General features: G+C 37.7%; 2 protein-coding genes across 2 annotated transcripts; one reads left to right on the forward strand and one right to left on the reverse strand.

Annotated features, from left to right (window-relative positions):
* The first annotated feature begins 40,259 nt into the window (after window positions 1-40,259).
* On the forward strand, window positions 40,260-42,370 carry LOC113311554 (RNA-directed DNA methylation 4-like). The gene is made up of 9 exons (XM_026560381.1): window positions 40,260-40,459; window positions 40,549-40,644; window positions 40,735-40,906; window positions 41,047-41,200; window positions 41,311-41,352; window positions 41,437-41,585; window positions 41,626-41,744; window positions 41,911-41,998; window positions 42,087-42,370. The coding sequence occupies exons 1-9, from the start codon at window positions 40,360-40,362 to the stop codon at window positions 42,208-42,210; spliced, it is 1,044 nt and encodes a 347-aa protein (XP_026416166.1). The 5' UTR covers window positions 40,260-40,359; the 3' UTR covers window positions 42,211-42,370.
* A 581-nt stretch (window positions 42,371-42,951) lies between these two features.
* LOC113311555 (F-box protein At3g07870-like) lies at window positions 42,952-43,791 on the reverse strand. The gene has a single exon (XM_026560382.1). It carries the CDS (start codon window positions 43,789-43,791, stop codon window positions 42,952-42,954), a length of 840 nt encoding a protein of 279 aa, XP_026416167.1.
* Between the last annotated feature and the right edge of the window lie 28,298 nt (window positions 43,792-72,089).

Below are 72,089 nucleotides of genomic sequence, written 5' to 3' on the forward strand. Positions count from 1 at the left end.
GCTTGTAAATAACAATATGTATTTGCTTTGTGTAGGGACTGTACCAAAGGGGGTATTTGGAAGAGATTTGGCTGTACAAATATGTAAAATTGTTGTTATGTATAAAACATTTGTGCAAGCTCATAACTACTTTTTGAATTGTTAGTTTTAACATATAACTAATTTTAAAAAATATGTTTTTGAAAACAGCCATACCAAACAGCTTTTGGAAAATGAAAACAATGAAAAAGGGTCTGTTTTAAAAACAGTAGAAAACTATTTTTGAAAACTGTTTTTGAAAATGCTACCAAACAGGCTCCCAGCTTTTTCAAACAAGAAGAGAATCAAAGAGTTACCTGAGGTTTGAGAATCAACATCAATGTAGGCTATTTCTTCGTTCTTCTCCTTCCCCATGGTGAGAAACAGATCAATGCAGTAGTGGTAGTGGTAATGAACCTAGAAGTACATTGTTTGTGTATTGAATCCATAAAGACTCTCTCTCTACGGTCGGTAGGATAGACTGAGGGAGTAAACACTAAAGAGATACTTTCTCTCTCTGATCAGTGTAGTAGCAGTACTGAACCTAGAAGTATATTTATTGGTTTTGTACTTATCTCTGATTCACGGACCCCGGATTTTTACGCCAAAAGTTATACCCCATTATGTGTCAACTTTTGGTTGGTTCATTCCTTTAAACAGAGCCCTTGTTTTTCCTGGTGGGGTAAAATGGGAGGAATCAACCGTTGATATAGGCGCCACATAGTGGTGTAAGATAGTGGTGTATAAATCCGGTGTCTCTGTAGCATTGTCACCATCTTTCGCTATCTGGTAGGAGAACTTATTTGGCGTGTTTCCCCACATCTCCTACCCCTGTGTCACGTATCTAAGCCCTAGAATGGGAAGTGAGTAAGTGACGGCAGGCCCAGTCCTGCATTTTTAGTGGCCTGAAGCCAATTGTTTTTGTGGCCCCCTGTTTAGCGAAAAGCATTATAAATATGACATGTTATTTCTTTTTTTGGTCCTCACAAGTCTGTTTGTTATCACCAGTGATCCCTTATAATATGTTATTTATCTTTTAGTTATGCCCCAAATTTATCCCCAACGATCCCGGAAAGGAATGTTTTTATTTTTGTGGCCTCTTCCATTGTTTGGCCTCAAGCGCCGCTTGTGTCGCTTATATGGCAGGGCCGGACCTGAGTGACGGACTTGTTGGGACTTGCGGAGGATCCCGAGCCTGAATGCTATGAACCAGTACGGTGGCGACACACAAGTAGGGTATTTTATTTTGTGTAAAAAAACGGTAAACAGATAGTATTTCCGTGGTTTAACTCGTCTAAGATATAAGAAATGACGAGGGTACCAAGTACACCACAATATTTTCGATATCAATGTATAAGTACGACACCTTGTGTGATCGTCTATGGACAAAGTCGAGACAATACAACAACAAGGTAATCACTTGATAATAGTTACAGTACAAGACCGATATACTATAGGACCAATATCAAGTGCTTTGGATTAACGTACAGTGTAATTTACTTTATTATAACTAAATAATTATAATGCGGAAAAGTAAGTAACACAACAAGATTTTGTTAACGAGGAAACCGCAAATGCAGAAAAACTCTGAAACCTAGTCCATCTTTGAATACTCTCATAATTAAGCAGTTATACAAAGACACTACGAACTTCGTATTGTTGAAACCAAGTAAACTACCCCTAGTTACCTAGTTTCCTCAGTATCCCTGCGCCTACAACCAATCTGGTCAATGCACGTGAATGCTAAGATAGAGTCCACTATCTTTAGTTACTTTAGTCTCTCTGAAGACTTTAAGCACTCAACCTTTTGGATCGTCTTCCAAACAATAAATGACTAATTTGTTTGGTAACCACCCTTATATCTCAAGAAGTTCATCACAAATATTGATGTTGAGTGTGACAGAGGATTTTATTTTTAAAATAGATTAAACTCCTTTGTCGGGTTTTAGATCTTCCAAGATCTGGATTAAACAAGTTAACCAGATCAAGTCAAACAGAATAACCATATTTTAGATACTTAAGAGTACCACCAAATGATAGCATGTCGATCTAAATACGACTAGTCAATAATCATTCTATCAAAAGATAAACCGGATCCCAGCCGATCAAGTTTGTGCATGAAGCAAATCATGATGATACAAAACCAATAAGAAAAATCTTTTTGTCTTCAATTTTCAATAGTCTTTTATACCTGCACAATAAAAAACTTGATTTCTGACTTATGATCGATCACGCACATAACAAAATCTATTAACAATGAATAATCACAAGTCAATGTTATACTCTTGATCTAGTTTGAGTTACCTTATGTCAGAAGAGAAGGCTCTCAAGAATAATCAAACTAAGTGCAAATCAAGAGATAACTAACGTTAGTCAATTAAATCAATAATTGGAAACTAAAATAACAATCGATTCAAGTTTCCCACCAACAGTAATAGTAGACGCCTCTTGATCCGAAAGAAGTCTTTAAACTAGCAGACGTGAGAAATTTTGCCTAATTAGGTTACTCTCCTTCCCAAGACAGTATTACAATAACAATAAATATGAGTTTGCCTGGCTTAGGATAAGTTTATAAGAAGAACAAACTTCACTATTTATAGACCAAGGTAGTTTAGACACCAAGGAATTTCCATAGCCGAAGATATTAAAAGGTATGCAATAAAGCACCTAAATTCGGTTTTATGAATTCCAACCAATATCCAACTGTATAACCGAAATATCAATGGACAACTCAAAATTAGATAACAATTAACTAATAAATATTTCTAGAGATATGTTTTGATTGCTGGTAAAACAAAACATATTAACCTCTAAAATCTCAAAAAGATTTTCTACTATATTCGGTTTGGGATCTCACCTTGAGTATAAAGGAATATCTTTGCACAATTAAGAAATAAGATTTCAGCACATGTTCAAATTAATCACTATGTCGACATCTTGCACTCTCCTATTTTTTAAACCCAATTTCCAAATCACACAAACCCTAAAGTGTACGTGACTTATAGAAATCAGTTTCTCTTATTGGGACCGGTTCTACCACTATACCTAAAGCAAGTTAGGATCGAATCTACCTTGACTTCCAATATAGGTATGGATCGGTTCTACCTTGACTCCAACATAAGCTAGGATCGGTTCTACCTTGATTCCCTATATACGTTAGGATCGGTCCATACTTAAAATCTTCAATGAAAACAAAGACCATAACATCCTTTTGATTTCCTTTCGACTATGAAACAATTTCATACATATACTTCCTTAAACTTATGTAATTAAACATAGTTTTCTAGGTATGAAATCAAATCTATATTCACTACACAATCTAGTAAAAAGTTACGAAGATTATGTCGATGTCGCAATTACGAAGTTCAAAAGATAAGCATAATACTATGTAAATCAATATAAAGCGTTTATCACTGATTGATATATTGTTCCTTGACACTTTGATCACAATATGATGATCAAGTCTATTATACAAGAGTTTCACATATATAACTTTGCATGTCATGTTTTCAATTAGAAACGACTTGAAAGCAAACTATATAGAAATGGAAACAAGTCAAGTCATGTATTATTAACCTCAAGTGGAAGTATGATGTTATTTTCGTTGTCGATGCGTCTTCAGAATCTTCAAGTCTTCAGAGTGATACTTGTATGTCTCAATATTTCTATACTTTCTAATCTAACCCAACGAACTTGACTCTAGTAATATAATCAGGTGAACCAAAAACTACGTCATCGACCAGCGTTCTCTTCTTTCCTCTTGCTTCAATACCATCGCAATTAAGAGCTTTCTCCATGCTTTCAAAAATTAGAGACATAGGAGACATGCTTGGTTGCGGAACCTTGGATGAGAATTTCTCAATCGCAAGTTATGGTATATAAAGGAAAAGATATTCTCTGGGATGCACGTCGGTTCATGACCCGATTTAGATATTAGGGTTTTGTACGGTCAAGACGAAAAGGTACGTGTACCTTTTAATAGTGCAGGACCGATTGATCCTAACGGGTTTTGGAACAAAATTTTTGAGGGTAGAAAACAGTTTATTTTTTTTAAAAGAGCACACAACAATTTTAACAATACTGCAACCATCCTTCTTATCTATGACAAATATTCTTCCTTGAATACTAATGTATTTTTAGCTCAATAAACGTGAGTTTAGAGCACAAGAGAATTAATATTTATGAGAAGATTTTAATCAGAGAATCTCACCTCAAGGATTCATAACATTTAAATCTGATTAAACTTATCATGAAGGGATTGCAATATGAAAAGATTGTTGCTTACCATAAACAAGTACTACTTGAGGCAAATAGTACACCTACCACGCAGTAATCCTTATCCAGCAGGATTTTTTCATGGATAAGGTTCCAAGACCTGTGCCTAGTTTCCACAAGGGTGAGTTGTACACTCACCACCGAAATAATGTTGTTGTTTTCTTTTGCTCTTTCTTTTGAAACGTGGAAAATGATCATAGAAATTAATATCATCAAAATAAGAGATATGATTAGAACTCTTACCTGAAGTTCTTGTCTTGAAACGAACAGTTTATCGATAAGATCCATATATCCTGTAATGATCAAATTCATGTTAGCTTGTTTAGTTGTTTCAAAATTTTCCACCATTTTAGGAGGTATATAAGTATTCTTTCGAACCCATATTTGTGATGGTTTCAAAAAGTTATTCTTAAACAAATTTTGCATACTACCCTTTTGGTTTGTTCGAATATTCATGGACCATGAAGTGCTTGTTAGAGCACTGCTCGGTCGAACTCGCAAGCGTTGCCATCCCAAGCTTGTTTGTCAAGTTTAGTTGATCAAAACTATATCTTGATTTCTAGTCTACTTATCGTTATGTCTCGGATTAGGATAGAAGTGTGTAGTTGATCTTTAGACTTCACGACGTTCACCAATCGAAGAAGAAGATCTACTGAAGAGCTTGGAGGAACTTCGGCGACAAAAGGTATGTGGAGACTAAAACTTATCTATTACTCATAAGTCTATTCAATTTTATCTACTAATGAGACTAAGTCGTATAGTTATACATACTTTGTGTTATACACATTTGAAATTTTGATTCGACTTTATCTCGTTTATATAATTCTCGAAATACGAGTTTAAAGCTTAGAATGCTTCATCATCTACTTGAAAAATTTAGTTGTAAACAATTCCTTTTTTGGAAACTAAATATTAAGTCAAGATGATCATGTGAAATTACCTTGAACATCTTACATGATTTGTGTTAGACAATCATTTGATGTTAACTTGGGATGTTTCGTATTGATCATATAATCATTTGAAAATTACTTGAAGCTATTGATATGTGTAAGATTAGCAGTGTTGTCTTCTAAGGATGTTATAAATCGATTAACGAGAGTTTTAGAACTACTGCCAATGTCTGGATATAGCATAATATGTGTACCTAGTATGAGAACTGTGAAGTGCTAGTTCAGGTCCAGAACTATTGTTTGAGAACTGTGTTTGCGAACGAGTTTATCTGTGATAGGTCCGGAACTGTGGTTTGCGAACGGTAAAACTAGGAAGGGTCCAGAACGGTAGCTCGCAAACTCAGCTTGCGAAATCAGTAGTTAGTGAAAAAGCGGGGGTCTAACAACCACACTGGTAGGACTTAAACGGTACCTAGTACTATGTCTAACTGCAAGTGCACAGTGTCGATATGCAACACAGGGCAAGAACATGTCGATCCACAGGGACAAGGTGGGTGTATATTTGAGCTATGGTCTTACTACAACTGACTTCGAACAAGAGTAACTCAAACAAGTTTTTTTTTTTACCGATACGGCTAGATGATGGTAGTTACTGAAATAACAAAAACGAAAGCAAAGAGTAATCTACAAGCATATAAATAAGGTGCTAGGTCTGTCGAATCCACCTCTTAACCTACACTAAGGCAATTCAGTCTCAATAATGTTCTTGTCCCTTGTATAGACAACGGTGAACTTCTAGGCTCTGTCGACTATCTAGATGGCAGTGGAGATTCTAGTCTGCTACACATCAAAGGGTGATTTCAGGAGGAAGGTTTAGTATCCCTAAGATAATTATCTAATACTAGTATTAGCTTCCCTCTCACAAAACAACTAACCGAAGATCAATCACTTAGATGAGTAAACAATCCTGATATGGATATTCTAATCACAACTAAGGTGTCCCTCCAAAGTATTAACTGTATGATTAAAGCGCAACTAGTCAAAGGATCGAACAATAATCATTTAAACATGAGTTGCAGCATAATCAACATAGTGATATTCTGACTACAATGGATACATGGCATACACTGTGAAAGAAAAATGATGAAGGCTCAGATTATATTTATCCAAAACATTACAGTGTAACAAGAACAATACCAGAACTTGAATTAGACTGAGCAATAAATTAGTGGTTTCATCTAAACCCTAACTATGAAATTAGAACATCATGGAGATAAAATCAAACATGAACTACTGCTTGGTGCACCGGCTAATCCGGGCGTGAGTTTTACATACAATTCTCATCCCTATTTATACATGAAAATCTCCCAATTAGATTTCAATTCACAAATTGATAGAGACCCACTCACCACAACTGCCTGTATTTCTTGTCCCCTCTGCAACTCTTGATTTGATGTTTGCTTTAGCCATTGAAGATAACCCTAAATCTATCTTTCTCAATCATAACTTCTAGGGTTACTGTTTTTGATAAGAGAGAAGCTAATATGGAGATAGAAAGAGACTAGGAGGTTTATTGATTGCATAGGGTGGCTGATAGGTTGGCTGAGCTTCAGAGGTGTTCGGGAAAGTAATTGATGGAAGTGAGAAGTGAACTGATGTTTGCAGAGATGGAGAAGATGAGTACGATAGGTAAAGGGGATGTTTGGTTCTTGTTCGATTAAGGGATGAATAGCAGGTGCTTCAGTGTTGGCCGGAAGCAACAAATGTTGATGCACGGTGAGGAGATGACGTTGGATGTTCAACAACTGGATTGAATCTAACGTCTCACATGAGAAACGGGTTTGGGTCTTGGTTTTTATTTCTTCTAAGCCCATGTCTTCTTCAAAGCTAATATCTCAAGCCCACGCCTAGTTTTAGCTCTTGCAAACAACATTCTTCACTTGCGGATGAGGTGCAAACAACATTCTTCACTTGTCGTCTCTCTTACGTTGTCACCAATTCCTTGCTCTTTTGGCTCCTTAATTCTTCCAAGCTTTATTTAGTACCTAAAAACACAAAATTAATTAGTACAAGTATTTATTCTTGAAAACAATGAAAACACAAAATTTGGGATAATATATGATTTTAACGCGCAAAAAATGAGTTAAATGCCAATAAAAAGGTGTAGAAATATGCACTATTTGACACTCATCAAATACCCCCAAACCTGAATTTTACTTGTCCTCAAGTGAAATGGAAATTAAGAAATCCTAACTATACCACTGTCGCTGGTCTATCGAATGCATTTAGCGTATGCACTAAGCCTTTAAACCCCTAGGTGTCCCTAGTAGACGAGTTGTAGTCTCGTGAGGGTTTACCAGAGGTGTACCCACAAAACCTTCTCCAACTTCAGAGCGTAATAGAGTCCCAAACATCCAAGGATCTATGAGGACATAGAGTTTCTGCATGCTAGTAACACGAAGCTAGAAATACCAAAGAACACATTCTCATCCTTAAGAGTTGAGCGAGAAATAACCATACCATATGAAAGAATTAGGGTTCGAGAGCGATCACAAGCCTCGACTTCTGCCTCACCAATAGGGTTTTATGATAATTGCACTCAAAAAGACCGTTTTTTTAGTCTCTCATATGTGCAGACAGGAATAAAGAGAGAAATCCTGCACACGTTGAATGGTGGGAAGGAGAACCTTCCGAAATAATTTCTGGAGACTCCACAGAATTGTGGACAAAAAGAATCTTTTTCTGATGATCTCTAAAAAAGGAAATCAATCATTAGCAAGGATGGGAGTACTCACTTACCTTCACATCCGATCGGCAATCAACACCACTCTCACAGCATCTATAGAAACGTCTTAAATCTTCGGTCTTCGGTTTTCAACTGTTGATGATGAACTTTTTGAACTTCTTAGAACCTTGACAATGTCTAATTATTTTCTTCAATTTCCTTGTTGCTTGAATTTTCCTCTTAAATTCTTATTCTTTACCATGGTGTTTATTAAACAAAACTAAAAACAAACTGTAATAAATATATTTCTTTTATTATTTTATTTTTTTAATCATTTTTTTAATTAACACAAACTGAAAATAATAAAATAATAATGAAACTACTAAAGTCATGGAAGGACTTTATCACTTGATTCTTCACAACCTGTATTGTCTTGATTTCATGAACTTCACTAATTCTCATCTTTTTCTGTTTTCTTTGCTCTTGCAAAATACCTCTTGAAATGTGTATAGAATTTTGCTCTTTGTATTGTATCTTCACTTTGAATAAGAATTTTACTTACTTGAATTGTTGCATGTAAACCTCAGACTATTTCAACTTTTCTTCATAGAGTCTGGCGTTGCACTGCTCGATGATGATGATGTGTTTCTGTGGATCTGTTGATGTTGTCGAGTGAGAGAGAATGGTGCTAACTGCAAATCAAACTACAAGAAGGAGTTTTCATCTTTAGACGTCACCCTCATGATTGAAAAAATTAGCACTCAAGAGATCAAAAATAGTGCTGAAAGTGGTGCGAATTTGGGTAGCTCACCATTCCTACCCGGAATTTACGTACGGTGACACACACTCTAAAAGGACTTTTTAGATAGTCACAAAAATTGAAGGTCGGTGCTCGCTTGATGTAAAAATAGGCAGTCTCCACTGGGTGATCACAACTCTAGTACCAAATATCTTTGCAGCACCTAATTTTCCCATCGGCATGGTTAAATCTAACTTTAACGCTCTAACAATTAAGAAACCTGATTGTGTTCTCCAGTACTTCCAAGTTTAGTTATTTCGGTCAGACTGACTCTAAAATCTCTAAAAGTTAGAGGTTTTATGCAAGTATTTACAAAGATTTTGATTTATTTTATTTTTTTGATTTTTTTTTAATATAAGGAAAAGAAAATACTGAAAACTCTATATGCAAAACACTCCCGCCACACCTAAATCTAACATTGCCCTCAATGTTTCAAAAGATGAAAGATTTTAAACAACAACATACCATGAGAACCATGTTGATTAGAGAAAAGGGAAGAGATTACCGGTATGTCGGCAAAAGAAAGATTAGAGCTTCATTATTCAAGGCTAGAATCCAACATTTTCAGCTGAGATCATATTGGATTAGCACAATATATACAAGAAAAAGCTAGAAAATATAATTACCAACTGGATTATATACAAGAAAATTTTACCATACACCAACAATCTAAAGAGTTGAGGATCAACCCAAAAGATGACATGCAAAAACTTTAGCAGCCTCACACAATTATAACATAACAGGATTTTAAGAGAGGTTGCCAGACAGAACAAACTACCCCCAAACTTAGATTTTTCAACGGATATACGTTTGGACACAAAATCCTGCAGTTTCAAGGGTGTATCATGCACAAGATAAAGTTCGTAATGGACTTTGGCAGGAATGGGCAAAGAAACAAGAGCGCATTCCAACTGTGGCTCCTCAAAGGTATCATATTTTGATGCAAAATAGTCCAAGAGGACTTGGGAGGCACACAGTTCCAATCCTAGATTAGGCATTCTTAGAAAAGTTGGTTTTACGATCGTTTTACAAGCAAAATCTAGGTTGGGTGCAAGATTATCTGTTTGTGACATGGGCAGGGAGCTAGACATGTCTAAGTTACATTCAGTTTTAAGCTCAACAGTTTCATTACGCATCCTAGTATTTTCCCAGTCAGAAACAAGTAATGCAATATCATGCTCACAGTCATTGAACAAATTAACAAACCTCAACTCAGTATCATCATCATCCAAAGTACCCAAATCAGTATCATAAGAATAGTCATATTGCGACCTAGGAAGGAATCAGACACATTACAGTTATTTTCATGCATCAAAACATTAGTGTCGACAGAAAATTTATCCTTCCCTAAGTCATGCTCATCTTCACAGAATAACTGCACAGGCTCCAGATCAGTGTCAACATCACATGTATATGGAATACCATAAGAAACATGATTCATTAAGGTCGAGACAGAGAAGCCTAATGTTTCTGAACCCAAAGGTTCCACAATATTTTCAGCATAAAAATGTTCTTCTAACATAACATCATCATCATCATCATCACCATCATCATCATCATAACAGAAATGTGATGCCCTATTCAAGATCATAGTGTCTCTAGTCCAATCATTTACCTCTAGATGAGATCCATATTCAATATTAGTTGCATGAGTAGGACTATAAACACTATTTTCATTATTTACCTCATTAGGAATAACAAGCATCTCATCATGAAATTCCTCCCTTCCCTCCATTTATACATGAAGTAAAATCATATCTAAATATGCATTAATTCGTCCCATGGAAGGAGATTCTTCAACAGTAGGTGTCCTCATAGCATATGGGTATTCAGTACATGGTTGAGCATGAGGCTCGCTACAGAAAGAAAATTCAGAAGCATTGCTATATGGTTCATTATGAAATGCATTCAATTCAAATTCAGCATTGTCTTGCTCAATGAGTTTGTGATTTTCCTCCACAGATTGCCTACAAGAGGTCGAGGAAGTACAAAAAGTTTTAACTTCCCACTGTGGTGGATGATACATGTGTGCATGGTCATTGGGATTTATAAAATACTGATCGCAACCTTCGAAAGGTTGATTATGGTCCCAATGACTACTAGCTTCGTAATCTGTGGGCATTTCATATTTTGGATTTTCATGGCCTTCTCTAGATTGCCTATAAGCATGCAAAATATAGCAGTTCTCAACAAGATGGCTTAAGCTACCACACAAGGTACAAGCATGCATTTCAGATTGCCTAGGTGAATTAGATGCGACAGATTTCTCATGTATTTGCATTTCTAAAGCTGTGATTTGAGCCTCTAACTGATCCAAGACTGACGAATTTGTGACTGAGGCACTAATAAAATGTTCATTTTCACTCTGTGGTGGATGATACATGTGTGAATAGTCATTAGGGTCCATGTGTTGAGGCTCATGACTATGAAAATGTCCATAATAATCCCTATAACTATTGACATCATGGTCTGTGGGAGGCTCATAACGTGAAGCATGCCCGTAAGCAAGTTCTCTAATGGTTTTGTTCTCATCCCCAGTTGCAGACCAAAATCCTGCCATGAAATGTTTTTGTTCTTTTTCTTACAGTAATCACAAAGTATCTGCCTATCAAAGCCTACCTGTCTTAAATGGTTGTTTCTATTTGATTTAGAAATGATGTTGTTGTTATCCTAACGAGTGGCCTGCTCGCATTTGATAACAAATTATGAAGCTCTTTTCACTAAGTCAAAATTGAAAGCAACTCAGATCATGTAGCAAGCAAAGGAGGACTCAAGCATACTGAGTATTTTTGAGAACTTACCTCTGGAACAATACCTAGCATAACAGACTCAGAGATTCACAGATTCAAATAGGCACAAACTTAATGCAGTGAAACAGAATTCAGCTAGCAGGAATTTTACCAAGTGTCACAGAATCAAGCATAAATTCCAGATGTTGCAGGGGTTTTAACACAGGCCAGTAGACACTAGTTCATCATTCAGTCAGGATATATCGTTTACACGTTTATCAAAAATGGAAAGTTTAGAGAATGATACCGCCGGCACCGGCCGGGTTTAGGCAATTCCACAGGTTTGCTCCTTTCTTTTTCCTCTCCTCTTCTGGTTTTGAAGGGCAGTATTGCAGGTACAGATTGTGCTTCTCTTTCTTTTTTCTCTTTTCTTTTCCGTGGCTTGTAAATCAGCACCACAGCTGCACCACAGATTGTTGCAGGTACCTGATAACTCGAGAAAGAATTTCAGTACCAAGAAATTTGCAACTTAATGCAAAGACAAAGAGTATCGCTACTGGATGTCAAAAACTGAGAGTATTCTAAAGCATAACAATAATTTGAGTTACTCCACTGTTGTTAACCAGTACAGACTAAGACCAGTGACATGCTATCATTAATGGAACAAGATGAAGCTATGACAGGGTGCAATGGGTTACAGCAAGATCACAAGGTCTTGTTCACAGATACCTTATATAGCAGTTAAATACAAACACCATATGCATAAACCCGAGAATGAAAATGACAACAGATTCACAGATGTATGCCCACAAGCACACAATGAGTTTCCAGAAATTAACAGTTTTAGCATGCCAGGAAGTTACTCGGATGTCATAGAATTATGCTTGTGGATATCAGGGTTGACAAAGATCAGCGAGCATTATTTCAGCAGTCACAGCAGATATTTAATACAGACTTTGAGTTTGGGAATACAATACTTCCAGTAGACAACTGGGTTTAGGCACGATAAACAGTTTCTACTGCTCCTCTTTCTACTCTTCCGTAGCTTGTGTTTCAGTTTCGCAGGCACCTCCAACACGACACAAGGAGAATACCAACAAGCTGGTTGCTCCTTTTTATGTTTTTCCTGAGTGTGTTATCTTCACAAATACCTGGTAACTCAGAGGAGAACTTCAGTACATAGAAGTGTGTCAATAAATCCATAAAGCACTGAAAGTAAGCTTTATGTCACTAACAGTTCATGATCCAAAGTGTTACAGCAAGATTCCTACTGCAAACAACACTAATGATTTCTGAAAACTGAGCTATTAATGATCTGAACGGGACAGAATGGGACGAAAAGATGTAAAAATAAACAAACTGCAAATGGAAAATGAAAACAGAAACAACACAAGAATACTTACTGGTATATTACAGGTGGTGAGATCTTTAACTAGTGCTGAACTAACAAAGCTAATTATACATATGCTTAACTACAGATGCGATTTTTATAAAAAAATCTACAAAATGAAAATTATGCTATCAATGGCAGTATATTTCAGTGAAACAACAGGACTCTATTCTTACAGATGGATATTTACAGATTGCAACATACTATATACTGAGATAACTAAAGACAGCAGAAGCTAACAATTTTTACAACTAGCGCTATGAGTACAAATAGCTACAGATGCAGACAACTCAGACTAGGTATTAAATAAGAAAATGATGCATATATCTAATGGAAGTTTAAAAGGGACGAACAACAACTACAGAATGCAAAATATGTTGTAACAGAAGGATTTAAACAGCTAAATTATGCTAATAATAACTGAAGAAAATCTAACACATATGTACAGGATTGACCTAAAATCAGTAAGTGACGAAGAAACTTCAGCTACACCGCTACCGAGTCCCCGGCAGCGGCGCCAAAACTTGGTAGGACTTAAACGGTACCTACGACTATGTCTAACTGCAAGTGCACAGTGTCGATATGCAACACATGGAAAGAACAGGTCGATCCACAGGGACGAGGTGGGTGTAGATTTGAAGCTATGGCCTTACTACAACTGACCTCGAACAAGAATAACTCAAACAAGGGGTTTTGTTTGCCGATACGGCTGGATGATGGTAGTTACTGAAATAACTAAAACGAAAGCAAAGAGTAATCTACAAGCAGATAAATAAGGTGCTAGGTATGTTGAATCCACCTCTTAACCTACACTAAGGCAATTCAGTCTCAATAATGTTCTTGTCCCTTGTATAGACAACGGTGAACTTCTAGGCTCTGCCGACTATCTAGATGGAAGTGGAGATTCTAGTCAGCTGCACATCAAAGGGTGATTTCAGGAGGAAGGTTTAGTATCACTAAGATAATTATCTAATCCTAGTATTAACTTCCTTCTCACAAAACAACTAACCGCAGATCAATCACTTAGATGAGTAAATAATCCTGATATGGATATTCTAATCACAACTAAGGTGTCCCTCCAAAGTACTAACTTTCTGATTAAAGCACAACTAGTCAAAGGATCGAACAATAATCATTTAAACATGAGTTGAAGCACAATCAACATAGTGATATTCTGACTACAATGGATACATGGCATACACTGTGAAAGCAAAATGATGAAAGCTCAGATTATATTTATCCAAAACATTACAGTGTAACAAGAACAATACCAGAACTTGAATTAGACTGAGCAATAAATTAATGGTTTCATCTAAACCCTTACTATGAAATTAGAACATCATGGAGATAAAATCAAGCATGAACTACTGCTCGGTGCACCGGCTAATCCGGGCATGAGTTTTACATACAATTCTCATCCTTATTTATACATGAAAATCTCCCAATTAGACTTCAATTCAAAAATTGATAGAGACCCACTCACCACAACTGCTTGTATTTCTTGTCCCCTTTGCAACTCTTGATTTGATGTTTGATTTAGCCATTGAAGATAACCCTAACTCTATCTTTCTCAATCATAGCTTCTAGGGTTACTGTTTTTGATAAGAGAGAAGCTAAGATGGAGATAGAAAGAGACTAGGAGGTTGATTGATTGCATAGGGTGGATGATAGGTTGGATGAGCTTCAGAGGTGGTCGGGAAAGTGATTGATGGAAGTGAGAAGTGAACTAATGTTTGCAGAGATGGAGAAGATGAGTACGATAGGTAAAAGGGATGTTTGGTTCTTGTTCGATCGGTGCAGCTACGATATGGTCGGGACACATCATTCAAGTATGTGACCCATCTTTAAATAGTGACACATAGATTTTTTTTCTCCAAAACGGTTTCATTACCTAACATTTTGTCTTAAACTTCCTACTTTTTCTCAAAAAGAGAAAACAGTTACGGGGATTTAGAGGGGGCAGGTTTATAATTTGAATAGGTGTCAAAATTATTAAGAGGGGCCACATACAAAATATATGTGGCCCGACCACATAAAAAATACATGTGGCCCGACCACATCATAATCCTAGCATTGTTCGATTAAAGGATGAATAACAGGTGCTTCGGTGTTGGTCGGAAGCAGCAAATGTTGATGCACGGTGAGGAGATGACGTTGGAGGTTCAACAGCTGGATTGAATCTAACGGCTCACATTAGAAACGAGTTTGGGTCTTGGTTTTTATTTCTTCTAAGCTCATGTCTTCTTCAAAGCTAATATCTCAAGCCCACGCCTCGTTTTAGCTCTTGCAAACAACATTCTTCACTTGCGGATGAGGTGCAAACAACATTATTCACTTGTCGTCTCTCTTCCGTTGTCACCAATTCCTTGCTCTTTTGGCTCCTTAATTCTTCCAAGCTTTATTTAGTACCTAAAAACACAAAATTAATTTGTACAAGTATTTATTCTTGAAAACAATGAAAACACAAAATTTGGGATCTTATATGATTTTAGCGCGCAAAAGATGAGTTAAATGCCAATAAAAAGGTGTAGAAATATGCACTATTTAACACTCATCACACACCCAATATTTCTCTTAGCAATCTGTATGGACTAACTCCAATCTACTTTCAAGAGAATCAACTAGACAACCAGACTCAATCTTAATAAAAATATATCAAGAGTTATATCTTTATTTTTTAATTCAATCCGCAATAAAACAAACAGGAATTTGCGAGTCCAATTGAATATAAGAAACAACTTGGAAGGTGTCAAAAACCAATATCCAAGTGTCAATCAATTTAATCAACAACCAAAGGTTGGATTCACAATTTATTGAACTTACGTACAACCTGTGATATTTCAATTATATAAACAGATATAATGCGGGAAAGAAATAACACAAACACCAGAAGTTTTGTTAACGAGGAAACCGCAAATGTAGAAAAACCCCGGGACCTAGTCCAGATTTGAACATCACATTGTATTAAGCTGCTAGACTAGCCTACTCCAAGTTAACTTCGGACTGGAATGTAGTTGAGCCCTTACCAATCTCACACTGATCAAGGTGCAGTCGCGTTCCTTACGCCTCCAGAACCACGCCGGATTCTGCACACTTGATTCCCTTAGCTGATCTCACCCACAACTAAGAGTTTCTACGACCCAAAGTCGAAGACTTGATAAATTAATCTGTCTCACACAGAAAAGTCTATTGAATAGATAAATCTATCTCCCACAGATAAACCTATGAGTTTTGTTCCGTCTTTTGATAAATCAAGGTGAACAAGAACCAATTGATATACCAGACTTATATTCCCGAAGAACAGCCTAGAAATATCAATCACCTCACAATGATCTTAATCGTATGGTAGCGAAACAAGATATCGTGGAATCACAAATGATGAGACGAAGATGTTTGTGACTAATTTTTATCTTGCCTATCGGAGATTAAATCTCGTGCAAATCTTAGAGAAGATAGTACTCAATCAAGATAGAAACCAGCAAGATCAGAACATGCAACTACAGAGAAAACAGTTGGGCCTGGCTTCACAATCCCAATGAAGTCTTCAAGTCGTTAACCAATAGGGTTTCGTGAAAAACCTAAGGTTAAAGGAGAATCGACTCTAGTCGCAACTAGCATCACACATGAGGTGTGGGGATTAGGTTTCCCAGTTGCTAGAGTTCTCCTTTATATAGTCTTCAAATCAGGGTTTACAATCAATGCTACCTTGGTAACAAAGCATTCAATATTCACCGTTAGATGAAAACCTGATTAGACTCAAGCTAATATCTTTCAACTGTTAGATCGAACTTAGCTTGTTATACACAAATGAAAAGTGACTTCATTTAGATATGAGTAACCGTACCTAAAAGTGTACCCCTTGTTGGCTCAAAAATAGTTAACCAAAGTTAGCCATATGAACACTTTCATATCAACCTCATTCATCTTAACCATAACTAGTTCAAATGACTCAAATGAAACTAGTTCTAGAGTTTTTCAATTTTTTGTATTCTCATAGAAGTATACAAGACACAATTGAAGCAAAATCGATTTCGATTCACTCGAATCAACTCATGAACATTATAGCCACCATTTGCAAAAGATTGCATTCCTTATTATATAAATGTATTAGTTCATGAACAAATCGATTTTAGAATTTAACTTACTCAGGTATGCATACGGGTACGCATACCTAAGTACCCGGACTAAGTTTGGGTTCGCCAGTATGCGAACGGGTACGCATACCTTCCAAACTCAGCAGAAATTCCCGGACCTGAACCTCACGCTAGTACGCGTACCGATATGCGTACCAGGTTCCCGGACTTTCACTAAACCAACCAGTACGCATACGGGTATGCATACTATGGTTCCCGGACTTGGATTACATATATGCAAGTGCGCAAACTATGCTTATATCCAATTGTTCTAAACTCCATTTCAATCATTGAAACATTCTCGGAAGATGGCAATAGCTGTCTCACACAAACTATTAGCTTCAAAGCAATTTCCAACTGATCGAATGATCAATACGAAACATTCGGAGTCTACATCAAATGACTTTCTTACACAAATAATGTAAGATGTTACAAGGCGATTTTAACATGATCATCTTTTGAATTTCGTCAAGAATATAAGATGAACTTGGTTAAAGCGAAAGCTTACCAACACATATTTCGAGAAATATATAAGCGAGCTAAACTCAGCTAGAAATATCAAATGTGCATAATTGAAGTCTATATATCTATACGACTTTTGTCTCAAATAGCAAATAGAGTAGATATACTTTTGAGTGATAGATGAGTTCAGGTCTCCACATACCTTTTGTTGATGAAGTTCCACAAGCTCCCCTTAGTAGTCCTTTGTATTCAATCGATGAACGTCGTGAAGTCTAATGCTCAACTACACTTTCTATCCTAATCCGAGACTTAGCTATAAGTAGACTAGAAATCAAGACTTATAGTTTTGGCAACTAAACTTGACAAACAAGCTTGAGATAGCAACGCTTGCGAGTTCGACCGAGCAGTTCTCTAACAATCTCCCCCTTTGTCAATTTTAGTGACAAAACTATCAATACATATAGATTACAAAATAAATAAACTTTGTAGCTCTCAATCCAAATGTTTGATTTCCTTGGTTCTTCAACATTACTCGAAATCTTCGTCACTTCCAAGTACTCCAGTGATTCTGAACGTGTTCAACTCAGGATCATTGTTGTTGAAGATCCGTAGCTATAAAAATGAGAAAACAGTTGCTCTCAATCATTGTTATACAATGTCATAATATTATTACACAACATCAAAGTCCAATTGTATCACAACATTGACAACAATACTATGGTGATATGTATCACTCCCCCTTATTGTCAATTGTATCACTCCCCCTTATACTTTGTTACTAAGCTATCTTAGCTTTGATTGAAAGCAAACCCTGATTTGAAAGACTATATAAGGGAGAACTCTAGCAACTGCAAAACCTAATACCGACACTTTCTTGTGTCCTAGTTGCGACTAGAGTCGATTCTCCTTTAACCTAGATTTTTCCAAAACCATTATGGGTTAACGACTTGAAGACTTCATTTGGGATTCGTGAAGCCAGATCCAACTATTTTCTCTATAGTTGCGTGTTATGATCTTACTTGTTCTATCGTATTGAGTTCTATATTCTCTAATATTTGCTCGAGATTTATCTCCGATATGTAAGATATAAAAAGTAATAACAAAGCTCTTCGTCTCATTCTTTATGATTCCACAATAACTTCTTTTACTACCATATAGATAAGTTATTGTAAGGTGATTGATATTTCTAGGCTTATTTTCGGGAGTATAAGACCGGATTATCAATTGGTTCATGTTCACCTTGATTTATCAAAAGACGGAACAAAACTTCACAGGTACTTCTGTGGGAGACAAATTTATATACCAGAATAGACTTATCTGTGGGAGACAGATTTGTTTGTAAGTCGTCGACTTTGGGTCATAACAACTCTTAGTTGTGAGATCAGCTAAGGGAATCAAGTGCGCAGAATCCGGCATGGTTCAAGAGGCGTAAGGAACACGACTGTACCTTAATCGGCTACATTCCAGTCCGAAGTTAACTTGTAGTATGCTAGTGTCTGTATCGGCTTAATACAGCATGGTGTTCTAATCTGGACTAGGTCCCGGGTTTTTTTTATGCATTTGCGGTTTCCTCGTTAACAAAACTTCTGGTGTGTGTGTTATTTATTTTTCGATTATATTTTTTTATATAATTGAAATATCACAGGTTGTGCGTAGTTCAATCAATTGGTAAATCCAACCTTGATTGTTGGATAGTAATTGATTGGGACTTGGGCATTGGTCTTTGGTACCGTCCAAGTTATTTCTCATATTAATCGGGCTCACAGATTTCTATCTATTCGGTTGCATATTGTATTGAGAAATTGATATATAACTCTTTGATATATTTCTTGATAGAGCTCGCTTTATAAGTTGGTGCTTCGGAATAATACTGAATTTATTCCATACAAATTGAAGAACGAATTATTGGGTGTGGTTGTTATACTCCCGTTTTTTCAATTGGTATCAGAGCAAGCAAACATGCTAAGACCTCATAAGTATGTGTTTGTAGCAATCTGACTCTATGAACATCTCAATAAATGCACCACCATATCCAGGAGATACAGAATATTCTTCCATGACTGATTTGATTAAATATGTATAAAATATTCTATCCCATTCTTCTCCCGGATCAAAATCTCTTGAAGTGTTTTCAGAAGTCGAAAGACTCCTTGAGAATCTTTGTCTTGATGTTGAGAGTGTTCTCCAAAAGGAACAAAACTCTCTCGATAGACTAAATTATGTTACGATGAATAATGCTCTTGTTGAGGTTGATATTGATTCATTGATAAGTGAGTGAATTGTTCCTATACTTTGTAGTACAACGAGTCATGTACTGGATGTATTACAAATGGAGCATTATTAAGCCTCATTCAACTGAGAATATCTCTCTAGAACAGGGTTCATTGTATGAGTCTATTCCAGAAATAATTTATCATAATAGCAGGATGGTGATTTGTATCAAAAATGTTAAGATGTCTCTCTTTACCAAGAAAGTTATCCTACGATGTGCTAAAAACAATTTCCAGTCCTTGCTGATAAAAGAACACAAAGCAAGACATCAAAGACTTAGATGTTTTTTCTCCTTTTGGTTGTCTGAGGTCTTGTGAGGTTTCCACGAATTCAGTCTTTTGGGTATTTCTTAACCCATCTGGTTGCAAAAGTTGTTGGAAAGAAGTTATCTCTTGGAGTCAAGATACTAAAATCTGATCGAATTTTTGTTCTTAGATTTTATCTAAACGAGTTTTAGGTTGAACGCATTTAGCTCTTGACCTGTCTTGTGCGGTTCACATGTGTGAGCTAGGCCACGAACCAGAACATGTTGGTTCCGGGACCTGAACTTGTAATACCGGTTCACAAACTGTTCGGTCGGTTGCTGAAAAACCGTGGGTCTAACAACCACACTCAATATTTCGTTTAGGAAATCTGTATGGACTAAGTCCAATATATTTCCAAGAGAATCAACTAGACAGTCAGACTCAATCAAGGAAAATACATCCAAGTGTTATATCTCTATTTCTCAAATCAATTTGCAATCGAACATATATAAATCTGCGAGCCGGATTAATATGAGAAATAACTTGGATAGTACCAAAGACCAATATCCAAGTGTCAATCAATTTATATCAACAACCAAAGGTTGGATTTACCAATTGATTGAACTACGCAAAATCTGTGATATTTTAATTATATAAAAATATAATGCGGAAAAGAAATAACACAGACACCAGAAATTTTGTTAACGAGGAAATCGCAAATGTAGAAAAACCCTGAGACCTAGTCCAGATTTGAACACCACACTGTATTAAGCCGCTACAGACTCTAGCCTACTACCAATTAACTTCGGACTGGAATGTAGTTGAGCCCTAACCAATCTCACACTGATTAACGTATAGTCGCGTTCCTTACGCCACTTGAACCACGTCGGATTCTGCGCACTTGATTCCCTTAACTGATCTCACCCACAACTAAGAGTTGTTACGACCCAAAATCGAAGACTTGATAAACAAATCTGTCTCACACAGAAAAATCTATTGAATATATAAATCTATCTCCCACAGAAATACCTACGAGTTTTTGTTCCATCTTTTGATAAATCAAGGTGAACAGGAACCAATTGATACACCAGACTTATATTCCCGAAGAAAAGCCTAGTAATATCAATCACCTCACAATAATCTTAATCGTATGGAAGCAAAACAAGATATTTTGGAATCACAAACGATGAGACGAAGATGTTTGTGACTACTTTTTATCTTACCTATCGGAGATTAAATATCGAGCAAATCTTAGAGAAGATAGTACTTAACAAGATAGAACAAAGCAAGATCAGAACACGCAACTACAGAGAAAATAGTTGGGTCTGGCTTCAGAATACCAGGCGATTTTCACATGATCATCTTTTGACTTTCGAGAAATATGTAAGCGAGTTAAACTCAGCTCGAAATATCAAATGTGTATAATGTAAAGTCTATATAGCTATGAAAATGGGGGGGTCTAACAACCACACCCAACATTCGTTTCGCAATCTGAGAGGACTTACTCCAATTTACTTTCAAGAGAATCAACTAGACTGTCAGACTGAATCTAGAGAAAAGTATATCAAAGAGTTTAATATCTCTAACTCTTAATTCAATCCGCAATCAGTAAATAGAAATCTGCGAGCCCGATTGAATATAAGAGGAGTTACTTGAACGGTACCAAAGACCATGTTCAAGTGTCAATCAATGTGAATCAACAACCAAAGGTTGGATATTCTAATTGATGGATATTAACGCACAATCCATGATATTTCAATTATATAACAAAATATAATGCGGAAAATAAATAACACAGACACCAGAATTTTGTTAACGAGGAAACCGCAAATGCAGAAAAAACCCGGGACCTAGTCCAGATTGAACACCACACTGTATTAAGCCGCTATAGACTCTAGCCTACTACCAATTAACTTCAGACTGGACTGTAGTTGAACCCTAATCAATCTCACACTGATTCAAGGCACAGTTGCGTTCCTTACGTCTTTGATCCCAACAGGATACTACGCACTTGATTCCCTTAGTTGATCTCACCCACAACCAAGAGTTGCTACGACCCAAAGTCGAAGACTTAATAAACAAATATGTCTTACACAGAAAAGTCTATAGATTGAATAAATGTGTCTCCCGCAGAAATACCCAAGAGTTTTTGTTCCGTCTTTTGATAAATCAAGGTGAACAGGAACCAATTGATAAACCAGAATTATATTCCCGAAGAACAACCTAGTATCATCAATCACCTCACAATAATCTTAATAAACTAGCGAAACAAGATATTGTGGAATCACAAACGATGAGACGAGGATGTTTGTAATTACTTTTATCTTTCCTATCGGAGAAATTAATCTCGAGTCAGTTATTTCAATTGTACTCAATACGATAGAATCGGGCAAGACCAGAACACACAACTACAAAGAAAATAGTTGGGTCTGGCTTCACAATCCCAATGAAGTCTTTGAAGTCGTTAACCTACAGGGTCTCAATAGAAACCTAAGGTTAAAGGAGAATCGACTCTAGTTATGCAACTAGTAACACACAGGAGGTGTGGGGATTAGTTTTCCCAGTTGCTAGAGTTCTCCTTTATATAGTTTTCAAATCAGGGTTTGCAATCCAAGTTACCTTGGTAACAAAGCATCCAATATTCACCGTTAGATGAAAAACCTGAATCAACCAAGCTAATATCTTTCAACCGTTAGATCGAACTTAGCTTGTTACACACAAATGAAATGTACCCTCATTTGGGTTTATGTAACCGTACCCAAACGTGTACACCATGTTGGTTCATAAATAGTTAACCGAGGTTAGCCATATGATTACTCTCATATCAACCTTATTCATCTTAACCATAACTAGTTCAAATGACTCAAATGAAACCGGTTAAAGAGTTGTACAATTGCTATATTCTCATAGAATTATATAAGAACAAAATTGAAGAAAAATCGGTTTGATTCACTTGAATCAATTCATGAATATTATAGCCACGGTTTGCAAAGATTGCATTCCTTATTATATAAATGTTTATGTTCATGTTCATGTTCAAAACCGATTCTATAACTTTAACCTTCAAGTATGCAAACGGGTACGCATACTTAAAATACCCGGACTAAGATTGAGTTACGCCAGTACGCAAACAGGTACGCGAACTTTAAATCCCATCAGAAATTCTCGGACATGAATCTGTATGCCAGTACGCAAACGGGTACGCATACTTAGGTTCCCGGATTTCTCAAACCAACAGGTACGCTAACGGGTGCGCTTACTATGGTTTCCGGACATGGATTACACATATGCAAGAGTGCATAACATGATATATCCAATAATGGTTAAGTGTTCTAAACTCTTATTTCAATCATTGAAACTTTCTTAGAGGATGACAATAGCCGTTTTCACACACTATTAGCATCAAAGCAATTTTCAAGTTATTGAAATAATCATAACAAAACATTCCAAAACAACACTAGATGATTGTATCACACAAACCATGTAAGATGTTACTCGGAAATTTCCACATGATATAAGATGAACTTGGTCGAAGCGAAAACTTGCCAACACATATTTCGAGAAATATGTAAGCGAGATAAATTCAGTTCGAAATCTCAAATGCGTATATAGAAAACTATATCGTAATACGACATATGTTTCAATAAGGAGATAGAGTAGGAATAGACTTTCCAAGAGATAGATGAGTTTAAGTCTCCACATAACTTTTGTGATGTAGTTCCACAAGCTCCCCTTAGTAGTTCTTCGTCTTCAAATGATGAACGTCGTGAAGTCTAAGCTCAACTACACAATATATGTCCTAGTCCGAGACATCTATAAATAAGCTAGAAATCAAGACTTCTGGTTTTGATCACTAACATTGACAAACATGCTTGAGATAGCAACACATGCGAGTTCGATCGAGCAGTGCTCTAACAAGCTATACAATTTTTGTCTCAATTGGAGATAAAATAGAAATAGACTTCTGGGTGATAGATGAGTTTAAGTTTCCACATATATTTTGTTGATGAAGTTCCACAAGCTCCCCTTAGTAGTTCTTTGTCTTCAATTGATGAACTCCGTGAAGTCTAATGCTCAACTAAACATTTTATCCTGATCCGAGACATAGCTATAAGTAGACTAGAAATCAAGACTTATAGTTTTGGCAACTAAACTTGACAACAAGCTTGAGATAGCAACGCTTGCGAGTTCGACCGAGCAGTTCTCTAACAGTTGCACATATAAAGAGAAGCTTTTCTCTTGTTTTCTCCACCTTCTCTTGTTCGAGAACCCTGTAAAAGAAAACTCAAGAGTTTGCAAACTCTTAATCTCCAAAAACTCATTTCTCAATCATTTTGAGTGTTCGTGGTACCATTGGATTCACAAAAAAAAAAAAACTTCACAACGGGTTAGTCTCTGTTTCTTCATCTCTTCCGGTACCGGAGCTTCACCATTAACAGCAGTTCGTGTACCCGGTAAGTTATTCATCTTCATTTTAGGCTTTCCTTCAAGTTAAATGGCATCTAAGAAGAGATTAAGTCGTGGTGAGAGTTCAGGTGCTCAAAATCATGATGATACTTACTTTGAACCAAGTATGCAAACTAGTTTCGTGAATAGAGCAGTTGTCGACCTTTATAAGGAATATATCAAAACCCCTATTATAGAGAGATATTATGATGCATCAAAACTTAGGGTAGAACATCGACCTAAATTTTTCAAAAATCATGTGTGCAGCATAATTCATCAACCTATGGGAACTGCTAATATAGAGATGACAATTCAGTTTTATGCAAATTTGCATGATCCGGATGTATTTAACTGCACCTTCAAAACCATAGTCAAAAATGAAATCATTCATGTGAATCATGAAATCATTGCTAGTCTCTTGAATTTTTCTCGGGTTGGTAAATTCTAAGTTCCTCAGCCTGAAAACTAGAGACCTTCTCCGAATGATATTGGAAACTTCCTTATTCCAAAGGATGTAACTAGAAGGATAATGATTAAGATTTTTGATTGTGATTGTAGTAAATAGGATTCGTTTCAGACTTGTGAAGGAAATGGAATTTTAGATTTAATAAAATTATATATACAAAAATATTAACAATGGGTGCGAGAGGTAACCAAGACACTAGATTCCACTATTATGCAAAATTGAATGATAAATATTTCAAAACTCTATTCAATTCTTAAGTCCTCTTTTATCTTTAATTCACTATCAATCATACAGATTCTCAAACATTATTTGTAAACCTTAAGCATAGATTATCAAGAGATTAAAACAAGCATAACCTATCAAACTGAATAACAAATAATTAAGACAATCATTCAAATAATTTAAAACTCTGCAAAAGCAACGATTAGGTGAATTATATAATTAAATGAAATAGTTACCCATTTATGTTGCGTGAATAGCTTCCTCCATTTCCTTGGTTACGAGGGAATTAGCTCATCATAGTAAAAATGCTCTCAAAATAATTTATTATGGCTCAAAAATGGTTTACAAATGATGAGAATGAGAGAAATATAATTCTAAACTCTCCTCCCACTTCTCTGCCAAAACTCTCCACCCCAGAAGACTATTTATACTCCACAACGTACAAATCTTCAATTCATTATTCTCCACTGCCATTACATGGGATTTATTTCCTTATTCTTTCTCTTCATGCGTTAACTATCTTGTAAACTTCCCAAACTCTGTTGATATGATAAATATATGCATCCTAGGAGAATATCATCTCTTAACTGCACTTAAGTTCCATATAAAACTCACCAGGAACCCAACCATAAACCCGGAGATATTTCTTCCCTCTTTTATAAAAATCGTGAATATATCTTTCCTTCTTCGGAATTATGCACCTTACCAATCCTGTCACGCCGCTATAACTTCATCCAAATCCATTTGCACGAATAAATCACACAAAATCTTACCAAAAATCATCACAGAATCTTTGTGTATATCTCCAACAATATCTTCCACAATAACTCCAACAGAATCTCCTTCAAACTTCGATCGAAAATTACACAGTTGTTGTTCTTCATTTTCCCGCCAAAAAAATAAATTTGAATTTGAGAAGAAAGACACCCCTTATCCATTGGTAGCCCCTTATCCGTTGTAGGAGTCCGAATAACACATGTCCTTTGAGGTGTCTTAAGTAATTTTTCTGGGGTGTTTCCAACATTTTTTCTGGGTTCCTCCAGCGCATTTCTGGGGTGTTTTTAGTACTCTATCCTGGGGTGTAAAACACCACTTTTCGATCCAATTTCGCCGCAAGAGCTTATTTTTCCAAAAAACATCTACAAAAATATAAAATAACACAATAAGTATTTAATCGAGTCTAACAATACAGAACATTGAGAACAAAATAAACACATAAATGCGTCTATCAATGGTAAGATTGATGTTCATAATGCTGAGTTGTTCCTTAAGGCTGCTGGAAAATTGATTGTGGAAAATTTGATGCTTAGTACAATTGACAAGAAGCTATGGCCCAGATCTCTTACTGAACTGGTTTACTATATTGTACAAGAGAGAGATATCGATTTATGTAGACTTATTATTCGTCAGATGATAAGCGTGAGACAGACCTCGAAGAAGACTCCAGGCTTTTCTTGTCTTATTTCAAGGATTTGCAGTCAGTACAAGATTGTTTCTTTTGGAACCAACCTTGGAGGACCAAAAATCTTAACCATGAAAAATGAGCAGAACTCTAGTCAGAACTTCAGCACCATCAAATCCTGAAGTGATCCGTCTTCAACAACAGGTTGAATTGTTGGAAGAGCAAATAGACTATGCTTTGCAATCTTTTCCAGAACTGGCTGAACCATTTGATGAAATTGCCAAAGATTTTTATAACAACTTGGAATAACTGTTTTTCTTTTTTGTTATAACTCTCCTTATGATATTTCTGTTGAACTTCTTATGTCGAACTTATTAAAACTGTTATCTTTTAATGGTTGTAATAACTTTAATGGTATTTTATCCTTGAATGATTTTATCTGTCAATTAAATTGCTAAGTGTGTTAAAACCATAATAAGTTTAGTTGAACATGCTCAAAAGTTAAGTCTATTATGTCTTTATACAAATATTGATGAAAATAGAATGAACTTTTGAATATTCCGCAGTATTGACCTTTCCCTGATCCACTTTTATGTGAAAGTAATGTATGGCTCCGTAAGTTTTCTTATGTTGAGCATTTCCGACTAAATTAATATATAATTCTTGTGATTAATGTATTCGATTTTTCTAGATACAAATTCATGTTTCATGTAATTTGTTAACGTCCAAAGAAATCCTTCATTTCTTGTAAAAGTAAGTCTCTCTTGTTTTTCTTTCAGGAATGACATTTTATTGGGGAGAGTTCTTAATTGAACTTGTGCTTAAATGCCAAATCTTTGTGGGGAGTTATCTTGTATATTATTAAATCCTTGATGAATACACTAAGTTTCGACTATGTGAAATCATCGAAACAAAGTCAATATGTTCTCTTTTAGTCATGAATTATTTCTTTGAGAATTTCATTATGATCCCGTAATTTTCGTACCTTTGCCAATTTATATTGACAAAAAGGAGGAGAATTATTTGGTAGTTTACACTACATACACATGGTTTACGGATCATTATGTAAGGGGGAGTGGTTTTCATTGTGAGATGGAAGTATTGACTAAGGGGGGTGATACATATCACCGTAGTATTAATGTCAAAGTTGTGATACAATTGGACTTTGATGTTGTGTACTAATACTATGACAATATATAACAATGATTGAGAACATATGTTTTTCATATGTGTTCTTATTGTTATAGCTACGGATCTTCAACAACAATGATGATGAGTTGAACACGTTCAGAATCACTGAAGTACTTGGAGTGGCGAAGAATTCAAGGAATGTTGAAGAACCAAGGAAATCAAGCATGATGGATGAGAAACTACAAAGTTTATTTATTTTGTATTATATATGTATTAATAGTTTTTCCACTAAAATTGACAAGGGGAGATTGTTAGAGCATTACTCGGTCGAACTCGCAAGATATCTCAAGCTTGTTTGACAAGTTTAGTTGATCAAAACTATAACTCTTGATTTCTAGTCTACTTATAGCTATGTCTCGGATTAGGATAGAATGTATAGTTGAGCTTTAGACTTCACGACGCTCATCGATTGAAGACGATGATCTACTGAGGAGAGATTGGAGGAACTTCATCAACCAAAGGTATGTGGAGACTAAAACTTATTTATCACTCAGAAGTCTATTATATCCTATCTCCTAATGAGACAAAAGTCGTATAGCTATATAGACTTTACATTATACACATTTGATATTTTGAGATGAGTTTAACTCGCTTATCTATTTTTCGAAATATGTGTTGGAAGCTTTTTGCTTTAACTACGTTCATCATATTCTTGACAAGTTTAGTTGGAAACAATTTATTTGTTAGAAACTAAATAATAAGTCAAAAGATGATCATGTGAAAATTTCCTTGAAACATTTTACAAGATTTGTGTGAGACAACCATTTGATGTCGACTCGGAAAGTTTCCTATTGATCATTTGATCACTTGAAAATCACTTATAAGCTAATAATAGTTTATGTGAGACAGCTATTATTGTCTTCTAAGGATGTTTCAATGATTGTAATGGGAGTTTAGAACAAAAACCTTTATCTGGATACAACACTGTATGTGTACATAGTATGCATACTGTTTTGGTATGATTCAGGTCCGGGAACCTTGTTTGCATACCTAGTATGCGAATGGTTTTAACTGTTAAAGTCCGAGAAACAAGTTTGCATACCAGTATGTGAATGGTTCTACCTGAGTTAAGGTCCGGGACAACAGTATGCATACCCGTTTGCAAACTGCTGGACAAGACCAAAGTCCGGAAGCTATAGTTTACGTACCTGTTTGCAAACTTAGTGGTTAAAGTTCTAAAATCGGTTAAGTATGTTTTTCATGCTCATGAACAAATACATTTATGAATGAAGGAATGCAATCTTTGCAAGCCGTGGCTTAATGTTCATGAATTGATTCTTACAAATCAATCCGATTTTGATTCAATTGGTTCATATATATTTCTGTGAAATAGTGAGAAATTGAACAACTCTATTTGAAACACAATTAGATTCATTTGATTGTCTTTCGTGATTGATTGATCATCATAGTTGATCTAGAAGTGTTAGATGAATGTGGTTAAGACAAAAGTGTTCATATAGCTAACTTCGGTTAACTGTTATTGAGCCAACTCAATATACACGTTTAGGTACGGTTACCCATATCTAAATGAAAGTATATTTTATTTTTGTGTAACAAGATAAAACCATCTAACAGTGGAGAGATATTGCTTTGGTTTTAAGAAGACTTAGCTTGAATATTAAATCAGGTTTTCATCTAACGGTGAATATTGAATGTTTTGTTAATAAGCTATCTTAGCTTTGATAAAAAGCAAACCCTGATTTGAAAGACTATATAAGGGAGAACTCTAGCAACTGAAAAACCTAATACCAACACTTTCCTGTGTCCTAGTTGCGACTAGAGTCGATTCTCCTTTAACCTAGGTTTTTCCAAAACCATTATAGGTTAACGACTTGAAGACTTCATTTGGGATTAGAGAAGCCAGACTCAACTATTTTCTCTGTAGTTACATGTTCTGATCTTACTTGTTCTATCGTATTGAGTTCTATCTTCTCTAAGATTTGCTTGAGATTTATCTCCGATAGGTAAGATATAAAATGTAATCACAAATCTCTTCGTCTCATTCTTTGTAATTCCACAATAACTTATTCTACTACCATATAGTTAAGTTATTGTGAGGTGATTGATTTTTCCTAGGCTTCTCTTCGGGAGTATAAGACCGGATTATCAATTTGTTCTGTTCACCTTGATTTATCAAAAGACAAAACAAAACTTCATATGTACTTCTGTGGGAGACAGATTTATCTATCAAAATAGACTTATATGTGGGAGACAGATTTGTTTATAAGTCTTCGACTTTGGGTCGTAGCAACTCTTAGTTTTGGGTGAGATCGGAACGCGACTGTACCTTAATCGGTGTGAGACGTAGTTAGGGATCAACTACATTCCAGTCCGAAGTTAACTTGTAGTAGGCTAGTGTCTGCAGCGTCTTAATACAGTGTGGTGTTCAAATATGGACTAAGTCCAAGGGTTTTTATGCATTTGCGGTTTCCTCGTGAACAAAACTTCTGGTGTCTGTGTTATTTCTTTTCCGCATTATATTTGTTTATATAATTGAAATATCACATGTTGCACGTAGTTCAATCAATTGGTAAATCCGACCTTGATCGTTGGATAATAATTGATTGGCATTTGGGCATTGGTCTTTGGTACCGTCCAAGTTATTTCTCATATCAATCGGGCTCATAGATTTCTATCTGTTCGATTACAAATCGTATTGAGAAATTGAGATATAACTCTTTGATAGAGATTTCTTCATAAGCTGGTGCTCTCGAAATTATATTGGAGTTAGTCCATACAGATTGTCGAACGAATTATTGGGTGTGGTTGTTATACCCCCGTTTTTTCATCTTGAGCTAGCGCGGGCGGATCAGATAACCAATAAATATATCCAAAATGCTTTCAGCCGCTCACAAAGAGTAACTATGGTATTCAGACCCACTCATAAAAAAAAAGGAAAAATACTGTAGAAAAACAAGTAGCGAAGATTAAAATGGGTGCGATACTCAATAATTTATAGGAAATAGCCATGTTATCAAAAGAACTGACAGTATGCATTGAAACCTTAATGGGAGAGATGGAAGACAGACAAATATAATAAAAAAAAAAAACAGCCAGACCAACAACGAAACTAAGTTGTGAGAAATATTATGGCATCACGATAGATCTGAGAATATAGTAATGGTTGGAACAACAAACTCAGATTCAGCAAGGAAAAAAAACTTGGCAGTAAGTAAACAAAAATATAAATTAAGAGCTAAGAATTTATTTTGACATTACCTTATGAAAAACAAACCGAATACACTACTGTCAGCAAATAAGAGACTAGTTTACAGCTGCCTCCATCATGGAGGTAGAAATTGATTACTTACTTTACGTTATTACATTATTATACATTGTTACAACTTTAATTTCTTATTATAACTTTCCTTGAACGGATACGATCGACCATCAAAACAGAAGTAGCAAAAGCTTTTCAAGTAGGTGCTTAATTCAATCCCCCCTACTGGCAATATGAAGGGATGGTAAATTAAAAGCCCCTGCAATGTAGAGTTAATGTATCTCCTTACCTACCGAACGAAGTAGGATAAAGCAAAAAAATTGGTGGAAGGCATCTGATTGCGTGAAGGTTATCCAATGGGAAAGTACTTGTCTGGAGATAAACTCGCAGTAGAAACAATAAAACATGAATGAAGTGAAGTTAAACTTCAAACAATCTAGAAATATAAATTCGTGACCAATTTTTCATGTACAGAGAAATGAAGATAGAAAATATAAAGTAATATAAACAATGTCTATACTAGAGAAGCTTGAAATGACGAGGGTACCATATACACCTCAATATTTTCGATATCAATCTACTATAAACATACCTTGTATAATCTTATAATGACAAAAGATGTCAAAAGATTATTTCAAGAATATGTACAATACTTGGTATATAGCGTAAGTTCGAAACTGAACCAATCTATGAGATCGTACCAAGTGTTTGAATAACGTATAATTCTATTACTTTAATTACAACTATAACAATAATTATAATACGGAAAGTAATGGCACACAATGAGATTTTGTTAATGAGGAAAATTACAAGGCAGAATAATCCGGAGACCTAGTTCAGTTTTGAGTACTCTCAGAATTAAGTCGTTATACAAATTGATTACCGCAACTTCGTATAGTTGAGACCAAGTAAACTTGTAATGACCCGACCCTCTACCGATACTGTATCCACTTAACCATCATGGTTATCCGACAATGTAGGGTTTACAACGGGCATCGTTACGGTAATCCAAAACTTCCCATGAGACCACCCATCCCTAGATTATTCCCGCCCGAGCAATCTTAATTGCATAACTTTCTGCAAACTCTGGAGCCAATTAATTCTGAAAGGGCCTCGGTGTTAGGAAAGTAAAAACCATTACTGCCTCCGTTTCAAAAAGACTGTCTTCTATTCCATTTCTGTCAGTTTCAAAATTGTGTCCATCTTTTGTTTATAGTCATACATTGCCAATGAACTCTCTATTATACCCTTAAATTTTTTATTTTCAAAAATTCATTTTTAACAGGACCGATCTAAAAATATTAAATAAAATTGTATAAGTAAGGAAATAAATATATCCTTCACTCCTTTTGAGAGAATATATAATTAGATCCAAAAATTAAATTCCTTATAAAGTTTATACTCCATAAATTCGATATCTTTTAGTTTTTCTTTTATAGTGTCTCGTATTTATAATTATCATAACAATTTTAGGTAGTTTTTGTTACTAGCAATTTTATTAAAATAAAATAGGTAAGTAACTAAGGGTAGTCAAGTAAAATACTATGGTCCCCTTAATATTTTGACAAAGTCAAAGCGGACAGTCTTTTTGAAACTGAGGGAGTATTAATATTCCAATCGGCGAACCCTACCTGCCGAATCGGGGTATTACAACACCCCCACCTTAAATTGGAACTGTTTTCGGCTCCAAAAATATATTCAAGCCCAGGTCTCGGACGAATTCAAACATTATCCACAGAGAATTGATGGATGCTCAATGCCCGATTGCTGGACTTTTATGCATTTCCACATTCTACAAAAGAAGACACATATGGGAAACACTTTTGGAAATGTCTTAGGTGATTTTTGGTAGAGTGGACTGGTTACATTGTAGGAACTAATTCATTCACCATCGTTTTATGTTTTCATTAATTACGTTTATCCAATCAATGAAAGTTTCTTTGCATTTTCACTCAGTATTACAACTAATTTAAAGCTTTGTTATAATGAAAGCACATTACATTGGGTTAAAGAAACTACATTAAATCAAAGCAGATGCATTATATTAAAGATACTACTACACAACCATCATTTAATGACCTCATTCAATTTCAGGGTAGTGGAGCATCTAGGAAGATGAAGGGGTTGAATCTGTTGAGCTCTCTAAGAATGTTGAAATAAGCTTGGACATAGAAAGGTCTGCCGTGAGATACTTCTATAGTGTTATTGGTTCAACTTCATCTACAACTTCACCATCCAATTTATTGTGGTAATTGTGGACTAGTAGACATAGGAATTAGGTGATTTGCTGACTTAAGAAACTAAAATAGTGCGACAATCCTTCAGCCTTACGCATAAACGAGGTCCCCGTTCAAACATTCAAAAGAATTTCTCTCTAAAAAATTGAATGGGCGCGTCTACATTACTATTGATATTATCGTTTGTTTGAATAACATAGGCTCCACAAATATCTAAATACTCTTCTTCAGTGTATTTAAGCCCACAAACTCTGGGAGGTGAAAAACCGGGGGTCTAACAACCATACCCAATATTTCTGTTAGAACACTGCTCGGTCGAACTCGCAAGCGTTGCTATCTCAAGCTTGTTTGTCAATGTTAGTGATCAAAACTATAAGTCTTGATTTCTAGTCTACTTATAGATGTCTCGGAGTAGGATAGATTGTGTAGTTGAGCTTTAGACTTCACGGCGTTCATCATTGAAGACGAAGAACTACAAAGGAGAGCTTGTGGAACTTCATCAACAAAAGGTATGTGGAGACTGAAACTCATCTATCACTTGGAAAGTCTATTTCTACTGTATCTCTTATATTGAGACATAAGTCGTAGTGCTATATAGTTTTCTACTATGCACATTTGATATTTCGAGCTGAGTTTAACTCGCTTACATATTTCTCGAATATGTGTTGGTAAGCTTTCCCTTCAACCAAGTTCATCTTATATTCTTGACGAAAGTCAAAAGATGATCATGTGAAAATTTCCGAGTAACATCATACATGGTTTTTGTGATACAATCATTTGATGTAGACTTGGAATATTTCGTTATGATTATTTCAATAACTTGAAAATTGCTTTGATGCTAATAGTGTGTGAAAATGGCTAATGTCATCCTCTAAGAAAGTTTCAATGATTGAAATAAGAGTTTAGAACACTTAACCGTTATTGGATTATGACATGTTGTGCATTCTTGCATATGTGTAATCCATGTCCGAGAACCATAGTATGCATACCCGTATGCGTACCTGTTGGTTTGATAAATTCGGGAACCTAAGTATGCGTACCCGTATGCGTACTGGTGTAAGGTTCATGTCCGAGTTTTTCTGCTGGGATTGGAAGTATGCGTACCCGTTCGCATACTGGCGAAACCCAAACTCCGTCCGGGTATTTCAAGTATGCGTACCCGTTTGCATACTTGAAGGTTAAAGTTCTAAAATCGGTTGTAACATGAACTAATACATTTATATAATAAGGAATACAATCTTTGCAAACCGTGACTATGATCTTCATGAATTGATTCAAGTGAATCAAACTGATTTTTCTTCAATTGTGTTCTTGTATACTTCTATGAGAATATAATAATTGAACAACTCTTTAACTAGTTTCATTTGAGTCATTTGAACTAGTTATGGTTAAGATGAATAAGGTTGATATGAGAGTGTTCATATGGCTAACTTCGGTTAACTATTGTTGAGCCAACTTGGTGTACACGTTTAGGTACGGTTACTCAAACCTAAATGAAGGTACATTTCATTTGTGTATAACAAGCTAAGTTCGATCTAACGGTTGAAAAATATTAGCTTGGGTTTAATCAGGTTTTCATCTAACGGTGAATATTGAATGCTTTGTTACCAAGGTAACTTAGATTGCAAACCCTGATTTGAAAACTATATAAAGGAGAACTCTAGCAACTGGGAAACCTAATCCCCACACCTCCTGTGTGATACTAGTTGCATAAGCTAGAGTCGATTCTCCTTTAACCTAAGGTTTTTAACGAAACCATGTAGGTTAACGACTTGAAGACTTCATTGGGATTGTGAATCCATACCTAACTATTTTCTCTGTAGTTATGTGTTCTGATCTTGCCCTGTTATATCGTGATTGAGTATCATCTTCTCTAAGATTTGCTCGAGAGTGATCTTTGATAGGCAAGATAAAAAGAAGACATAAACATCTTCGTCTCATCTTGTTTGGTTTCCATACGATTAAGATTATTGTGAGGTGATTGATAATACTAGGTTGTTCTTCGGGAATATAAGTCCGGTTTATCAATTAGTTCATGTGCACCTTGATTTATCAAAAGACAGAACAAAACTCATAGGTATTTCTGTGGGAGACATATTTATCTATTCCAATATATTTTTCTGTGTGAGACATATTTGTTTATCAAGTCTTCGAATTTGGGTCGTATAACAACTCTTAGTTGTGGGTGAGATCAGCTAAGGGAATCAAGTGCGTAGTATCCTGCTGGGATCAGAGACGTAAGGAGCGCAACTGTACCTTGAATCAGTGTGAGATTGATTAGGGTTCAACTACAATCCAGTCTGAAGTTCATTGGTAGTAGGCTAGTGTCTGTAGCGGCTTAATACAGTGTGGTGTTCAAATCTGTACTAGGTCTCGGGGTTTTTCTGTATTTGCGGTTTTCCTCATTAATAAAATTCTGGTGTCTGTGTTATTTCTTTTCTGTATTATATTTTGTCATATAATTAAAATATCACAAGTTGTGCGTTGAGTCGATCACTTGGTAAATCCAACCTTTGGTTGTTGATTGAAATTGATTGATCCTTGAGCATTGGTCTTTGGTACCGTTCAAGTTACTTCTCTTATATTCAATCGGGCTCGCAAATTCCTATTTACTGATTGCACATTGAATTGAGATATAGAGATATAAAACTCTTTGATATACTTTTCTATAGATTGTGACTGACTGTCTAGTTGATTCTCTTGAAAGTATATTGGAGTTTGTCTATTCAGATTTCCAAACGAAATATTGGGTGTGGTTATTATACCCCGCTTTTTCAATTTCGTTTAGGCAATCTGTATGGTCTAACTCCAATATAATTCCAAGAGAATCAACTAGACAGTCAGACTCAATCAAGCAAAATATATCCAAGAGTTATATCTCTGTTTCTCAATGTAATAAGCAAATCAAACAGATAGAAATCCGCGAGCCTGATTATTATGAGAAACAACTTGAACGATACCAAAGACCAATATTCAAGTGTCAATCAAATTCAATCAACAACCAAAGGTCGGATTTACCAATTGATTGAACTATGCACAACCTGTGATATTTCAATTATATAAAAAAACATAATGCGGAAAAAAAATAACACAGACACCAGAAGTTTTGCTAACGAGGAAACCGCAAATGCAGAAAAACCCCGGGACCTAGTCCAGATTTGAACACCACGCTGTATTAAGCCGCTACAGACTCTAGCCTACTACAAGTTAACTTCGGACTGGAATGTAGTTGAGCTCTAACCAATCTCACACTGATTAAGGTGCAGTCGCGTTCCTTACGCCTCTGAATCCCAGAAGGTCTTTACGCACTTGATTCCCTTAGCTGATCTCACCCACAACTAAGAGTTGCTAGGACCCAAAGTCGAAGACTTGATAAACAAATCTGTCTCCCACAAAAAAGTCTAGTTTAATAGATAAATCTGTCTCCCATAGAAATACCTACGAAGTTTGTCCCATCTTTTGATAAATCAAGGTCAACAGGAACCAATTGATAATCAGGTCTTATATTCCCGAAGAACAACTTAGTAATATCAATCACCTCACAATAACTTAACTATATGGTAGTAGAACAAGTTATTGTGGAATCACAAATAATGAGATGAAGAGCTTTGTGACTACTTTTTATATCTTACATATCGGAGATAAATCTCGAGCAAATCTTAGATAAGATAATACTCAATACGACAGAACAAATAAGATCAGAACACGCAACTATAGAGAAAATGGTTGGGTATGGCTTCAGAATCCCAATGAAGTCATTAAGTCGTTAACTTAGAATGATTTTAGGAAAAACCTAGTTTAAAGGAGAATCGACTCTAGTCGCAACTAGTATCACACAGGAGGTATGGGGATTAGGTTTCCCAATTGCTAGAGTTCTCCCTTATATAGTCTTAGCTTGTTACACAAAAATGAAATATACTTTCATTTAGATATGGTTAACCGTACTTAAACGTGTATATTGAGTTGGCTCAATAACAGTTAACCGAAGTTATCCATATGAACACTTTTGTCTTAACTACATTCATCTAACACTTCTATATCAACTATGATGATCAATCAATCATGAAAGATAATCAAATCAATCTAATTGTGTTTCAAATAGAGTTGTTCAATTGTTCACTATTTCACAGAAATATATATGAACCAATTGAATCAAAATCAGACTGATTTGTAAGAATCAATTCATGAACATTAAGCCAGGGTTTGCAAAGATTATAATCCTTAATTCATAAATGTATTTGTTCATGAGGATAAAAACATACTTAACCGATTTTAGAACTTTAACCACTAAGTTTGCAAACAGGTACGTAAACTATAGCTTCCGGACTTTGGTCTTGTCCAGCAGTTTGCAAACGGGTATGCATACTGTTGTCCCGGACCTTAACTCAGGTAGAACCGTTCACATACTGGTATGCAAACTTGTTTCCCGGACTTTAACAGTTAAAACCATATACTAGGTATGCCAACAAGGTTCCCGGATCTGAATCATACCAAAACAGTTTGCATACTAGGTACGCATACCGTGTTGTATCCAGACAAAGGTTTTTGTTCTAAACTCCCATTTCAATCATTGAAACATCCTTAGAATACGACAATGGCTGTATCACACTAACTATTATTAGCTTATAAATGAATTTCAAGTGATCGAATGATCAATACGAAACTTCCCGAGTCGACATCAAATGGTTGTTTCACACAAATCATGTAAAATGTTTCAAGGCAATTTTCACATGATCATCTTTTGACTTATTATTTAGTTTCCAACAAATAAATTGTTTCCAACTAAACTTGTCAAGAATATGATGAACGTAGCTAAAGAAAAAAGCTTCCAACACATATTTCGAGAAATAGATAAGCGAGTTAAACTCAACTCAAAATATCAAATGTGTATAATGTAAAGTTTATATAGCTATACGACTTTTGTCTCATTAGGAGATAGGATAGAATAGACTTCTGAGTGATAAATAAGTTTTAGACTCCACATACCTTTTGTTGATGAAGTTCCTCCAAGCTCTCCTCAGTAGATCTTCGTCTTCAATCGATGTACGCCGTGAAGTCTAAAGCTCAACTACACATTCTATCCTAATCTGAAACATAGCTATAAGTAGACTAGAAATCAAGACTTATAGTTTTGACAACTAAACTTGACAAACAAGCTTGAGATAGCAATACTTGCGAGTTCGACCGAGCAGTGCTCTAACATGAGGCATTTTTAGATGATCTTTGAGTGAGATTTATGAAGAAGGTGTGAATTGGAGTTGAAATGAGTAGTATTTATAGGAAATTCAAAGATACCCATTAAATGAAGAACTATGTAGCCTTTCTGATTTATCCATTGGCGAACAAAGAAGAGACACACATACTAGCTAGAAACTCCAACGATATTAGTGGAGACGCACGGCTGAAGAAAAACCGCTGGGGGGTTTCTTTATCCGCGCGGCTGGACAAGAGATGCCCGTCTCTTCATAGACCGCAATGAGCAAACCAATAAATTTGGCGGTTTGTCCATACATTTTTCTCTTTTGTTGAGTCCGTAGTAGGATCAAAGATTCGCCCATCCCATAAGAATTGCCCTTAGGGTAGCCAAGTTAAGTTTTTTTATGCATTTTGGGGGCAGTAAGGCCTATTCCAAAGTGCCAAGCATATCTTCCTATATGCCAACACGAATGGCACAAAGGCATACACGATGGAGTTTCTATCTGGCGATAAAAGACTCCATCGCTCGATGGTCTTTCCATCTCCAACGACAACCTCTTTATCTCGAGTGGTTTTATATATACATAATTTCTTCCTTCTCTCATACTTTTTTATTATTTAAATATATTTTTATATCTAAAAGGTCTCACAGATTACACTATTATACTAAATTTTTTTATAAATATCCCCGCCACATAAACACAAATATATCTTTTATTCAATTGTACGTGTCTTTAATCAAATTTGTCAGATTTACCCTAGTGGGAAACTTATCTGCCATGGCATGTCAAATAAGCCTAACTAGAGCTGGCAAACGGGCGGGCCGGGGCTGGCTTGTTACGGGTTACACGGGTTCGGGTTAACACGGGTCAAAACCCGCGGGTTGATATTCTTCACGGGTGGTCATTTCTTCAACCCGCACCCGTAACGGGTTAAACCTGCGGGTTCACGGGTTAACCCGTTTATGGTGAGTCAACTCACCAGAAACCGATTTGACAGAGTTTCCTCTGATTTATGAATCAATCCAATCAACAGATTCAACATTCACATACTCACATTGACAGTTTCAGCCTGTCACACGCCAAAATTTACAATCCAATGCCGATAGAATGAAGAACAAACAAATAATGGCAATCACAAAAACTTTGTATCATTTAAATTACAAAAAATTTCAAAAGATAGAAAGACATCACTACTATCTGCTAATCCCAGCACAAAATACAGTATGCTATTTGAAGAAAAGGTAAAACCCGTGAAAAGGAAGATAAAAAAGACCTTTTCTTAAGCAAATAAAACAAGCAAAAAGACGTATGGATTAGCATATGTAGTTTAATCTCTTAATACTGATATTGTCTTTGTCCTAAACAAAATAATTTCCACCAAGAAGTTCATTCAGAGCATATTAATTTATTCAACTACTATGTGGATACTGCGTCTTATGAAGGTGTAGGTATTAGGATTCTGATCCTTTACCCAGTCTGGCAGTTCAAATTCGACTGGACTTCCAATTTCTTCGGTAAGCTTGTCAAATATGTGCCCAAAATTGTGGTGCTCAAAACTCTGTTTCAAATTAAGATTTAAGAATAAATAAAGAGCTAAGAAATTCACAGAAGAACCCAGTGCGTCAAATTAGTATACTGACCTTTGTCATAGCAGGCATGTTGCAATCAGAACAAGCGTACTCAACCACAGTCCACGAGAATGATCTATAGATGTCTAGTAACATTTACCTAAACAGACCAAAAGGCCAATCCACCGACAGTTAGTTTCACATACTGCAAAATGCAAACTACAGGGACGAGAAACTGATATCAACCTTTCACTCACACATTGTATCAGATAAACACACCCATTGTTATTCACTATAGTTTCTCACAAGTTTCCTACTAAATACGAGGAGTGCATATGCGTGCGATGTGATTAATTGGTTATGTCGCAGAGATTAAGTTATCTCTTCATTTAGTTCTAGGGTTTCGCCTTTTAAGTTATCTGCCATCAGCCACCAAAGCCACCCCCACCTCCGTCCCCTCCGAGTAATAATAATGACTGACATTGGAGAAACTTCTATTTCTTCTTCTTCTTCAACGACAACTGATGAAAAACCCTTGATTGTTAGGGTCAAGAGAAAGTCTTCTCAATCCCCTCTGTAAGTAGTTCCACAAACAGATTCTCCCTTTTCAGTTTTTTTTTTAGTGAACATTTCTTAAAATGACTGAATTTTTTGTTCTGTTGGTGTCAATTTCTAGGGTTAAAAATCAATGAAAGACCACTAAAGCGACCATTAGTGGACTTTGAGAAATTATCAATTTCTGATTCATCTCAAACAGGTGACAACAACAACTTCTTCATATTCTTGTTTTCACTTTTATTTTTGAGTGTAAATCATGAAAAAAGGTCTTCTTTTTGTTTTGCATCAGAAATCTTGAAATGCAAAAAGGTATTGGTACAACATGTAGAAACAGTTAGTAGCACGAAAGCTGCAATCGGTGTTTTGCAATCAATCGTGGTGAGTATCATGATTTTCTTAGTTCTAATTCTAAAGCAAATAGACTGTGGCAACTATGTGACCCATTTGATATATACTTATGAGTATTAAGCATGAACCTTGCTTGGGTATTCGTGGTGTACGATTCCTCTCGTGGACTGTTGGCTGAGCAACCCGTTGCGGTGAATTGCCTGGTATCTGCGAATGAATAGGCAGCACGGGCATTCAATTATTTTTGACAAAGCATTTTGCCATTTTCATGGGAGAAACTTCTGAAAAATGATCTGGTTTTGGAGATATCTAAGGAATTGAATCTTTTTGAGCAGCCTAACTCTGACTATGCCACCGATTTCAAAACTAAAGTCGAAGAACGAAGACAGACCTTCAAACAAGAGAATGTAAATGGATTTTTTTTCCCATCTGAATTCCCTATTTTGCTATTCATTTCTTGTTACTTTATAAGTTAGTCCAATTTGTGATTGGAATTTTGTTGTTTTGATGACTGCAGAAGCAAGTTCAGCGGCTTTCTAGAGCCAGAGAAAATCATGAGGTACGTGTCTAGCAAAGGAAATAAAGCTTACTGATTTGAAAAAAATGTTTAACGTGAATGGTTGCTTTTTCTGTTAATTGTTAGGACATGGCAAAAAATGCTCGATTTGAACAAATATGGAAGAGGAGAAAGGGAAAAGTTCAGGGTGGCAGCATACATGAACTGTGTCATATTTATGATGTTGTTCGTGTTGATGTTGAGGAGGAAACACCAAAGAAGGAAGAACAGCCAGAGTATGAGAGATTTTGTTTGATTCTATTGGTTATGTCGCAGAGATTCCTCTTTGGAGGACAACAAAATTTTGTGCAACTTTCTGCCTCTTATGAGGGAGTTTCTTCCGGATGTTGCTGCAGAGATTCAATCTGATATGCAGTCATACATCAACAGTGAAGGTGCTTCCAAGTGATATAGTGTTCTTAACCTCTCCATTCTTCAACTTCATGTTTGTGTAGCAATATTGAAAATCAGCCTATGACACTCTTGTATTTATCTAAGTACACCAGAATCTTGATTATCCATCTTATTGAATTTTGTGTAATATGTCCCTTGTGCGCGCAGCAATGGATGATTATGTATATGATTTGAACACTGTGAAGGACGAGAGGAACGCAACTGAAGAAGAAGACACTCTAAACACATATCCTCTGCAAGGATTTGTACTTGTCCTGCTTGACTTCAGTTGGAAGGATCAAGAATTATCTAATATCTAACTGAATGTGTATCATCTGGTTTAGAGTTCAAGTAGGTGAAGATGATGATTACTGCGATGGACCCAAGGAATCTGAGTGGGATACCAGCGTAAAATGCTCGTCTGCTAACAGTTCACCAGACAACAACCAATGTTACAGAACGACGTAGACTGTATCTAGAGCCAATGCAGTCTTGCTTGACCTTGTTATGCGATTGAATAAATGTTAAACATAATAGTCTGATGATGTTTAAAATAGTAACAATGAAAACTGAGAGCATGCATCTAACTAAAGCATATTGTAAACAAGTAGCAAAAAAACTGTGAAGAACATGCAACAAAACATGAAAGTTCCCAGCTGTCTGACCAAAGAAAAAAAAAATCATGAAAGCAATTCACCAGTCATGGCCTTACTTGTTTTGGATGATTAACAATTTCTCCTTTCTGTTAGCACCTCTTGACCTGATCTGAGTTTTTCTGCTCCGCATTTAGCCTTGGAAGCTTGGCCAAAATCTTTCAAGATGACACCAATTTATGCGATTCTTTACAAATCTTTCAGAAAAGTAACATTAGCTTCTCCCAAATCTTTCAAAGAAACATTGCTCTGCATGTGAGGGATCGCCTTAAGGTAAACAAGTTTCAATTCCGTACCATTAGCTGGCTTATCATCCCGAAGTTTGTATACAGTTGATGTTTTAGGGTCATACCAATAAAGGCTCGTGCCTGAAATTCGACACATTAAAACTGCGTTGCTCCTTGTGATTGCGAATGGCTTAAAAGAATATGGAAAACCCAGCTCTATACTAAACTCCTTATGCCAATGTGACGAAGTTTTGTTCTTATTATCTCTCTTGTATACCCATATGTCAGTGCGACAACCTCTTGTATTTGAATGAACCGAATACAAATTATTATTCCCTCCAAGCAACTTGAGTGAGAAAACTGTAATTATCTATGTACTCTAAATCTTTAGAACGTGGCAATGCGATGTAATGGAACTTCTCACCTTCCAAATCAAAGGCCACAATCTCACTTTCTTGTACTCTACGAGTACTACTTTGGTCCAACCAGAAAAGTGCTCCATTTGCGTAGATACCTGATGAATAATTGAACGCGCATCGGTCAGTGAATCCGATGTTTCTCCACCCACCGCTAAGAGTATATACGTGAACATATCCTCCATCCCGTTCCTCTTTACAATAAAATATGGCAACAACTTTGTATTTGCTAGTTGAAGGGCAATAGCCAAACCCACTTGCTAAACGACCATAGAGACTTGATATATCCCGAGGCAATTCAGAGTAATTAAATTCCGGAAGACAGACAGATTCTCCATTAAACGGGTTGCAGATCAGAAAAGGAGGATATAAAGGAAATAGAGAACAATCTTCATAATATTTTCCAAAACAAACCAAACCATTGCAAGACACAACCATGACTTTCTTTGGGACTGATTCCGCAATAAATCTGTTGTGTTCCATCTCCGGAATAAAGTTGTCAGAGTAGTAGTTCAACGTCTTTGAATGATCATCATGATCATACTCATCTTCATAGAAAAGTTGTTTTAGCTTAGAGCCATTTTGATGATGGTCAACATAATGAGCGAAAAGGAAACCTAGCTTTTCAGTTTTATTACGGAGGATTGCTCTCCAAGTTGTGCATACATGTTTGGCATGTAAAGTTACCTCAAAAGGTAATCGAGAAAGTATGTCTTCTAAGATATCACTGGGAAGATTCTCAGTTCCAACCATTTTTTTGTGCATTTTTTTTCTTCTTCTTTGCAATGCGGCACCAAGTTTTTTTTACTTATATTTGTTGATTTCCGTACCCTAAAAACCCTAAGCTAGTAAGCTTCTTAGTACTAGCAGACCCGGGACAGAGGATCCGAGCCCATGCTTATCCGGGCAACTGCATGCTAGATTCGCTATGCAAGAGTTGGTGAGCAAGATACCGTAGTTGGTCATTGAAGAATTGCCATAGGCAAAAGCTGTCGAGGCAGCAAGCGAAGAAGCATGTTTCTTTCTTCCAACATTCATGTAAGGATTTACTCTTTTTGGTTTTTAAGTTCTTAAGTTCCATACTTTGATATTACGGAAAATGGGTCATTTGTCCAAATATTTTTAAATCACGGTTCAAATGGACGAGTAAAAAATAGTTTGGGTGAAATGGCCAAAAAAAATAGTAAGGATGAAACTGGTTTCATCCTATCTTAAATTTAAAAAAATAGCAAGGATGAAACTGGATACATCCTGTGTAAATTAAAAATAAGAAAAAATATTTGAAAATGGGCACGATGAAACTTGTTACATCCTGCCTATTTTTACATTTTATCCATTTAAACAGTATCAAAATCTAACTGTCCATTTCACCCAGGAATTGTTGATTTTGGCTTTTCTAACCAATTTTGTGTTGATATTAATGTAAGAGAACGGGTTCCACAAAATTGTGATGCAAAACACTAAAGTCAGTTCAGTTTTTCTACTCAGATTATCAGACAACAATGGATGTGACAGATCGACTTACACTATGTTTGTTTACTCCTGACTCATCTGAGTCGTCTGGATCTGAGTGAAATCACCTGACTCATCTGGATCTGACTCAATATGTTTGTTTTGAGTCAGATCTGACTCATCTGACTTAAAAAGCGTGAGTCAGTGGTTTGGTCCCGTGAGTCAGGGGTATTTTGTTGCCTGACTCAAACGGTTCCGAGTCAGGGGTTATGTCTGAGTCATAGGTCGAGTCAGATCTGACTCAAAATGCAAAACAAACGGTCTGACTGCTGACTCGGCCCGAGTCAGAGGTTGACTCAGATCCAGACGTCGAGTCAGCTGCAAACAAACAAGATGTTAGACTGATTATATCCACAGCCAATCCAATCTTGCTTACACTGCTATGCGATTGAATAAATGCAAAACATTATATAACCTGATGTTGATTGAAAAAGTTTAACAACAAAAAATGAGAGCATGAAACTAAGTAAAGCATATACTGCAAACAAGTAACTAAAAATTGTGGATGACATGTTATTCTACATTTTTTGGATAATGTCTTCTTCGTCTTTCAGCCTCGCCGAACAACTTTCAAAGAAGTAACATCAATTCCTCCCAAATCCTTCAAAGAAACACTGCTCTGCGTGTGAGGAATTGCTTCAACGTAAACACAATCTTCACAATCCTTACCAATATCCCGAAGTTTGTTAAAGGTTGAAGTTTTAGGGTCATACCAATGGAGGCTCTTTCCCTTATCATAAATCCATAAAACTGCATTGCTCCTTGTGATTGTGATTGCCAATGCCTCAAAAAAACGTGGGAAATACAGCTTTATGCTAAACTCCTTGAGCCAATGTGACAAGATTTTGTTCCCAGTATCTCTCTTGTATACCCATATGTCAGTGCGAGAAGCTTTCCTGATCAATTGAACCAAATACAAGTTATTATTCCCTGCAAGCAACTTGAGTGGATCATTGTAAGCCATGTGTTCAAAATCTTCATAACGTGGCAATGCGATGTGATGGAATTTCTCACCTTCCACATCAAAGTCCACAATCTCAGTTTCTTGTATTTTACGAATACTTCTTCGGTGCAACCAGAAAAGTGCTTCATTTATATGAATATCTGATGAATAATTGAATGCGCATCGGTCAGTATATATGATGTATCTCCATGCACCGCCAACAGTATAAACTCGAATGCGTCCTCCCTCCCGTTCCTGTTTATGACGAAATATTGCAACAACCTTGTAATCATTATAGTAGAAGAAGGACAATAGCCAAAACCCCTTGCTAAAACCTTGTAATCATTAGTTGAAAGAACACCAGGGTTATTTAGCCTTTGAAATTCAGAGTGGTTAAATTCGGGAAGAAAGACCGACTCTCTGATTAACGGGTTGCAGATTAGAAAACGATCTCCAGCATCTAGATAATATTTTCCGAAACAAACCAAACCATTGAAAGACCCAATCATGACAAGTCCCCGGACTGATCTCGAAATTGATTCGTTGTATTCTATCTCCGTAATAAAATTGTTGTCATGGTAGTAGTTCATACCCATCTTCGAATGATCATCATGATCATACTCATCTTCATAGAAAAGTCTGCGGCTATAATATTCGTCAAAATAATGAGCGAAAAGGAAACCTCCTGGATTTTCAGGCTTATTACGGATGATTGCTCTCCAAGTTGTGCATACATGTTTGGCACGAAAATCTACCTCAAAGGGTAATTGAGAAAGTATTTCTTCTAAGATGTAGGTGTAGATAATCCACAGGGCTAGGTGGCAAGATCCTAAGCTGTGATACACCAAAGAACAAAGAGCGGCGAAGCACAAGATAGAACCAATTAAATGGCGCAAAGAGCGAGGTATCACGTGGGTCGGACGTGATGGCCCAATAGTTGTCGGATGTGACGTGACCCTTATCCTCTGATAGGTCGGGTGAAAAATCAGAAAGCACTCGGTCAGACGAAGGAAGATGGTCAAACAAAAGAACGAGAAGAAAGAAGGGCGACATCGTGTTAACCAGACGATTAAGACTCGGCCTCGGGTGAAGAACTATCGGTCAAACCAGAAAGTCGGGCGAGCAATGAAGGTTCGATAGGGAACAACTAAATTGATGTAATGTGACCAACATTGTAATTCTGTTGTATGTCGACCTTGGCCTATAAATATAAGGGCAGGTCCAGAGAGATAGGCATGTGGAAAGAGAGAGAAACAAGACACTACATTTGAGAGTTTGAGAGTTACACCATTTGAGAAGGATAAAACACCTTGTAATCAAAGAAAATAAATAATAATATTCAACCTTTCACCCCGTGGACGTAGGGACGACTCTCGGACTAACAACACACTGTGTCCGATGGCTAGCACGTCAGGGATGGGAAGAACTCCGAGGAACCGCACGATCTCCAGTAACAACATGCAAGGAGGAGTAACTGGGACGAGGCGAGAGAGTGACGGGCATCCACCACCAGAGGAATCACGAGCTGCTGCAAGGGGTATGCCAACTGTGGACAAGGAGATCGATCTGGGACGAGACGATGACCCATCGCCTCTGGAGTGAATCGCCTCGCCCCTAAGGAGGGATGATCAAATAGATGGACTTACCGCGTCAGTCACGGAAGATGATGAGGAAGCATTAATCCTGCATGCTCAGAGACGAAACATCAGACGACAAGCTGAGTATCAAGAAACCCTCGGGCGAGAGCAAGAACGACTAAGGAGAGTACAACTAGGACGAGAAACAACTATCGGAATCGATCCAGCAACATCGACTCAGATACCCCCCACAGTACCACCCCCACCACCTGTGATGAAGGCACCACCCCCTGCCCATTTAGGCCATCCAAATGGTCACTCTAGCCATGAGAGTACAGATCCAACACTACTAGCAATTCTAGAAAGCCAAAGAAGGCAAGAGGCGGCTTTAAGGGATCTTCGGCAGAGGAACCTAGCTCTAGAGTTCGAGAACTATCAGCTACAGAACTTAAGGTTGAGATCGAGAGGATCTTGGAGCCGAGGGACATCAGGACACCAAGGACGAATCGGGCAGGTACCACCTGCAGTAGGACCAAGCAATTCCGGTCGATCAGGACCACCCCCAACACCACCTATTGGAAGATACGGTCCACCCGAGGATTCATCGATAGACGGAGAAAGGCACGAGAGGAATAATCAACAGAGAAACACAAGGTCCGACAATACGACTGAATCCAAGCTAAGAGAGTTAGAGGAAAAGATAAGGAAGTTGTCAGGAACCGGCGAAGAAGATAAGCTCACCAAGGTCATAAGCGAGGCCGAGAGGACCCCTTTCACCCAAGAGCTAGAACTAAGGGCCTTCCCACCTAAGTGCACGCTCCCCACCTAAGTGCACGCTCCCCACCCAAGAGCTAGAACTAAGGGCCTTCCCACCTATGTGTAGCGAAATGGCTGGCCTTGTAGATGAGAGATATCTTATCTTATCATTTATCAATGCTATGTTTGCAACCAACCTATTGTATATCCAAATTTTCAGAGTCAAGAATACAATCACAATGACTGAATTGCGAGAACTTCAGGAAGAATATATTGCTCTAGAGGAAAGGCAAAATGAAATGGAATCAAATCCGGTTACGGACAACAGTTCAAAAACAACAAATGCAGGCTTATTACCCAAACTAATAAACACAGTGGCGAGCACTTCTCAAGTACAACAAGAAAAGGTGAAGGGAAGCAATCAACAGAAACTGGTGGCTATGGGAAGCCGAGATCAAGAGGAGTATGAAAGAGAAGGAAATTTCTACAATCGTGGTGGAAATAACAAAATTCAAAGACTCGATCAGCCGCAAAAATCTTATGGAGGTCAAAGACAAAACTATAATAGAGGACAAGGAGGTCACAAGGTGGTATGGGAAGAAATCAAGATGCCACCTCTAAATGCAAGTGTGGAGAAAATATGGGAAGCTATAATTTTGATGGAGAATATACCAACACCATGGAACATGGGAACGGAACCACCTCCAAACCACAGAAGTCATGAGTTTTGTTCTTATCATCGTTTTCATGGACATACTACAAATGGTTGCAGAAATGTAAAAAGAATTATTCTGATAATGATAGATCAAGGAAAACTAAACCACTTTTTGGTAGGGAACCCACAATCTCAACCATTGCCACCACCACCAGAGCATCACAAAGTAAACACGGTGAAAAATAAGGAAACATTCTTCATAGAAGTTGGTGCAAAAGCAAAGAATCTATTCTGTCACTCTATCATACATTCATACAAGACAATTGAAGATTTTCATGACAATGTTTTGAGTAGAGTGTTCGCAAGAGATAATGATGGAAGAGAAATTATGAATATTGCAAAAATCTCGCCACTAGAGGAATGGCAGAAACAGATTATTTCTTTTACCGCAGAAGAAATCCCCGAAGGTGAAGAGGTACATGATAATCCATTGGTAGTAAAATTAGAAATTAATCCAAAACCGAAAGAATATGAGGATGATGAAGCTGGAGATTCATGGGAAATTAATAGGATTCTAATCGATACTGGTAGCTCTGTGAACATCTTATTTTATCATACTTATAAAACTATGGGAGGAAGAGATGATGATCTTATACCATCAACATATAAGATATATGGTTTTAATGGTACTGCCAACAAGCCTAAAGGGGAGGTTACTATGCGAATTTCATTGAAGGGAATATCTTCTGAAATCCTATTCTGTGTCGTTGATGTAGAATCACCCTACAATGCATTAATTGGTCAACCTTGGCTACATGGGATTCTAGGTGTAGCTTCAACTTTCCACCAGTGCATCAAATTCCCTCACCCCAGCGGGGTAGGAATCATAAATGGAGATTGGGTTGAAGGAAAGAGGTGCTACGAAACTGAGGTAGAATCCTGCGAAGGAAGAGCAAACAAGAAGGAAAATTGGCGACAAAAAATCAAAGAGACACAAAGAAGTGAGAGGTTGACGGTGGATGCAATCGAAAGAAAAGAAGAAGAGATATTGCTAAACTAATGCTAGCTCAGAATAAAAAATGGTGAACATACCACTACCAAGGAAGCAGTAGCAGAAAATAACAAAGAAGCAGAGGATAGCAAAGGTAATGTATGAATGATTGATTTGTTGCGACACTCTCGCAATAAATAAAATTCTCAAAAATATATTTTATTGAATAACAAAATTGAGATTGCGAAATGCAAATACAATATGATGATGTGCAAGAATCTCGCAGAGATAATGAATTCTACAAAAGGCAATCAGAGAACAATGACAAAAGAGAAAGGGGCGAACCTTTATGGCGTACACCCTAGTTCGCGAATACAATTTCGAAAGAGGCAAATGGAAGACCTAAAGTACGTCATATAAGGGGGTACCTGTTGCATGACTCAGGGAAAGGTTACACCGCCACCGGAACCTGAGTCATGGAGATTTGGGGTCAATAAATCCCATCCGGGAGAGGCACCTTGGATTCTCAACTTAAGCATATGACTTAGGTTGGGCAACTAAGGTAATAAGGACTCTCCCAAGGAGTGCAGAATCTGATCAAGGCGCCGAGGTACACTGTTGATTCAAGAGTGCCAGAGGCGTCTCGAGCGTACCTTGACATTCTTGACAAGTCTTGGCTTAAACTGCACTCGGCCCGAAGAAAATTCCACTTAGAGTGCAGTCTCGTAACCATAAACCCTATAGGTAAAAGGGATAAGAGGCTGAGAAAAAAACTGGTTGTTGTTAAGACTGGATGGGAGGAGCTAACTTTGTATGGTAGAAGTACGCCTCCTTGAAGGGACAACCAGGGGGGAGATAAGGGCGGCACCCTCCATTAGGGAGCTGATAAGTGTCTTAAGATGCAAATGTCATGAGGCTTTTTACTCGCAAGGGTATTAAGGTTTGTCATATTTGTGCAACAATCCTGAAGAGGAAATAATACTAAAGAAAAAGATAAGACGAGATCAATGGGTTTTCACATGAAAGTGCGAAGACGTCCTGCGATTTCGTCGCAAGACGGCAACGTAATGGGTCTTTATTTTCGCAAGAATATTTAGGCCTGTTATATTGTCGCAACATTCCTGAAGAGGCCATAATACAAAAGAAAAAATTTAAGGCAAGATCAATGGGTTTTTGCATGAAAGTGCAAGGACGTCCTGCGATTTTGTCGCAATGACAAGAGGTGGCATAATAAGACCTTTAACTAGGAAGGGAAAATAAGACCACACAGGGATGAGATTTTGAAAAGAATCAAAATTCACTTTGCACATGATTGCGAAATTATACATAAACAACTGTGAAGTTGAGGCACAAAATAAGAAAAATCTGCAAAATCTCTCATTTGGATACAAATAACAGAGGCAAGTATGGGAATGAATGAAATTAGAAAATGTTATTTGTCTCCACATGATAGATTTACGTAAGAATTAAAAAATTAATATTATATTGATAAACATATTGCAATGAAGAATTGTTTTAATGAATGCAGGTCAAAATGAAAGAAACTCATATATTAAGGAATATGGAGAATCAAAAGAATTCGCAAATATACAGAAAGAAGGAATAAATTTACAAGTATTACAGAAGATTAAAGAAAGAAACAAAGACTACTTCTTAGTTGATCCTTCATCATCTTCATCAGACTTGTTCCCTTCTTCGCCTGCATTAGAACTTTTATCTCCATCAGAACCTTCATCACCATCAGATTCTTCATCATCAGCTTCGCTATCAGAAATAGTCAGACTAGGAATGTTCTTTGGGATCTCCTCCAAGAGACAAGGATAATCAGAATGAGGAATACTATGGTCATCACAAACCATTTGGATAGTTTGATTGCGAAAATGCAGAGCATCATTCTTAAAGTTCGCAACAGTGATCTTGATTTGATTCTTTAATCTAGAATACTTATCGTTGCGAGAAGAAAGATTCTTTGCGAGTTCCTCTTTTTCAGCTTCAAGTTCCTCAATTCTTTCGCGATATCTACTTTCAGAATCTGCGAGCAAAAGGCAATCAATTAATAACTTGATGAAAATTCATAAGAAACAAAAGATTAGTGAAGAAGAACAGTTAATAACCTTCTCTGTCAGAAATCATATCTCTAATCAAGGCTGTATGCTCAACTTGGAGACTAACATTTACACCTAAATCTTTTCTGGCATCGTCTAAGATTTTCGCAGCCCAAGCGAATTCATCCTCATTATTTAACGAGAACGAATTTGGTTTTCTCTTTCGCAGAGCTCGGTATTCTTGCGGTTAGCTTCATCTCGTTCAAGTTGAACTTCAAGAAGGGTCTCTTGGAATTTCGCCAAAGCCTTAGCACCTTGATCAGAGATGCGATCCTTATCATCTATGAGACCGCTAATTTTGGTTCTTAGCTCATTGATTTTCTCTTTAGAATTAAGAAAGAGACGCTTAAATCGGTTGGCTAAGCCTAAACTAGATCTATGGTCAATCTCTAAGAGGCGAAATTTGGATCTCAGTTCATTCAGAGAAAGAGATGAAATTTTATCATTTGAGAAACTATTTAAAGATTTATTAAGACGCTCAAGAAGGGTATCATTATCCAAGGCATTAGGAAATGAACGAAGAATGGTAGCTTCATCAGAAAGACCATAAATGTCTGCAAAAAGGATCAATCAAATAAGATAAAACAACAGGATGAATGAATGAAGGGAAAGGAGAAAATAACATACCATAGAGTTGATTATTAGCTTGCTGAAGACTAGAGATTTTTCTTGTACGAAGAAGAATCAATTTCTAGTTGTTTGTTCTTCTCGCGAAGACTTTGACTTCAATTCCAGTTCCTCATTCTTTGCACGAAATTGAAGATTCTTCTTTTCAAGAATTTCGCGTCTCCTCTCCAGATCTGAGGCAACAGCGAAAGAAGCTTTTCCAGCCTGCGAGAAAATGTAAAAAGTATTAAAATAGAAAGAGATTTTGAGTTACATAATGAAGAAGTAAAAAGACGAAAGCATACCAGACTATTAAGAGAATGCAGGAAGTTGGGAGTACTGATCTAGAAACTCCGAAGAGAATTATCACCATCCATAAAGGAACATCGCAAATCGTAGCGAGAGCTTTGCAGGTATTAGCGAATTGATATCTCCCATTCCTTGCAAGAATCAGAAAAAGGCCAGAGAGCTTAGCCATAGAAGATTCAGATGGAGAATCTTCATTTGCAGCAAGGTCATCATTATCCTCATCATCCTCATCACTCTCGGAGTTTTCATGAGAAGGAATATTTGAAGGAGAGGAAGAACGGATTTTTCTCTTCTTTGAAGGAGGAGCAGTTGGTTTTTCCCTGCGAAGAGCACCTTTGCCTTTATCACCAGTCTTCGCAACATTGGCAGGCTCTTCTATTTCAGCAATAATCTTCACACACAGATAGAAATAAGAAATAGAGGCAACATATACTGTTTAAAATCATAAGAGAATATTTCTTACCTCATCTGTGTATGAGCGAAGAGCTAACAAGGTACTAGCCTTCCCAGTCCTGTGATAGCTATCTTTCAGTTCTGGATCTGTAGAATCGCAAGAATCAGCGAACAAAAGAATAAAGACAAATAAAGAAATATAAAGTGGGTGAAACTGGAAGAAACATACCTCTTTCTCCTTCTCGGGCCAAGAGAATACCCAAGGTTGATAAAGCGAGATTCTCAGGAAGAACATTTGACCCAGCAATGTAAGGTCCTTTCAGCATCAAGGGAAAAACACACCATTTATCATCTTTGGATTGGCGAGGAGTTGTGTTCTTACCAGAATGCCAATCAATGTCTTGCATGAGTATTTTAGCTTCATCAATATTATCTTTCCTTTTCAAGCGAATACCCCAGCGAGTATTCTCTTTCTTCATGGAGATCAATTCATAATTTTCAAAGAAACTCGCTACTGTGTATTTTTCAGCAATTATCTCCAAGTATGCGAATTTAGTATCCCTAAGTTCTTTGGAGTAAAGAGATCCTTTACCAGCACCACGGTTAGCGAACTCCAGCATCAGACGGATGCAATCCCCACTCAATTGGAAGATAGACCGCGAAAATCCTGAGTGAGCGAGAATTTCATAGAACAGAGGAATATCTGGGTCATAAAGAGGAATGGGGAGACCTGCGAGAATTTGACCTAGTGAAATTATGATTGATTGATCATCACAATGTTGATCAGAGAAAAGTTTGATAGAAAGAATTGACTTGGCACTTTCACCAAGAATGGTAGAAAGTGTGAAACCTTTCTCAGCAAGATCTTTTTGGACGTCTTTTAAGTTTTTCTCATGTTTATGGACACTTGGAGGCATATCTGAATATAGAGTATGGGAATGGATAAAAAGTAAGAAGATTGAAAAAGGAAGAATTACATTAGCAGAACTTACGGAAGAACAATAGAGTTGCACAGATGAGAGAATAAAAAGATAAGAGAAAGTAAAAAGAAAGTGTAAAGAAGAGTAAGAAGAATATATAAAGAAGATTTTTTTTTGACTCGAAGAAATAAACACCATTAATGCGAAAAGACGTGAGCGGTTTAAAAGCAGCGGTTACAGAAGACGTGTCAAGAAATAGATGGAAGAAAGAATACGTGTAATAAATGCAGAATATGAAGAGATGAACAGTTGCGGCATTTCTCACATCATTCTCTACTTCGCAGAGAAGATATGAGAAGAGGCAAGATGTAGGATCAGAATCTCGCAGCAATAATGCCTCAGCGAAATTATTAACAACACAACACAGCAGCGTCGCAGAATAATTTCAGAAACGAAATAATAAACGACGTCAGCTAAATCATGAGAAAAATGTGATGGTCCTGCGAAAATTAGAGAGTTTGCGAGATTAACATTTGTAAGGTTGCGAGAATGTCCCAAGCCATATCCAAAAATAAAGGATAGATTAGCTGTCATCCACTATGTATTTCCCTATAAATAGTAATTCAGTTGTAAAGAAAATGAGAGAGATCTTTTCTGATTGAGAAACAAGTAAATAGGAGAGAGAAAATCTAGAGCAGTAGTTATTCTTGATTCCTTTATCTTTTCTTGTAAGATTGTTCAAAGATTCATCAATAAAATTAAGATTGTTAATCTAAAATGAGTTGAATGTTAATGAAATCTTGTGAGGGGTGTAGTGTAGGATTTCCTGCAACTACGAGAACTGTAGAAGAACCAAGGGTGGTAAGGATCGGGTCCTTAGTATCGGACGAACAAGTAAACCAGCTCGTGGCGGTGCTAAAGGAAAACATGTACGCATTCACATGGAACATGCACGATATGGAGGGTATAGATCCGGAGGTATGTTGTCACCATCTAAGGATCGACCCAAGCTTCAAGCCAGTACGACAAAAGATGAGGCGAATCGCACCAGAATTACACACGGCCGTCGAGAAGGAATTAAAGAAGTTACAAGAATCGGGGATAATCAGGAAATGCACTACCCACAGTGGATATCCAACATGGTCGTGGTACCAAAGAAAAACGGAGGAGTCAGAATCTGCATTGACTTCAGCGACCTGAACAAAGCCTGTCCGAAGGACAGCTTCCCTCTCCCAAGCATCGATCAACTGGTGGAATCTATAGTGGGGCACGAGGCGCTAACATTGATGGATGGATACGCGGGGTATAATCAGCTACTGTTGGCCCCCGAGAATCAAGAGCACACCTACTTCTTCACACCGAGGGGCCTATACTGCTACACCAAGATGCCGTTTGGTCTGAAGAATGCGGGCGCCACATATCAAAGGTTGATAGGCGACATGTTTGAAGAACAAATCCACAACACCATCGAGATCTATGTAGACGATATGCTAGTAAAAAGTCGCCTAGCCAAGAATCACATTCGGGACTTGCAAGAAGTTTTCCGGACGATGAGAGAATATAAAATGAAAGTTAACCCGACCAAGTACGATTTTTGGGTCACATCGGGCAAAATTTTGGGATATATCATCACTCCAAAAGGGATAGAGGCAGATCCTGAGAAAGTCAGAGATATACTCGAGATGCCGCCACCTGCTACAATAAAAGACGTCCAAAAGCTGAACGGATGTATAGCAACATTGGGGCGACTTGTGTCTCGGTCGTCGGACAAACGCAAGAACTTCTTTAGCACTCTCAAAAAGGGAGAGAAATTCAAATGGACGAACGCTTTTGAGGAGGCGTTCCAGAATATTAAGCTACATCTCGCAAGCCTACCAGTATTACAAAGACCCGAGCCATCGAAGGTCCTCACGCTATATCTCGGCGCAACTTAATATGCTATCAGTGCAGTCTTAGTCCGAAATGAAGGGGGCGAGGAAAAACCTGTTTACTTAATCAACAAAACATTAAGTCCCGCCGAGAAAAATTACACAAGGATGGAATAGATGATTTTAGCACTAGCTTTCGCCACTCTGAAGTTAAGAACATACTTCCAAGCCCATCGGATCCACGTTCTCACAAAATCACCTATTGAGGCGGTACTGGACAATGCAGGCCGATCTGGAAGGATCTCCAAATGGGGGGCGCAAATTAAACAGTTCAATGTTTTCTACGAAATGAGGACAGCAGTGAAGGCACAAGTAGTGGCAGATTTCTTGGCATATTTTCCACTAAGCGACGAAGATGAGGTCGAGGACATACCCGGAATGGAAGAAGATCGAAAAGACCCGGCCGACTTACTCGAAGCAAGTAGCCCATCACGTTGGGAAGTATTCGTCGATGGAGCGTCGAACAAAGATGGATCGAGACTTGGGATAGTCTTTACCACACCAAAGGGACGAAAAATGGTCCATTCGTTTAGATTGGAATTTAAGGCGACAAACAACGTCACCGAGTACGAAGCTGCGATTCACGCCCTGAGATTAATCGTCGAGATGGGCCTACAAGATGTAAGACTAACTAGCGACTCGAAGTTGGTGATCCGACAAATCACAGGCAAATACGCAATCCACGACCCGATTTTGCAGAAGTACTGGGAGCTCGCCCAATTCTATATCATCCAGATCCCCAGCATCAAATTTCGCGACATATACAGAAAAGATAATCGACACTCGGACGTATTGGCATATATTGCATCCCAGCTCACAGACCCAAGTGTGGAGGGTATTCGTGTCATGAGACTCCTCGCCCCATCTATACCAGAGACACCCGAGATGCATGTCGACGTGGCTATCAACACGACCGACGAATATCCGGACGGAGATTGGAGAAAGCCGATTCATTCGTACTTGGAGACAGGCGAGTTACCCAAGGGACGACCCGAGATCAACAAAGTGAAAAACAAATCGGCCGCTTACGAGCTAAGAGACGGAATCCTATACAGGAAATCATACCTTGGACCACTCTTAAGATGCTTAAGTAAGGAAGAAGGCCAGACAATCTTGAATGAACTACACTATGGAGCAGCCGGAAATCACAGCTCGGGACGAAGTCTGTCAACAAGAGAGAAAACGATGGGATACTTCTTGTCGTATATGAACGATGATGCAAAACAAATGGCGCAATCTTGCGAAGAATGCCAGCAGTTTGGTAAGAAGATACATGCACCTTAAGTAACTCTAAACTCGGTAGTAAGCCCCTGACCCTTCGCAAAGTGGGGGATCGATATCGTGGGACCATTACATGTAGGATCAAGGCAGAGAAAATACTTAATAGTAGCGACGGATTACTTCACTAAATGGGTGGAGGCGGCACGACTGAGACATATCCGTGACAAGGACGTCTTCAGGTTCATTTGGGAGCACATCATATGTCGTTTCGGAGTACCGATGGCCATCGTCTCGGATAATGTAAAACAGATCCAGGGAGAAAACATCGACCTACTATTTAACACCTACAACATCATAAAAAGCAAGGCTACCCCCATATACCCTCAAAGTAATGGGCAGGCCGAGATCACAAACAAAACTATCGCCGAAAATATGAAGAAAAAATTAGATGGAGAATACGGTAATTGGTGCGAAGAACTCTACAATGTTTTATGGGCCTATCGAACCACTCGAAGGGAAGCAATAGGGCTATGACCCTTCATGCTGACCTATGGAACCGAAGCGATACTACCAACCTAAGCAATGATATCCACCACAAGAACTGAAGCCTGGAGTCGAAACATATAGGCAGATCTAATATTGGCCAAGCTCGATGACTTGGAGGAAACAAGGGAGATGGCGTTGTAAAAAATGGAGAATTACCAAAGGAGATTACAACGAGAATACAACAAACGAGTTCGACCAAGAGAGTTTCAACTAGGGAAGTTAGTGTCGAAAGATCTAGCCGATTGGGAACGTGACAAAAAGGGCGGTAAACTAGCGGCAAGGTGGGGAGGACCATACACAATCGTGTCTAAAGCTGGCGAGGGAGCTTATCGATTACTCAAACCAGACGGCAAACCCGAGTTAAAACCGTGGAACGCTTAACATCTGAAACTCTATTACCCATGAGGGGTTCGAGGGAAACAGGTAAACATACTTGTCATTCATTTATTTAAAAGCGCGAGGGGTAGGAAATATGACATGAGAGAACAATGGTCATTCGTACTCGGGGAAAAGCCAGTGAGGAAGTGCCGAGGTGACTTACACTCGAATGGTCATTCGTACTCGGGGCACAGCCAGTGAGGAAGTGCCGAGGTGACTTACACTCGAATGGTCATTCGTACTCGGGGTAAAGCCAGTGTGGAAGTGCCGAGGTGACTTACAGTCGACTGGATATTCGATACTCGGGGCAGTGGCAATGTGCAAGTGCTGAGGTAGCTTAAGGGTACTGGTGGTTGGAAGCCAGATACCAAAGGTCGTTAAGATATGATTTCTTCTCAGCTAGGTAACCTACTTACATCTGAAAGGTTACCCCCATTGCAGGTGGCCGTGACCACTTGCCCGAGTTGGTTGGTCGATAACCACTCGGGATTATCGGGCCTAGAACTAGGACGACTAAAACCCTTCCAATGAATCTAAAAGATAGTGATGAGATACCTCGGCTGGGACATGGCATCGGGCCCGATGACCCTCCTTGTTGAGTGTGTTCGACAGAAAAGGCACTAATAACCAATAAATGTGACATCAAATGCATGTGCGTAACATAAACAACAAGATAAGGCTGAAATTATCAAGAGAATTGTCAACACAATGGAAAAGGCGGAAATTGTCAAGGAAAATAGAAAAGGAAAAACAAGCTTGGCGACGAAGCACCCCATTTAAAGAAATTGTTCAAAGAAGCATGGGACAAGTGTTCAAACGAATTACAACCCGCAACAAAGGGAAAATTAGTGGCGCAACACTACAAAAGGCGTGATCAACTCTTGGGTGGAACAACACAGACCCCTCCCTTCCTATGAGCAACCTCGCGGCGCTTTTGCGCGATGTACTCGTTTACACCGGCCTTGATCGCCTCAGCAAGCTCGCTCTGATGAGCGTTTCTCTCGTCCACAATATGCTTAGAAAGCTGCTTGGACCTAGACTCGGCGACTTGGAGCTTAAACTTCGTCTCTCCTTCATCCTTCTTCCACTGCTCCACCTCTTGCCCGCGGTTGTGCACATCTCGCTCCAGATCCTTAGCACGACCCTGCTCGGCTGCAGCAAAACATTATAAGCATGTTAAACATGGAATATATCAGAACACGGAGTAAAAACAAAAAATTAACTCGGTCTTAAGGCCACCCCATCATGCACTCCAGAGACCTGATAGGGTTGACAAGATAGATTCTAACGACTCCACGGACTTGGACAACTCATCCTCGGCCTTATAAAGCTTCAAAGTTAACTCATTATAGTAGTGTTCATTGAACTCATTCGAAGGGCAATATTTATTGTGATCACTCCACTCGTCCCTCTGACGGTTATAGGACACTTGTAGCATCGATAACTGGGCTTGGGTCCACTCTAGGTCACTGGACAGCTTATCGAAACCCTTGGTCCTTTCAAGAAGATCTCGGTTGGACTGCTCGGCCACAACTTTTTCCCTCAAAATTCGTCGTCGATCTTCATGAACATCTCGATTTTGAAGCCTAAGGGAACCATTTTGACTCTCCAGATTATCGGCTAGTAACGTTTTATCACCAGCAAGTCTTTGAAAGATTCCCAAGCGGGCCCGTAAGTTATCTATCTCTTCGGGGACATACTCAAATAGGCGATATATGTCCAATTCCTCTTGAAGTTGCTGGATCTCGGCCTCTTGTCGGCCTATCTTACCATCCTTATTGGAAATTCGTTGTCGAAGATTCTCCACAAGATCTTTCTCGATATCCCACTTTCTCTTCATAAGCATATACTCCGAAGAAGCGTCTAGATCTATACTAGATATTTCGGCTAGAAGAATAATAATTGACTCAGGACATCGGTACGAAGAACTCAATAAACACAACTATTGCAAACAATATACCTTATACATCGGCGAGTTTGATCTCCAGATCGCGAGATCGTTCCTTCTCCTGCTGAAGAGCAGCCTCCAACTTCCTAATCTCCTGTCGACGGAGAGCAGCCTCCAACCTCGACTGATTCAACGCCTGCAAATTCCATCCCAAGACGAGATTAGTGGGGCCCGATAACATCCAAAGGAAAAGTGCAAACAAATCACTTACCAAATTATCAAAGACCGGCGCGATATCACGATACAGGGGCACGACAGCAATCATCTGCTCATCAGTATAGGAGCCGAACTCCTCAGAGTGTAATGCTCCAAGTGAATCACAAATAGGGGACGATATGGTAAAGGACGTCTGAACACCCGAGGGAGACCCAACATCCTTCTGGGGCAACTTTTGGAGTGATGTTTAGGTCGGCCCCTGATCACCAGACTGCACGACAGGAGTCACAACAACAGTCTCCACATAAACCTCTGCTTCCTTATGGCCACCAGCATCCTCATCAAACAGATGATCGTCCCCGAATATATCTTCCTCATCATCTTGATCGGGGATATCGATCACAACGTCCGAGCTTTTCAACACCACGCCCTTTGCCGCCACCTTCCCCCGAGAAGGATTACGCCTTGGAACCAAACTTTCACTACCACAAGTATCGGACCTTCCAACATCTTCATCCTCGCGTCGAGGGAATTTCTGCACAAGGTTCAGCGTCAGAACATGTGAAGGCAAAAAACAGGGGCAAGTACATGTACTTAATAAAAGCTATATGTTTGTTACCTTCCCCTGATCCTCCTCGACCCTTATGCCAGCACTCCTCTTCTTGGAAATAGAAGCCGATTTGGTAGACTCGCCCTGAGGCTTAACCTACGACAAGAAAGTAATCAGTACCCCAAGCCGATACAGCAGGAATCAAAGAAAATAAAAAGAAAACAACATACCTTATCATCTTTAATCACCCAGAATGGATAAGGATCTGCAGGAAATTGAGGAGGAGGAAAGCTACCATGCAAAATTTGGCCGCGAACAAGAAGTGGAACTCGGTCCCAGTATGGGTCATTGGTGTGGCGAGCACGCTTGTTGGAACCTTTACCAAGGGGATCAGCATCTAGCATCAATCTGTCAACACCCTCGTGCATAGATTTCTGACGGTGAGGGATAGCAGCAAAACCAGCAAGGTCGCCATTGGTAGTTGTCCCGCTCCGGTAGTTCACGATAAAATTGGCAAAAGTGCAATCGGGAGCGTCTCCAGGCTTATAGGTCGACCAATCGGACGTAGATCTGCGACCCTCGTCTCGGTCTCTCCACTCATTCATCATACGGAAAGTGTTGCCATTTCACTGAGTCAAGGCCCGATAAGGACGAAGATGCGACAATACCTCATAATAGAAAGGGCTGGCAGGGTTGTATAGAGGAAAGCGAAGGCCAAGTTCCAATTTCCCACGAGTGACGATGACCGCCTCGGACGACTGCTCATGATTATCGACATCGGTCTTCTTCAACACACCCGTTTGGCCCGAGACTAGGGTCACTTTATAGTTTTGAAGACCGAATTCTTCCTTCAACTGTTCAATAAACTCATCATCAAACAAGTCTTTGGAGACTCTCTTATCATCCCAACATGAAAAAGAGGGAGAATCATCAGGAAAAAGGGACTTTATAGCACGATAATCGTGATGGGAAGGACTCTCAAGCCAAAATAAGGAATCAAGAGAAACAACATCGTCCTCGGAGAAGGTATCACTCAGGCACCTTTTTTCAGTCATTGACGGAGAAGAAGTAGCCATGGAAGAAAGCAAACAGAGAGATATGAACTTTGATGGAGAGAGAAGTAAAAAGAAGAACCAACCATGACTGTCGCAAACCTCACCAACAGAAACAGCGAAGACGAATACTGAGAAGATAAAAGGGTCACCGGAGTTAATGGCGTCGGCAAGGAAGGAAGGTGAAGAAGAAGAAAGAACAGCGCTTGGTTTCTCTGAAAATGGCGAATAGAGGAAAGAGAACATAAAGGGAGATATTTATAGGATGAAGTGTCTTGACCGACAGCAGCGGTTACAAGTCATAATGGGATGTTTAGTGGGGAACTGCATGGAGGAATTCTCGGCATACTCAAGGACGTGGGAAGATGGAACGATTTTCTTTCCCTCGTGCCAAGCACACGAGCGAAAGAAGGGGTATAAATGTAGGTGTAGATAATCCACAGCGCTAGGTGGCAAGATCCTAAGCTGTGATACACCATAAAAAAGAGCGGCGAAGCACAAGATAGAACCAAACGGCGCAAAGAGCGAGGTATCACGTGGATCGGACGTGATGGCCCAATAGTTGTCGGATGTGACGTGACCCTTATCCTCTGACAGGTCGGGCAAAAATCAGAAAGCACTCGGTAAGAAGAAGGAAGATGGTCAAACAAAGGAATGAGAAGAAAGAAGGGCGACATCGTGTTAACCAGACGATTAAGACTCGTCCTCGGGTGAAGAACTATCGGTCAAACCAGAAAGTCGGGCGAGCAGTGAAGGTCCGATAGGGAACAACTAAATTGACGTAATGTGACCAACATTGTAATTTTGTTGTATGTCGACCTTGGCATATAAATATAAGGGCAGGTCGAGAGAGAGAGGCAGGTGGAAAGAGAGAGAAACAAGACACTACATTTGAGAGTTTGAGAGTTACACCATTTGAGAAGGAGAGAACACCTTGTAATCAAAGAAAAGAAATAATAATATTCATCCTTTCACCCCGTGGACGTAGGTAATTATACCGAACCACGTATATCTTTGTGTCTATGTTTGTTGAACATCTTGACTTAGTTTTAACTCATCTTCTATACCATTGGATGTAGTGTGTGGTTTTATGCCACTACATAAGATATCAATGGGAAGATTCTCCATGTTGTGTATTAAGATCTAAATCTTCTGTTTGTTTTTTTCCTAGACTTTTTCTTTGCAACAAAATACGGCAAGAGAAGCCAACAAAGTTTACTTATATATTGTTGATTTTTTGTATCCTAGAAGGAAACCTTAAGCTTCCTGTAGAGTCCGGACAGAGGATCCGAGACAACTTTTACTTATCCGGGCCCTTTGAGCAACTGCATGCTAGATTCACCACACAGAAGTTTATGAACAAGATGGTCATTAAATTGTGCAATCTTTTTCTCAACTGAATACATAGGCCAAAGCCGTTGAGGCGAGCGAAAAATGTATGTATAATGGTAGTTTACTAGCTAGTGTAGGTGTAGCAACAACTCGCAAAGCTGATCTGAAGACTTTCCATAGTGAAAGACTTCGGAGGGGTGTAACGGCTAACAAATAAGCTAAATCCCATAAAATAGAATAAAACTATATTAAAAAATTATGTCTCTTTTTATCATTTGTTACACCTACAATAAGTGAATTTATATTTTACCAAACACAATTTAATTATTTTTTATATCAGCTTTAGCTTTTGGGAGACATTGTTTTATTTTGGGTAAGACATTAGAAGTAAATCTAGGTCACCCCTTATCTAAATATTTATATTAATACCAAAATTATCCTCCTGATCAGTTTTGTATAATGATTAGTTAATCTGATTAATCATTGATTAAGGTTAAATTAATAGATGATTGTATTTAAAAGAAATAGAATTATTGAGTGACCAAAGTAGAAGAAGAAGAATAAATAGAATTATTGAGTGACCAAAGAAGAAGAAGAAGAAGAAGAAGAAGAAGAAGGAGGAGGAGAAGAAGGAGGAGAAAAAATTATTTTGAGATGGGTAAATATGGAGAAAAAACATTCTCTCGGTACCGAAATATGCTTGTAACTTAGTGAATGTTGTTATAAATGTCCTAAAATATCGTCAAAATCAAAATTGTAACAAAAAGTTTCAACGAAGTCAACAAAGTTCGGTTATATTATATGAAGAACATGTAACCGAACTTTCTGCAAATGTAGTTCGGTTAATAAATCCAAAATCACAGGCAACCGAATCAAAGCTTTAATGGAGCTTTAATGGAGTTTTTGTTTCTGCAAATGTAGTTCGGTTGGGACATTTTTTGCGACGTAACCGAACCCAAAGTTCGGTTGAGACAGTTTTTCACGACGAAACTGAACTTTTTTGCGACGTAACCGAACTTTTTGCGACATAGCCGAACTCAAAGTTCGGTCGGGACATTTTTTTGCGACGAAACCATTTTTTTTTTGCGACGTAACCGAACTTTTTGCGACGTAACCGAACTTTTTGCGACGAAGCCGAACTTTTCTCTGGAAAAAGAAAAACCTCCATTAAAGTTGAGTTCGGTTAGTTCGATAAAGTTTTTCACATAATTCCTAACCGAACTTCTCTCTACAACTTCCATTTTCAACTCATTTTGGTGATTACTTCTCATTTTTTTCAACTAAAAATGATATATATATATATATATATATATATATATATTGATGATATATATATAGAGAGAGAGGTGGTGGTGGTGGTAATCGGAAATGGTAGGTGATGGTCGGTAGTGGCGGCGGCGGCGGTGGGAGGAGGTGGTGGTTATTTATATATATATATATATATATATATATATATATATATATATATATATATATATATATATATGTGATTATTAGGTTAGTTTTAAATTAAGTTAAGTTAAGGATAGGGTAGTCATTTCCACACTTTATGACACCCCTTATAACTATAGGAAAAGTGGCCTAATAAGACCATGTTCCCAAAAAAAACCATGGTCCCAAAAAAACCGTTCTTCTTAAAAGTCATTTGAGATGAGATAGAAAAAGCTCATCTGCCTTGTCTTTGTATAAACTTTATAGGCCCATTTCCTCTCTAGTCTCTACTACGTACGAGCACCAATTTGGTCTCAAAAAGCACTATTTTTCATGGGGAAGGTGTGTTTTGAAACAAAATTACATCAATTTAGTGATGATCCCTCGTCTATATGGAAGGCATTGCATCAGTTAGGACATTGAACATAATCGAACAGCGTGGACTATGGAGCAATCGTCCCCTGGCCCTGGTAGCTGGTTCGCCAAGTATAGTTTTAAACCAGACATTTTAAGAATCAAGAGTTGTCCACTTGCGTGACGTTTCGATTAAAATCTACTGTATTTCGGAAGTGATGCTAGTTTATCATCGTATACATGGCTCGACACCAAAATCAACAACCGATAATCCACTGACCAATTCCCACTAAAATCAAACAACCAAAAGGGAAAAGGGTATCTTTACACAATTGGGATTAGTAAACAACTCAATGATTCCATTGATACATCACAATTCATACTCTACCTATATGTCGTCGTCGTCGTCATCATCATCAGCTTTCTTATTTTCTTTGTTTTCACAAATATAATCATTTGTAGGTTGTTTAAATATATATAGGTTATTAGTGACAACTAAACCTAGCTAGTTACCTATTAAGGGTAATCCAGTTATCATCTACTCCCCATATATGTTCCGAATCTGTTAAACGTCATTGTTCGTAATTTTATTGGCTCTTCAGATACACTTCTGGGTTAATCAAACTACGAAGAGCCAATTAAATTTTTGGAGGAAAAAATCAATTAGTTGTCATATACCACTGTAACATAAGGACTTAGCCCGTCGAGATAACATCAGCTACGAAAACCTCACAGTGGTCAAAGAATTGAAATAGCTATAGAAAGCAAATCCAACGTCGAAGTCATACGGTCAACTCGATCCAATGGAAGAAAAACAAAAATTCTGAAAGCACCAAATTGTAGTTTGGAAGAGGCTGAAGAGCATGTATTTCCCATTTTTATCCGGGTCTTAGTTTTCATGTCACTATTAGAGTCAAATGCATACGGTTAAGTTCTTAACTCGTGATTCTTAACAAACCACTTCACTTCTACAAGATATTTGTAATATATATATATATATTGGTTCTCATTAATAATCTGCTAAGTAATTCATTTCATCACTGCATGTGACCGGTATTAAGTCTTAATCGCCTAGCTCCTTAATGATGTTTATGGTACACTTGTATAAGTTGGTATTAGTGTTCACATGAATCTTGTGCCCCAAAATCACATGTTTTGCTAATTAACAACTTTATATAAGGCTCTAATTCTTGCTCTCTTCTTTTCCGTAGTAATTTGATTATTGATAATGAAATGTGTACAAGTGTGAATACTTACGTAATTAAGACCACTAATCGACGCGGATGATGGCTAAAAAATTTAAGTGCCACTTTGAAATCAAATGTCGTATAATTAACAACTATTTTTCTTTTTTACTTATACATCAACACCATCCCATTCCACAGTGGATGAAGAAGATTTTGTGCAAACATAATTATGATTTGTGGACTGATTAAGGATGAAGATATTGTGCTAACGTAATTGAGATCTGCGGATTAATTGAGAAGTACTGATACTCAATCTAGAGAACAAATCGTTGTCTTTACAAACAGTTTCTTTCTAGTAGAAATGGTAAAGTTTTAGAGATTAGTTTAGATTAAAAACCCTGCATTTTGAAATTAGCCTAAATGCGGTCTGGGTCACTGTTCCATCAAAGAAGCTCACTTAGCTGCTTGAAGCAAATATTCTCGGAAGAACGATTCTAGGATAGCTAAAAGACACTTCTTGGTGTTTGCCGTTTAGAGCAACTGCAATGGACGAGTAAACCTATAATTATGATCCAGGGAGGAGACGCAACGGGACGGAGTAAAGACTAAAATCTGGACCAAAACCAAATTCCAGACCATATTTGGTCTGGGACCAAGACCAAAACTATATATAGTGGAGCGGAGGTATAATCAACGTTTGGCATCGGGCGTATATATAATCTACGCCTGTTGTGAAACGTACGTAAAGTCACCGCCCCATAAAGAGGCGTTTATATAAGTTACGCCCGGTTCAGGCGTTGATAAAATGTTCGCCCGTTGAGACGTTGATAAAGTTTACGCCCCACGTCAGGCGTTAATAAAATGAACGCCCCATTCAGACGAAGATTATACAAACGCCCCACCCCGGCGTTGATATTCTTAACGCCCCACGCCAGGCGTTGATATTCTTAACGCCCCACGCCAGGCGTTGATAAAGTGTACGTCCCAACCAGGCGTTGATATAGTTAACGCCTCACGCCAGGCGGTGATATAATTAACGCCCCACAACGAGCGGTGATATAATTAACGCCCCATCCCGGCGTTGATATAGTTAACGCCCCACGGCAGGCGTTTATATAGTTAACGCCCCAAGCTTGAGTTTAAAAAAAAAATACTTAGACAAAATTGATTTTGAAATTTTTTTATACAGTTGGTAATTCGACCGTTGAAGAAAATGGAACGTTGAAGAAAATGGAACGTTGGATAATTTGGAACGTTGGAAAGTTAGGAAGACGGTTTTTTCCCATATATACACCTATATATACACATGAGATCCTGTGACATTTTCAGGGTTCAATACTTCAAACTATCCAAACCAATAAGAAGAAATATTGTTTCTGCTTTCAAATCAGTTGGAAAATTTTCACGGATTCGCTTACAATGGGACCAAGAGTAGCACGAGGTCCAAATTTTACGACAATCGAAGATGTAACAATGTGTAAAATTCATTTATCTATATCTCAAGATTCTAGTGTTGGAGCTGATCAATCAGAGGCGACGTTGTGGACTCGTATCAAGGATGATATTGAACTTCATTTACCTAATAATCCAGAGCGGTCTTGGAGTTCTTGGCAAAAACGATATCAGGGAATAAGTAAAGATGTGGCGTTATTTTCGGCAAAAGAGGCAGAAGTTGAAGGTGAATATCATACTGGATGGGGTCCTGAAAAGAAGGTAAGCATTCTTGATTTTTCCAACCATTGTTTTCTAATATTTAATAAGCGCCCATGTACTTAAGTGTTTTTAAAAACATTAACAGCTTGAAGAAGTTAACAAGAGGTTCAAGGAATGCAACGATGGGAAAAAATTTAAGCACGAAGAGTGCTACCAAGTTTTGTTAGAAAATATAAAATATAATCGACGATCGACTTTTGTATTCGATACGACGCATGATTTGGACACTTATGAGAATAACTAGGAAGATGATGAAGGACCGCAAACAACAACTCAAGGAGAGACCGGTAACGACACAGATGGGGGAGACATAGAGAACACATATCTTCGTAAGATGGGGAAAAAAGCAGCAAAAAGATTGAAGAAAACAGGGAGAGAGAAATCCAGTCACCAAGAGGAATTGATGGGAATAATTATTAAAGAACAACAAAATTTCAATACTCATTACCAAGCACAATCAAGATTCAAGATGGAACAAAGAGCAGCAGAGTTTGCAGCAAAACAAGCTGAACATGCTGCAAAAATAGCCAAGCAAGCTGAAGACGAAGAATTTCGCATCATTATGATGGATCTTGAAAAAATGGAACCTGTACAACAAGAGTACTTCCGACTTCGCAGGGCGGACATAGTTCGGAATAAAAGAAACCAATCTTAACACAAAGGCGTTCAAACCTTAATTATTTCTCCTATTTAGTGATTAGTAGTATTATTAGTATTATTATATTTAAATTTCTTAGTATCTGAACAATTAGCCATTATTATTATGTAATTTTTGGATTTTAAATTTACTTCCGTTGATTTGAATTAAATTTCTACTTTTTTCAAGAAACATACGACCTTAATTAAAACTTGAGGATGTTTACATACAAAGAGATAATAGAAAGGAAATGACAAACGACAACTTTTAATTCCCATATTCTGCCCATATATATTCGATCAAGTCATCACGCAAGCGAATATGTGCATCTTTGTTACGCATTGCACATCGGCGTTGCTGAGCTCTAATTTGGGAAAACTCGTCACTATTGCCTCTTAATATATTAACCGGTGCTGCGTTGCTACGTTGTTCATAAACATGTGGCCAGTCACCGGGTAGACGCTCATCCTCGACTATCATATTATGTAAGATAATACAAGTTTTCATGATATAGGCAAGCACATCTGGATTCCACATTCTTGCAGGTTGTTTGATGATTCCAAATTGTTGTTGAAGTACACCAAATCCCCGTTCAACATCTTTTCTTGCACCCTCTTGCATCGATGAAAATATTTCCTTTTTCCTACCCACCGGATGTTTACTGGCCGTAATAATAGTAGGAATCTCTGGGTATATTCCATCACCTAGATAATACGGCATATCATATGAATGTCCGTTCACCTCATAGCTCACGGGCGGTGCTTTTCCTGTTACAAGACTTCGAAAAACATATGAACGGTTCATAACATTAATATCGTTGTTAGAACCGGGCATACCAAAAAAAGCATGCCAAAACCATAGGTCATACGACACCACTGCCTCCAACACGATACTTTCGCTCCCTTTATACGCGGTGTAAGCGCCAGATTCTGCCGACGGACATTTATCCCATTTCCAATGCATGCAATCTAGAATACCCAGCATCCCAGGAAATCCCCGGTCTTTGTTTTGCTGGAGCAACAGTTCAATATCACCAGCCGTTGGTTCACGCAAATATTCTTTCCCATACAAATTCACAATCGTCTTACAGAACCTACGAGTAGCTTCCAACACAGTTGTTTCTCCTATGCGTAAGTACTCGTCTATTGCATCTGCCGCACATCCGTAAGCTAACATTCGTACTGCTGCTGTTACTTTTTGATGAGGGTTTAATCCTAAAACTCCACAAGCATCGGGATTTTGAACAAAATATCTGTTTGCATTGGTAACACCTTCCACTATCCGGTTAAACAATTGTCGACGCATTCTAAATCTTCTGCGAAAAACATTGGGTGGTTGGTTTGGGTACGGAGAGAAATAGTCGTTCCATAGAAGTTCAGCCCCTGACTCACGATCTCTTGGTATTCTGATACGAGTTTGAGGCCATTTTGAATTTGTAACAAGGACTCCCAAACTAACGGCCATGTTATTTTGCATAATTGCTATTGCATCATCATCAGAGGAATAAAAACTACTATTAGAAGAAGAAGATGAAGAAGAAACAGAAGAGCAATAATGAGCGGTTTTCTCATATTGTTCCATTGCTATATGAAGCAGAAGAGATGTATTGTTATTCATATATTGAGTGAAACCAGTCTTTAATTTATAACCCATTTTCAAGAGCATTAAAAAAACCAACAAAATAGATATTTTTTTGGGTTCACGCAAATGTGTTTTTCAAAAAAAACAAAATATCTGTTTGTCAGTGACCTGATATGACAATACTATATACGATTAGACTATACTATATATGATATGACTATACTATATAAGATAAGAAAAGATAACTCCAAAGACAGTTCATCTAAATAGTCATAACAAATTAACCCTTCATATTATCATTATCCGAAGTGGACGATCTTGGTGCCAGAAAAGGCATGTGCGTTCTCGGATTGGTATTGACTGATGACATTGTTGAAGCTGATCCCTGATTCATACCACTCCAAACTTGTGATGGCAGGGTTTGGGAAAATGAACCGTATCCAAGCTGAGGTTGGACAGTGTGCGGCATACTGAAAAGAGATAGTTGTTGCTGCAAATCAACGTTCGCATTATTTAGTCTTTGTATTTCTGCTTCTTTCGACATGATAACGTCCATCCTCTCCTTCGTTTGTTTTAATGTAAATTCGCGAAATTGTTGATTAAAATCAGCATTTTTTTGAAATAATGTGTAAGCTTCATGCTGTGAAGAAAAAATAAAATATATAAGTACAAATATACCAACAAAAATTGAACGTACAATAAAAAGTCGAATGTACACTTACGTGGGATAATAGATGTGGAGGAGGGATATGTACATGTTCAACAGGTTGTTCAATTGGGACCGTATACAAGTCACTGACATACCCATATGTTTGGGCTTCCCAAATAGGATGAGTCACGTAATTTTTGGAGTTGGTTACCATTGTCCAGTATTGTAAATATATATCATAATCTTTAACAACTTGCACTATCTCTGTTGCATCGACCAAACCTTCTTTTTTTAGGCGTTCGGCTTGAATATTGCCAATATCCCCTATAGATGTGTGTAGTCTTATAGGAACAACGAAACTACAATGGTTTTGCCGCCAACACCTTTCACCAAGATACATGTTGTGTTGTACAGTTAGAAAGGGAATAAGAATTTAGTAGGTATGTTATATAGAAAAAAAGTATGTTATATAATAAAATTTAGAAATTAACTCACAATGCCCATGTAAGAAAATATATATCTCGAGTCTGATAGCCGCGTAGCCGTGCATCCCATATCAGATGCAAGAACTTCTCTGTATGATTCCCATGGTCGCCATGTCACTTGTTCAGCAGTAAGCTTACTTAGTAAATCCCTACAACGGAAAATATCATTTGTATTCTTCGGTACATTCCATTTAGAAGATACGGGCCATTTTTGTTCTGTACTCGCCTCTGGGATTTCTGGTCGACATATGCCCAGGTATTCATACCCCCAAAACTACTCAATTCCAAATAATTAGCCAATTTAATAACTTAGCAACAAAATAAACAATGAGAGGAAAAATAACTAGATTGAAAGAATACCTCTAATACTTGGAATGGACCACATAGTGCCTTCTGTCTCCTCCCAGATAAACGGAGTGCCGCATACAATTTCGAAAACGCAGCACCACCCCAGTCAAACGTGGATACTACATCAAGATTTTCAAAAGCAGCTAACCATCCAGCATCAATATAAGTCTTTGCATTAGAAAAGAAAAAATGTCCCAAAACATACATGAAAAAGGCAATTGCTACTCTATGAGCAAGGGTGCTATCATTTTCAGCCGCAACCAACTTGTCTTCGAAGAAATATGACCTTAAATATTTAATTGTAATTGAATTTGAAACCCACGACGGTGCTTTCGGAGAGAGCGTGACATCTTGGATATCCGGAAAGATATGCTCACGAACATGTTCAATTGGTACTTGACTTCCCCGAATCATAAGGAACATCAGGCCCATCACCGATACTCAGTCCAGTCAACATGAGCCAATCCAGGGGGGTGAATCCCATCTCACCAAATGGGAAGTGAAAAGTGTTTGTTGTATCCCAAAACCGCTCAGCAATATAATCAACCATTGAATGGTTGGTTTCGCTACATTGTATGTCCAGTAAATTTTGCCATCCCGCTTTTTCAATAATATATTTAGCTCTAGGACAGTGTTGTGAAATAGTTTGATAGTGATGAATTACCGATGCCAAAGATCCACGATGTTGATACTTCAATTTGTGCTCCCCTGTAAATGTGATGTCCGTAGTAGCGTGCGGTTTATCATCTTGCAGTATAGGAAACCTCCCTAACCGGGGAATATCAACC

The sequence above is a fragment of the Papaver somniferum genome, chromosome 9 (genome assembly GCF_003573695.1).
Source record: "Papaver somniferum cultivar HN1 chromosome 9, ASM357369v1, whole genome shotgun sequence".
Taxonomy (NCBI): Eukaryota; Viridiplantae; Streptophyta; class Magnoliopsida; order Ranunculales; family Papaveraceae; genus Papaver; species Papaver somniferum.

Coding starts and splice junctions, on each gene's coding strand:
- LOC113311554 (XM_026560381.1), top strand. CDS start 40,360: ATGACTGACATTGGAGAAACTTCTATTTCTTCTTCTTCTTCAACGACA. Junction 40,460..40,548: donor GAGAAAGTCTTCTCAATCCC/CTCTGTAAGTAG, acceptor TTTTGTTCTGTT/GGTGTCAATTTCTAGGGTTA. Junction 40,907..41,046: donor CATTTGATATATACTTATGA/GTATTAAGCATG, acceptor TTTTTGACAAAG/CATTTTGCCATTTTCATGGG.
- LOC113311555 (XM_026560382.1), bottom strand. CDS start 43,791: ATGGTTGGAACTGAGAATCTTCCCAGTGATATCTTAGAAGACATACTT.